General features: G+C 43.3%; 4 protein-coding genes across 4 annotated transcripts; 1 reads left to right on the top strand and 3 right to left on the bottom strand.

Annotated features, from left to right (window-relative positions):
- Nucleotides 1–16,249: 16,249 nt before the first annotated feature.
- On the bottom strand, nucleotides 16,250–19,943 carry LOC311248395 (uncharacterized protein). The gene is made up of 2 exons (XM_084339279.1): nucleotides 19,045–19,943; nucleotides 16,250–17,445 (listed from the first exon to the last, which is right to left on the bottom strand). The coding sequence occupies exons 1-2, from the start codon at nucleotides 19,921–19,923 to the stop codon at nucleotides 16,891–16,893; spliced, it is 1,434 nt and encodes a 477-aa protein (XP_084195405.1). The 5' UTR covers nucleotides 19,924–19,943; the 3' UTR covers nucleotides 16,250–16,890.
- Nucleotides 19,928–30,390, bottom strand: LOC311248400 (uncharacterized protein; the record flags this gene model as incomplete). Its single annotated transcript, XM_084339284.1, has 4 exons — nucleotides 30,191–30,390; nucleotides 20,470–20,794; nucleotides 20,022–20,271; nucleotides 19,928–19,932 (listed from the first exon to the last, which is right to left on the bottom strand). The coding sequence occupies exons 2-4, from the start codon at nucleotides 20,761–20,763 to the stop codon at nucleotides 19,928–19,930; spliced, it is 549 nt and encodes a 182-aa protein (XP_084195410.1). The 5' UTR covers nucleotides 20,764–20,794; nucleotides 30,191–30,390.
- A 7,624-nt stretch (nucleotides 30,391–38,014) lies between these two features.
- On the bottom strand, nucleotides 38,015–61,457 carry LOC311248399 (uncharacterized protein; the record flags this gene model as incomplete). The annotated part of the gene is made up of 7 exons (XM_084339283.1): nucleotides 61,221–61,457; nucleotides 58,258–58,356; nucleotides 58,051–58,104; nucleotides 53,330–53,666; nucleotides 51,092–52,204; nucleotides 38,785–39,111; nucleotides 38,015–38,044 (listed from the first exon to the last, which is right to left on the bottom strand). Exons 1-7 carry the CDS (start codon nucleotides 61,412–61,414, stop codon nucleotides 38,015–38,017), a joined length of 2,154 nt encoding a protein of 717 aa, XP_084195409.1. The 5' UTR covers nucleotides 61,415–61,457.
- A 3,743-nt stretch (nucleotides 61,458–65,200) lies between these two features.
- Nucleotides 65,201–67,753, top strand: smim12 (small integral membrane protein 12). Its single transcript, XM_084339281.1, has 2 exons — nucleotides 65,201–65,261; nucleotides 66,407–67,753. Exon 2 carries the CDS (start codon nucleotides 66,444–66,446, stop codon nucleotides 66,714–66,716), a length of 273 nt encoding a protein of 90 aa, XP_084195407.1. The 5' UTR covers nucleotides 65,201–65,261; nucleotides 66,407–66,443; the 3' UTR covers nucleotides 66,717–67,753.
- The last annotated feature ends 4,336 nt before the right edge of the window (nucleotides 67,754–72,089 follow it).

Here is a 72,089-nt window from a genome sequence, read left to right as displayed (position 1 = left end):
ATTAACAGATTGCAGAATGGGTACAGTACAGCTCAATACACACAATTGTTACAGGGATGCAGACCAGAGAGAGACTTTCGTCTAGTTTACATCAGGGTCCCCCATTTTCAATTCATCATAATCTATGGAAAGAAAAATAGGCCTAAATTAATCCAGTGTTCTTTCACAATTACCAATCACAGGAGCATCCTCCTTTGGGCCATATCTTGGAAGATTCTGATAACCTCACTGTGATTAGTCTCTTTCAATGGCTATCAAACGAAGATCAGAAAGCCTGTGGCTGTGAACATTGGTGTGGTGTTCCATAGATTTTGAGCATATCAGCCAGAATCAGGAATATGAGCTGCCCCGTTTTCCTTCAGCCATCGGCGTATTTAGACCACTATCACTAGGGCACGTGCCCTACTGATGATCATCTGTGCCCCAGTGATAATTTTTTTTTTTTAAACAAATGTTTTTTATTTTCCCTTTTTTAACATGATCAAATGATCATTTAACATGATCAAATAATTATTATAATATTTTTTACTTCGCTTTGAAATATTATAGTGAAATATTTTGCACTGCATTTATCTTGTTGAAATCATCCAACAGGCTCTTTTTTGTAAGTTGACTGGTTTGCACACCAATTGTTGTGAAGGATCAGATTAAACCGAATATATATATTTATTTATGGATATATATTTAATAGTATTTGTATATCGTTTGATATCCCTTGTATATTCCTTGTACATATACACTGAATATCCCTTTAGTCTACTAACAGCCCATAATAGTTTCATTCTACCATTGGACAAGAACCTGGCGCCAGCAGCCAAGCCCCTTGGTTCAAGTTCAATCGTGCCGACGAACATGTCGTTACAAGCCCGGTTCCGCGTAGGAATACGTCTGGCGAAATACGAATGGTACTATTTGTTCACAGCGCATATATATATGGCGCAAGTAAAGTAGAACTTTCTTTTAGTCCATTAGTCCTTTACCCTCCAACCTAGTAACAGACGTGAAGCCTCACCCACGACCCACGTGTGGTGCAGTATGGCCTACTTGGCCTCAGAATAGGCATTGAGACATCGTGTGGATTAATAGTTGAATTGTCATAGTTTGGCACTATACCGTCGAGTGGGACGTATTTCTATTAAGTTAATAATAGTCTATTATGTATGGTGCATCGTTCGGTTAGAGTTATAAAGTGAGTAGTACCCCCATCGTTCCTGGCGTTATCTAGAGTCTTAACCAGGCTGGGCAGACCACGTGTGGTGCTTTCATCCGAGGAGTTCTGGGCCAGGACGAGTGGACCTGTACATTGGATTACTTTACCCGGACGACGGCGAGCCCTACACGGCTTGGATTATCTACTTGCTTTGGGTGCTTTGATTATGCCATGGATAACAGCCAACACTGCTGAGTGTTGGAACTACCCCCCCGAGAGGAGTCCAGGTGAGACGGCGCTCTACCCCGAGTGAGGTCGCCTCACGTCTCTTCGTTGTGGACCGGCAGCTACCGTCTACAAGAGGGCCCAGCTGTATTCATCTGTGGACCGAGGTTCTGTGGGCACCGTGTTCAGCACTCTGAATTCTCCCAAGAAATCGTTGGCCAGATGGGATATCGCCAGCGGCTCTCCTAACCCCCCCCCCTACTGACTTACAACCAGCGGGACCCCCCTTTTAGTATATCCAGCTATAATCATTTAAGTACCATCGCTATAGTTCCCTAAAGAACCAGGTTGTATACTTGCTCCCTGCGTAACCAGAGATTGGACATTCAATGTTGATTTGCCTACGAATACTCATTTGCCTTACAAGTGCATTCAAATCATAAATGTCATTAAGTGAACGTTGTATATACCCTTTGCTATATAAAATATTCGATTTATACATTTGTGTGGACTTCGTTTCATGGTGGGAAAGTGTTCATCATATCTATATCATGTACTGTGTGGCCAGTAGTTAAAGTACATAATCGGTAGTGGTTTAATGATACCATACTTATCAATACAGTCAGGGAATTGTACCCCTCAGTTACAATTGGTCCTTCGAGCCGGAGGGTAACTAGTGTAATATTAATATAGTGTTATTAATATTGAAATGGCCTATGATGAACACTCCACGAAACGGTCCTCCTAACGTAGAACGCCCGCAGCGCAGACGACAGCCACCTCAGTACTTAGAGGATTACGCTGTCAGTCAACTACCTAGCCTTCGACAAACGGTAAACGCGGTAAAAGTAGAAAGTAAAATTATGTCTGACCTTAACGACCAGGTTACCCCGACCACAGAGGCCCTAGTGGGTTCTAATGTAACTGACCAAGCTCACGGTGGGGACCAGGAGGGAGCTGACATGCCTTTACCCCCCGCCAATACCGAAGAAGTAGTCCCCGACCAGCCCCGGGAGGAAGACAACCCTACAGAGAGAGAACTCTGCACGGAAGAAGAGGAGGAGAGCGCCGAGGAAATAGAGCTCCAGGACTCCCCAACGAGTACAGCCAGGAGCGGCTCACCTCTACAACCGTCTTCCCCCAGCGAAGCAGAGAGGATGCTATCACAGGCGTTCCTCGTCAGCCTGACAGCCTCTACCGAACGCGATCGACTTCAGGGTGAACGCGATCGACTCCAAGCACAGACGCTTAGCGAGCGCGAACATTCTACCATTGAAAGAGAACGCCTCCAAGCGCAGCAACGGAGCGAAGAAGAGCGCATACGTCTGGAGCTGAGACGCCTTCAGACGGAAGAGAATATGGCAAGAGACCGGGCCGACACCCAGCGCGCCGCTGACGGTGCCCAAAGAGAGGCAGAGCGCGACCTCGCTCTCATCCAGCGCGAAACCGAGCGCGACAGACTACAGGGCGAGCGCGACAGACTACAAGCCGAGCGCGACAAGTTACAAGCGCAGCTAATGGAGCAGCTGATCCTCAAGGCAACACCCTCTCCCTCCGCCAGGGGTTCAAGGAACTCGTCGAGACAACAGTCAAGGGCAGCGTCTCCTAACCGAGCAAGCGACCCTGAACTTGACCAACAGACCAAGCCTATACCCCCCGCAGACCCCCTTCCCAGACCGGTCCAAGCGAGACCCAGCTACAAGGAAGGAGCGGCATACACTGCGGAGAAGCTAAATAAACGACTACAGGATCTAGAGGACCTGATAGAAGAAGAAGAGGGAGAGGAGGAGAACCAAGCCCGACGACAGCACAGTACTCCACCGGACCAGGAGGTCCAGTACAGCCCAGGCTATACCCCCGCGGCGTTGCGCTACAGACCCCCGACTCTATTCACGGGTGAGCATGACGCACGACCAGCCCAGAGGAATAGCACCTGGACCAGCGGGCCATGGTACCCTGCCGGTACCAGCCCACAGAGAGGCGCAAGAGGAGACTCGCCTAGGAGGTCTCTCCCCCAACGCTCGCCGATGTATCAGCCATCCACGGCGTCATATATTGCCACACCGACGTTTCCAGACTTCACCTATGAGAATCGAGCACAGTACACGGAGCTCCGGATGTGCTTAGAGACAATGATGGTGGATGTCGCTGATGAACGCCACAAGTATGCAATATTACTGAAGCACCTGAAAGTACCGCGAGCGCACAATATAGCGCTAGCCTATGCCACCTCTACGACCCCATACACCGCGGCTCTAGCAGCGCTGGACCAGAGATATGGACGTATATGGGATTACGTAATCCAAGAGATAAGGCATATTGATCGCCTACCCCCAGCAACAGACAATCGCTCATTAGACGACCTGTCTATAAAAGTGCAGTCCCTGGTAGGGATGCTGGGAACGCAACGGGAAAAGGGCATGCACGAGCTATACGCCAACTCTAACGTCGAGAGGATTTTAGAGAAGCTGCCACCCGCCAGACAAGAGCGCTTCAGGCGGCAGAGAGACCACCGTGATCCTAACGGTCCCGAACCATCCCTCCTCGATCTAGCCGACTTCCTGGCGAGAGAAGTCAGCAGCTTACGACTGGATACGTTCGTGCGGAGCACACCAAGCTCCAGAGAGGGACCCAGGAGAATAAACGATGGAAGAAGATCGGTGACTGTCATGCACCAATCAGAATCAGTACCGAGCAGTAAGAACCACAGTACCCCCTCGAGGAAAGAGAAGTGGAAGATGGTGTGCCCGTACTGCGAGAAGGAACACTGGCTGTCACAATGTGACCTGTTCACAAAGATGAATGCAGAAGAAGTGAGTCAATGGATAAAGTCCAACAGGCGCTGTTACCGATGTGCGCGCAGTCACATGGCAGCCGAATGCCGCCTAAAGAAGAGGTGCAGTCGGTGTGACGGAGCCCATCTAGATGTACTACACGACAGTAACAGAAGAAAGCCTGCACCTGCACCATCGAGCAGCACCAAGGCAAGTGTCATGTACATTGACCCCGCCAGCAGCAGCGGCGCCCAAGTGCTCTTAAAGGTAGTCCGTGTAACATTGAGCTACCAAGATAAAGTCATGGACACTTACGCCGTCCTTGATGACGGGTCAGAGAAGACCCTTCTGCTCGCGTCCGCTGCGGCCCAGCTGGGACTGCGGGGGAGCGAGAACCAAATGACGATTCGGACAATAAGAAGAGATTTAAAGACGATAAAGGGCGAGAATGTCTCCTTCACTATCGCAGCAAGCGGGCAGCCAGAGCGACGGTATAGGATTACAAATGCTTTCACCAGCCAAGAAATAGGACTATCACAGTACACCTACCCCATCGCCAAGCTGATGGATAAATATGTGCACCTGCGTCAACTACCTATCCCGCTCATAGACGGCGCCACCCCGACCCTGCTGATAGGCTCCGACCATGCAGACCTCATCGTCCCGATAGACCGGGTCCATACAGGACCCCGAGGCTGTCCTGCAGCAGTCGAGACCCGCCTAGGGTGGACACTACAAGGCCCCCTCGCTAAATCTCTCAACCGAACAGCAGCCACTAGCTGCCTCCACTCCAGAGCGACAGAAGAAGACACCACTCTCCTGCAGCATGTCGAGAGGCTATGGACACTAGAGACAATGCCCTTTAAGAACGAAAAGAAAGACATTCGTTCTAAAGAAGACGTTTACGCCATAAACCTCCTCGAGCAAGGGACCAAGAGAGTCACAGTCGGCGGAGTGATGAGATACGCAACTCCACTCCTGAGGCGAGAGGGAATGCCCACCTTTCACGCAAAGAAAGACGCTACGAAGCGGTATCTATTGAACACAGAGCGGCGCCTAGCCAAAGACCCCGCTCAAGAGAGTGTGTACCGCGCTGAGATTGAGAAGCTAATCACAGCGGGACACGTAAAGAAGATTGACTGGCGACGTCGTGCGCTGCTCCGCGCCTCTCTGATCAAAGACGGCTTTGATCTCCGGCAGCAGGCCAGCGGCGACCCCCCAGTATTGCGCAGCCTCTCCCCCGCGGACAAGGCAGCCAGCAGCGAGACCTGGATGGCGACAATCCCAGGAGAAGCCCAAGAAATGACACTAGGACTAGTCTGGCGCTTCAAAACAGACTCGCTCCACTATAGACACAAACCCCTGACCACGGAGCAGGGAAGGTCGACGGCGATACCGACCACCAGACGGAGTGTGTACAGAACACTCGCCAGACAATATGACCCGTTGGGATGTATTCTACCTTACACCACCAGGGCAAAGATGATTGTACGAGCACTATGGGACAAGGACCAGGGCTGGGACGACCCAATACCCGCACACCTTGCCTCCACATGGAGAGAGTGGGAGACGGAGCTCCGCTCACTCCCAGGCGTCAATATACGCCGCAGCTACTTCCCACCCACAGTGAGGCCAGAGACATGCAAGATGGATCTACACGTCTTCAGTGACGCCTCCGAAGTAGCCTATGGATCGGTGGCCTACTTGCGTGCCCAAGAGAAGGGAGGAGAGATACACACTGCTTTCATCCTGGCTCGCTCAAGAATAGCCCCACGAAAGCAACAATCTATCCCGCGTCTAGAGCTCTGCGCAGCCCTAGCAGGAGCGCATCTAGCCACGTTAATCCAACGTGAACTCACCATTCCGGTGCACAGAACAATCTTGTGGTCAGATTCCACGACAGTACTCACATGGATCAAGTCTGATTCATGCAGATACAAGGTCTTCGTGGGAGTCAGAGTCACCGAGATTCAAGAGTTAACAGAAGCAGCGAGCTGGCGGTATGTGGACACCAAACACAACCCAGCTGACGTCATCACCCGGGGAATGTCCCTAGATGACCTCACCGGTCGCAACATCTACAGTGACGGACCAGAATTCCTCAAGCTCCCGGAAGAAGAGTGGCCTACGCCCACCCCACGGGAAGCGAGTAAAGAGGAGGCTGAGAACAAGAAACCTATGTTCTGTGGACTGAGCACAGTCGCCTCCACAGACCCCAACATAGATGATTGCATTACCCTACAGAGTGCGCAGCTAAAGACATTCCTGTGGCACCACCCAGAGATTCAGTCCACCACTGACATTTCAGCAGCTGACTACGAAGAAGCAGAACTTCTTCTACTACAACGAGCCCAGAGAGACTCGTTCCCCGATGAGCTAGACTGTCTACAGGGAGGAAAGCCCGTCCCATCAGACAGCAGACTGCTCCACCTGGCACCCGAGAGTGACGCCCATAATCTCATCAGAGTGGGTGGTCGTCTGCGGAGAGCCCCCGATCTACCGGATGACGTTAAGTACCCGATAGTCTTGAACAGCCGACACAAGGTCACAGAGCTGATCATAAAGAAATACGACGAGGATGTACACCACGCAGGAGCAGAGAGAGTCTTCGCGGAGATCAGACGTCGCTATTGGATACTTCAAGGAAGAGAAGCAGTGCGACGCTTCCAGCGAACCTGTCTAGACTGCCGAAAGTGGCGCGCGCAGCCCAGCATACCCCGGATGGCTGACCTACCTCCCTGTCGCCTCCGACTCGGCGACAAGCCATTCCACTCCACAGGCATGGACTGTTTTGGCCCGTTGTACATAAAGAAAGGAAGAGGAACCGAGAAGCGGTGGGGTATTGTATTCAAATGCATGACCACCAGAGCGATACATATCGAACTCCTTTCAACCATGAGCACAGACTCATTCCTTATGGCCTTCCGAAGATTCACATCACGGAAAGGAAAACAGTCTACATTGTTGTCTGATCACGGGACAAACTTCAAAGGCGGAGAAAGAGAGCTGAGAGAGAGCTTCCAAGCTATGGGCCCAGAACTTAAGACCCACCTCGCTCCATCCCAGATTGACTTCCAGTTTAATCCCCCGAACGCACCCCACTTCGGTGGAACCTGGGAACGAGAAGTACGTTCTATAAAGACAGCCCTGTACGCCGTGCTTGGGGCCCAGACTGTGGCGGAAGAAGTCCTAATGACAGTCCTCACAGAGATCGAGGGAGTATTGAACTCCAAGCCCCTCGGCTACGTCTCCAGTGATGTAGCAGATGTCGACCCAGTCACCCCCAACACACTCTTGATGGGGCGGCTGGACCCCGCGCTACCCCAGACAATGTACAGGCCTGAAGAAGCGAACGGCCGAAGAATGTGGAGGTACAGTCAAGTACTGGCTGACAAGTTTTGGAACAGCTTCCTACTCCACTACCTACCGTCTCTACAGACCCGCCAGAAATGGGTGAAAGAGAGAGACAATTTGACAGAAGGAACAGTCGTCATGATTATCGACCAGTCACTACCCAGAGCTATGTGGCCGGCTGGCCGCGTAAGCAAAGTGATCACCGGTGCCGATGGCAAGGTCCGAGCAGCTGAGGTGCTCGTCCAAGGGCGAACTTACACACGACCCGTGGCGAGGCTAATAGAACTGCCCAGACTCCCAGACACTATCGATGACGACCATGACCCCATGACTTTGTGAGTTGACTGACCCTTACAGCGGACCTTGAGTGGTAGACAGTACGGTTAATCTGTCTCTGCTTAGCTAATTAGGTGGGACTAATTAGGGGGCGGCTGTTGTGAAGGATCAGATTAAACCGAATATATATATTTATTTATGGATATATATTTAATAGTATTTGTATATCGTTTGATATCCCTTGTATATTCCTTGTACATATACACTGAATATCCCTTTAGTCTACTAACAGCCCATAATAGTTTCATTCTACCATTGGACAAGAACCTGGCGCCAGCAGCCAAGCCCCTTGGTTCAAGTTCAATCGTGCCGACGAACATGTCGTTACAAGCCCGGTTCCGCGTAGGAATACGTCTGGCGAAATACGAATGGTACTATTTGTTCACAGCGCATATATATATGGCGCAAGTAAAGTAGAACTTTCTTTTAGTCCATTAGTCCTTTACCCTCCAACCTAGTAACAGACGTGAAGCCTCACCCACGACCCACGTGTGGTGCAGTATGGCCTACTTGGCCTCAGAATAGGCATTGAGACATCGTGTGGATTAATAGTTGAATTGTCATAGTTTGGCACTATACCGTCGAGTGGGACGTATTTCTATTAAGTTAATAATAGTCTATTATGTATGGTGCATCGTTCGGTTAGAGTTATAAAGTGAGTAGTACCCCCATCGTTCCTGGCGTTATCTAGAGTCTTAACCAGGCTGGGCAGACCACGTGTGGTGCTTTCATCCGAGGAGTTCTGGGCCAGGACGAGTGGACCTGTACATTGGATTACTTTACCCGGACGACGGCGAGCCCTACACGGCTTGGATTATCTACTTGCTTTGGGTGCTTTGATTATGCCATGGATAACAGCCAACACTGCTGAGTGTTGGAACTACCCCCCCGAGAGGAGTCCAGGTGAGACGGCGCTCTACCCCGAGTGAGGTCGCCTCACGTCTCTTCGTTGTGGACCGGCAGCTACCGTCTACAAGAGGGCCCAGCTGTATTCATCTGTGGACCGAGGTTCTGTGGGCACCGTGTTCAGCACTCTGAATTCTCCCAAGAAATCGTTGGCCAGATGGGATATCGCCAGCGGCTCTCCTAACCCCCCCCCCCTACTGACTTACAACCAGCGGGACCCCCCTTTTAGTATATCCAGCTATAATCATTTAAGTACCATCGCTATAGTTCCCTAAAGAACCAGGTTGTATACTTGCTCCCTGCGTACCAGAGATTGGACATTCAATGTTGATTTGCCTACGAATACTCATTTGCCTTACAAGTGCATTCAAATCATAAATGTCATTAAGTGAACGTTGTATATACCCTTTGCTATATAAAATATTCGATTTATACATTTGTGTGGACTTCGTTTCATGGTGGGAAAGTGTTCATCATATCTATATCATGTACTGTGTGGCCAGTAGTTAAAGTACATAATCGGTAGTGGTTTAATGATACCATACTTATCAATACAGTCAGGGAATTGTACCCCTCAGTTACACCAATAATACAGTGCAATAATAGAATAGTAGAATAGATAGTAAAATTATGCAATAGAATGGCCAGAGTAAAATAGTGCTACAGTACAATCAACAGCGGGGTGTATTAGAAGGCTATGGTGAAGAGGTACGTTTTTAGCTTATTTCTGAAAATATTAAGAGATCTAGCTTCCCTAATGTCCATAGGTAGTGTGTTCCATAACTTTGGTGCATAGTTAGCAAAGGCTGCATCCCTGATTTTCTTTAGACTGTGGCTTGGAACCTTCAATAGACCAGTAGTAGATGATCACAATGTTTATACTTTGTATATAAGGAGGAGGACCTTGAAATCAATTCTAAATGTTACCAGAAGCCAGTGTAGGTTACTTACTTGTAACTTCGGGTTTGATCCAAGGAGTAAGTTGCCCCATATTGCTCTGTAACATTTCTCTTTTTGTTATAGGACCGACTAGTAGGATTTCAGTTTTGCCCTCATTTTATTTTAGGAAGTTGTTCGTCATCCATTTGTTTATTGCTAAGAGACAGGCGGAAATGGAGTTTATAGCTGTGTGATCATTTGGTTCAGCGGAGATGTACAATTGTGTGTCATCTGCGTAACTATGGAAACATACATTGTGCTTTCTAATGATGTCTCCTCAATGTTCAATGCAATGTTCAATGCAAGTAAAGCACTTTAAACTTTAAGTATGACTAAATGCTTTATTGACTATATATATAGTAACTGTTCCAAAATGCATAGATTTCTATGTATTTTAGGGGTTTGGGTGGCTAGCTCTTTTTAATATAAATGTCAGATTGTTTTATTTATTTCATAGATTTCTATGCATTTCAGGAGTTTGGGGGGCTGGCTCCCCAAAATAATTAAATAACATAACCCTAACCTAACCCTAAAACCGAAATAAAGTTAAAATTTTTTTTTACAAAATCCACCCATTTTCACCCACAAACCGGCCAAAACCGGCCAAATTTTTTCATAGTTTTTGGTGCCCTTCTGTGCCCTACTGAAGTGCTGGGTCTAGATACGCCCCTGCCTTCAGCGTGGCAAGTATCACCTTCATTTTGTCGTTGGATGGGAAGCTGGTATACGGACGACCTTTTAGCTCTGATTTCAGCTTCTCCTCGTCCTCAACATCGTAGAAGTCAGTGTGTGGATAGCTTGGTCAGCCTCAGGATTTGTGCTGCTTACCCAGTTAGCAGGAACGGTAAGGGAATGGAAAGACTGGATGATTCTGTCAGTAGCCATTCGATCATCATCCTCTTTGTAACACCTGCAGAGTTCCTGTGTCATTGTGTCGCAAGAATGTGTAGTACACCTTGACCCCGGTAGTATTCCTCCAGTTGAACTGGTGGCTCACTTTAGCAGCTGTTGTGCTGTGTTGCTAACACGCTGGAACCTTGCGCTTCCTTCCCTGACCATGCGCAACTGTGGGTACAGGAATGTCGACTCTGCCTCCTCAGATGCGCCCTCAAACATGGTCTTGAACTCCTCCTTAGACCTATTTGTTTTGAGGGTGTCAGCACTCCGTTTATGACCTTGTAGGCTGTGGAGTGGTCCAGATCTTTCTGTTGCAGAGCATCTGAGGCCAGACCAGTTATTTGGAAGACTGGGGTGATGATTTCCAAGCAGAGAAGGAACTCAAAGTTGATGGCATTCAGGTACATTCTGTGCATCGCCAGTAGCCAGGTCTGGTGGATCACTCTCACTGATGTCTGTAAGGAGCTTAAGTACAGCTTTTGGAACCTTCTGAAGGGCCTTCAGTGCTTTCTCTGCAGGTCCAGTAAGTGTTGGAGAGCTTCTGCAGCTCCGCAACACGCTGCGCTGGATACACTGACTCCTGGCATTTAAAAAATGCAGTGTGCTTCTTTGGAGAGCTTGTACAGAACACATACAACTTCTCAACCTCAAGTAATTCTCTTGAAGAGAGAGAGCCATATTCTCCAACTCCTGGCATGTGGTTGTGTCTACATTGCAGACTTGAATTAATCTATATCATCTCCATTTAATGTCATACTAATTAAACTAGCTCTTTATGAGACATCAGTGGTCTCATCTAACAAGATGGTATATATTGCTGCATCCTTTACTTCCTGCTGAATTTCCCTTCTGAAGTAGGTGCCCAGTGCTGTGATTGAGTTCTGCTTGACATCATTAACACTTGAGGCCTTTTCTTTGAGATATTTTAAACATAATCTATGCAGATGTATGACACTGTCATTTCATACTGGGCAAACAGTTTCACCAACTCCATGAAGTTCCCTGGGTTTTCACTGGAAGTTGTCTCATCATGTCCTCTGAAAGCTTGTCCGAGATGCACAGTGATGTCTATTAGATGGGTCAGGAGTTCCATATTCCTGGAGTCTTTCACGCTCTTCTCTATTCCTTTCCTTTGGTATCAGAGACCTCAAAAGTGGCCATGCTGGCCATGTGGGTCTCTGTGCCATGTTTGTTCCTGCAGTGGCCTCTGCAATGTATTCTGCATAATCTGTGGGCTCTTTATCAGATGACTATATCTGGGCCTTCTTCCGCAATACTAGTAGCTGGCCTGATCCATGACCGGAGGGAGCTGCTACTCCGGGCTGCCTGCTGTAGCTCCCACTCTCTTGTTTCTTGAGCCTTTCCTTTCTGGGCATTGCACTGTCTGCAACCACCTGAGAGGATTAAAAGCCTAGACCAAAATGTCAGCATATACATGGGGCCTGTTTTACCTTTCATTAAGTAATTCTAAGATTCTAGATCAGCTGTCCTACTGACATGCTTGGTACAATAAGCCCCCTGAGTTTCTGTTTTTCGATGTTCTGTATTATTGTTACACTGCATATATATTATATTTTAGATCTACGGTACAACTACTGAACCGCAGTTTTATTTTAGTCCTATGTTTTGCACATCACACAGAGTAAAATAAACCACTTATTATAATATTCGAACACGAGCACACTTAAATAAAACACTGCCATGTAACTGACATGCCCAACAAATACATTTAAACATCACATTTAACTACCACATGCTGGATAGCGTGTATCATGGGGCTCTGAGATTTATTACAAACTGTGGATCTCGTACTCACCATTGTGTATTATATTCAAAAGTGAACTGGACTTCCTTATATGCACGTTGGCTCAGTCATTGTTATGTTTTGATTTACAAGGCCATTCTTGGTTTGGTTCCGATTTATTTATCATCTCTTTTAAAGTTGAATGGTGGAAATTACAATCTCCGTTATTTGAAAAAGAAAAAAAAATTAAAACGAAGGATTTTATGCACTTTGCTGTTCCCAATGTCCGAACAGAAATGGGAAAGCTTTTAGGTTTTCCGCACCTACTACATGGAACAATCTCCAGTCCGATCTGAAGATCCAAAGCTTGGTAACACTAAATGTATTTAAGGCTATGGTGAAGCCTATTGTAACCACGTTTTCTGTGTGCAGATGTTTTGTTTGACCATTTTGTAACGTTGCTTTTGTCTGTAGTGTCTATGTGTGTATGTTGAAACTTTGTGTTGCTGCTGTTTCTTGGCCAGGTCTCCCTTGTAAAAGAGATCCTGGATCTCAATTGGGACAAACCTGGTTAAATAAAGGCTAAAAAAAAAAAAAAAAAATTTGTTCCCAGATTCTGTGGTTTCATTTCATTCTTTGTACACTTTAATCAAAAGTGATAGTCATCTAACTCTAATATTTAAGTTCATAAGAACAACAAAACTCATGGGGCATCTGACACCCAGACAAAAAGTCAAGCATGTTACAATGTTTTGCCTTTTTTCTAGTAGTGTGACAATTCCTGCAATGTCCTTTTTGACTTTGGACAAAAATGAGAAGTCCAAACCAAACCCCTCCTCCCCCGATCCCTGGCGGACTTCATTCCAAGATGGCATGTAATGATTTGTCAGGGACAAACTGTCTCCTGGCCAAGACACAGCAAGATTTTATGATGCTATGATAACCTAATCTGACACGGTGACCATTGTGAAAGACAAACATGTCATGTAGTCTGATCCAAGGTGCATGTGGCAACCTGTGTTTGTGGACCCAGACACGTGACACACCTGGAGGGTGGTGTCAACCCCAAGTTGTTGAAACCAAGGTTAAGCTGACAACCCCTCTCCAATTTTAAAAGAGTAAGTTACACCTTTTAGATTTTAGGGAGAATGGGATTGTCGTGGAATGCGAGATGACAGAAGTGATGCAGACGGTTGTCAAAACAACCAGTTGGGACAGCCGAAACCCGACCAATCTTCCGCTGTCAACTAAAAACACACTTCTTCAATCGATATCTGAAATGAAGGAGAATGTCTTCCATCATGCACTTTTCCACTAAATAATCTCCCTTGCCTATACTACTACCTACTATACTAATATGTCTCTACTATTATGCACTCAACACTGCAACTCCCAAGTTTCAATACTGTTTGATGAACATTGTTACTCAGCTGATAGAGTTGTGCCCTTCCTGCTGACTTGTCGTACAGAACTTGTAATTCACTTTGGATAAAAGCGTCAGCTAAACGACTAAATATTTGTAAATCATTTAGCCAACTACTTTAAAGGGGCTATGTGGATATAATAGTTCGTAATATATAGTAATCTTGGCTTACCTGTCCAATAGGAAGAAATCCAACGTGGGGTCGGTTTTGATCCCCAAAACCAAACAGATCCCTCCATGAATCGAATTCCCTGCCGATATTGACCCTAGTTTCCCCCCCAATGTCGGTCACATTGTCCTTAGGTCAAGTGAGCTTCACTAAATTTAAATTATCTTTTACATTTTTTTTTTATTATATTCTTAGGTGGACTTTGTGTTGGACTCCGTGTTGTGGTGGGTGCCTGTTGTTTGTTAACATTGACTGACTCCATTTCCCTTTTTTTTTTTTTTTATATCTTTTTCCCCCTCCATTTTCCTCCGATTTTCTCCCATCCCAATGTTAGTCGTTATGCCAATTCCCAATCCCCTTCCTGGTCGCTGCGCACTTACCCCCCACAGTCGGTCTGGGAGAGTGGAGGCTACCACGTGCTTCCTCCGACACACGTCCAGCCAATCAACCGCTTCTTTTCACCTGGCAGCGCGGATTCTCACTGAGAGGGTGTAGCGTGTGGAAGGATCACACTATCCCACTCAGGTCCTATCCGCGCTTAGCAGGCGCCCCGACCGAACTGTAGGAGTCGCTGTTTACAACGACCCGGACCCACGTCTGACTCCATTTCCAAGCTAACACTAGGCTAGTGTTGCATGTTATAGACTAGCATTGCACTGTTCTTAATGACAAGAGTCCAGGCCTTAACTGCAAATTTATATAAAATGTTTGAATAAATAATTGGTTATGTTTTATTCGTAAAACGCTACTCAAGGTGTCATCACTTTGATTCAGAAACCAAACAGACGGGACTGAAAGAAAATCACACTTGTAAAAATTACTACATTTTGGCACTCATATTTGCTAGTAGACTTAAGCACGTTTTGGACACATATGGTGAACCGCAATCTTTAATTTTGTTTCTTGATTTTTATAAAGCTTTTGATTCACTTGAACATGGTTTCATTTTATTCTTTTAACGATATCTTTTAGGGCATTGTAGTGCTTTATTGATAGGACAGTCAGAGAGAGTAATCGGGAGAGAGATGGCGGAGGACATGCAACACATGTCCTGGGCTGGATTCAAACCCAGGACATTGCGATTACACAGCATGCATATTAACGTGGTGCACCACCGGGCCACCCCGAACATGGTTTGGAAAAAGGTCTGGTACATCCTCTAGATTCAGTGGGTATCGTGGCATTAAACAAGGTTGTCCAATTTCACCTTATTTGTTTTTAAATTGCATTCTCTTTTTTTTTTATCAAATTTAAATTGCATTCTCAACTCTTAGCTCTTTCATAGCTCTAATAGTGCTTAACAAGGGATATCGGAAGCATATTACCATTAGTCAACTGGCTGACGACACCACGCTTTTCCTGAAAAACGCCTCCCAAATTCCTCCTTCCTTAGAATTGATTTAAGGGGTTTTCATTGAGCTTCTAGCGTCAATTTAAACCTATGAAAATGTGAACTAATGGCCATAAAATAATGTGACGTTCCCTCTATATGCATAATCCGGTGAAGGATCGGGTAACGAGCAATTGTCACCAAAGATTTCCATTTAGAATTTCACCAGATTGTTGGCCAGCCACAGGTGGTTGAAAACGGATGCCCACCAAACATTTTGACATTGGTTACTGGTTAGCCTCGTAAACTACATTGGTTTTGGAGGTCGACGACATGACATTGACTAGTGTTTTTTGACCTCAGTAATTCAACAGTCATTATACGTCTGTATAATTCGACCGACATTTTAAAGTATGCATGTATTATCCCACAGCGGCATATTCACCAGCATCATGATGTATTACATATTCTAGATATAAATGTATATTTATAATGTATACATTTTCTAACATGATCTTCTGAAATGACACAGGCCTTACTCCATTCAACGCTGAAAAACCCAACAGCATGTGCGGTGAAGACTTTGACAACAAAGTAGCTTCAAAGGTGACGAGGGAACCACTCCTTGCAACTATGATCGTAAACTCCTTATACATCATTATTTGAATGGAATTTTGGAATTTGTTCTAGTGACTGGCTGGTCCTTAAGGTCCCTCGAGTTTGCTGGGAACAGGGTAAATCTGCATTTCGTTATGTTTAAAACCTTGATCTCCAACCTTTTGTCAATCAAGTTGTACGTTTTTTATTTATTTATTTGTTATCCTTGCTTTTTGCCTCATCTTGTTGTCTTATTGTTATGATTTTATATGCTGTGATTTTAAATGCTTGTTGCTTTTTAAGCTAATTTCTGTATGTATTGTATACTCGACAAGACTGTAAATGAGGGAAACCTCAGGTACCGTCTGGTTTCACAGGTAGATCAATTGTCATGAAACAATATAATGAGGCTATACATCTGTAATATGTTGTGTAGAATTAAACACTGATCAACCCAAGTGGCATTTGTGAGTTATTAAATAAAATACAATACAGTTAAAAACGTATCACTCATCCTTAACCAAATCGGGACACGACGATGCCTTTCCGCCACAGTATCAAGGAAATTACTATCCTTCCACACTATTCACATTACAAAATGAACTCCTCGCTCCCAAATCATTCATCATCATTTAAAATGTCTCAATCTAATTGTAATTTTCAAAATGACAACCATTGGCAGCCAAAGTTGTTGCCAGGACAAATAAGTAGGGCTGTTCTGGAGATCACGTTAAACAAATCGATTGTTTTTCAACAAGTGGTGATCCCATCAGCGATATCTTGGGAGCTACGTGTATGGTGGACCAGCCACATTTGACAGCTTCAACACGTTTTCATCATTGAAATCGTTTTTATCTGTATAGTATTGTATTATCTGTATATTAAAAGTGGTCGCCTTATGACGTCCATCAGCCTTGTAGCCATGACACAGGTTGACAAATTGTTTGTGGGGGTAGTAGCTACTGACTTTCTCAAAAGAGACATCATCATTCCTCACATCGTTTCATTGTCCTCACCGTCCACAACTTCTGCGGGATCATTCTGTGTCAAGAGTCTTTCTCGCCCTCCCACTCAAAATCAGAGTTGCACCATCGATTCCTCGGGCGCTTCCTTTTTGGTCGACTATCGCATGCGTTTCCTCCTCCTTCCCCCTCTGCGATGTCCAACTGAGTCTGGAGAGTTAGTCCTCCCTGGTCTTCAAGTACACTCTCTGCCACTTCTCCCTTCCACCTCTCTTGCACAGTCATACTGTGTACCTCTCCTCCCTCTCCTGGCTCTGTTGTCCACCTACTTGGCTGTGGTTCTTGGCTAGAGTCCAGGCTCTCATCAGAGGATGGGATGTAGGTGCTCCCCCTCTGCTCTCTAGGATCGGAGGCTGAGGATGGGCCCCTGGGTGTCACTCGCTGCTCTCCAGGGTCAGGGTGTGACTGAGGTCCAATCGGGTAGCTCTCGTTCTGATGGTAGCGTCTGATGTGGGTCTTCAGGCTGATGTTGTGATTGAATGCAAGGGAACAGAGCTGACATTTGTAGGGCCGCTCCCCAGTGTGGACACGCATATGACACTTCAGCTGACTGCCCTGAGCAAACGCACGCTCACACACCTGCAAGACAGAGGACACAGAGTGGGAAGTGGATCGTAAAACTGGATACCTTCTATCAACACATCACATGTAGGCCAGGGCTGCCCCATTATTTCAAACAAATCCAAAAGTAAAAACGGAATTACCTCAAACTAATTCTAACAATTATGTAGGCCCAATCGGAATCCCTGATTAAATGTGATCTTTTAGGCCAATAATATGTTGATACGGCTCTAATACATGGGAACACTTGATGGTTTAGGTCCTAATCCGATTCAATTCCCACATCTCGTTCATTTAGAAACCTAACCCTTACCTTAAACTACTGGAAACGTCATCTACACAAGATCAATTGCTGAAATAGGGTAAGAGCATCTTTACAGCGGAACTCTAATGATGCCTCCCACAAGTGCATGGCTAAAGTACACCAATGGAAAAATGGAGTCCAATGACACTGTTTAGAAGTAACGGACTAACGTTAGTGGCTAAATAATACCCTAATTAAATTAAACTAAATTAGCTAGTGTTTTACCTAGCTTTTTATATGGTGGGCAGGTTGGCCACAGGTGGGAACCAGACAAATAAGATTTTTCAGGTGTTGATTTTAATCACGGCAGAGATTCCTTGCTTTATTCATAATTACGATGCATTATTTTCTGATCAAGTTCGTTGTTAAGTTTCTCTAAAAGTTTCTGATAGCCATGAAATGTATGCCTTTGTTGTTTTTATAGCTAAGGGTTAGTTCTAATGACATGGATTGATTTAATAATTAAAGGTTATAAATGTTTCATTTGAATGTGTGATATTTACATAACATTAGCTATTATTAATCCCGTCAATCATCGTTAAGCAGCCTCCTAAAACTGGTGGAGTTACAACAGAATTAACAATTATGGGGAAGGGATGATTAGGTGGCCTTGATGTCAGAGACCTGATTGGGAATTTGACCAGGAACGTTGGGGAACCCCCTACTCTTTTAATTTGTATTGAGATAATCAATCAAGCAAGCTAGCTGGCTGCTGTCATTGCTAACAACTAGATATTTTCGAGTCGCAGCAAGCTAATGTTATTTCCAGGAACAAAAGCATTCAATCCGAAAGTTACATCGTTGATGCTTGAAATGTCTTGAGCTTCCACATTAACTTATGGTTTTGTTTTTACTTATTAGCGAACGTGAGATAATCCAACAAGCGAGCTAGCTGGCTGCTGCCACTGTTAACCGCTAACGCCAGCAGACCAAGCAAACGTAAACCATTCCTTCCAGAAATTACATCACTGATGCTTGAAATGTGTGAACTTAGTGAAACATGGCAAACATACAAAATGTTGCTACCATGTAGCATCGCCGGTCTCTTTCTTCATCTTTATTTTTTGTTCTCCCAGCTGTTAGACTGCTACCTGGCTATCTACCTGTGCCCCGCATGCTGTTCAGTGGTTTAACAGTTAATAGGGTCCCATCTCAATACACTAAAAACGAATAAATAATAACTAAAAATATATATTTTATATTTGCCTAAACAATTAGATTTTCTATCATTTAACGACTATTTGAATATTCAAAAACCGATGCCCATCCCTATTGTATACCCAATTTGTCTTTTAAACTCAATGATGACTCACATGGCACTTGAAGGGCTTGTCATCGAGGTGGGAGCGCTCGTGCCTTCGCAGTGCATGAACCACCGAGAACGGCTTCTGACACGTCCGACAGGTCAGTTCCTCGTGCTCTTTGAGGTGGCGATTTCGTATGAAAAAGTCATCAAACGTCTCTGGGCATTTTGTGCATAAATAGGGCTTCAGTGTGTCTTGATGTCTATTTTCATGCTTCACCTTGTCCAGCTTCGATTGGAAAGGCTCGAGGCAGAATCTGCAAGGAAACACCAAACCTTTGCAATGTATTATGTGCGCCTGGACGTTAAGTTCAGACAACCGCCGTTTTCCACATTTGGGACAGGGAAACTTCTTCTTATCGTTACACACGTGCGTTTGGCTGGCGTACATGACCCCACAATTGGGACAGAGCCGCTGGGTGGATCTAGTTAGATAGACTCGTTTTAGATAGACTGGTTTCATTCTATCTCTATTTCTTATGAGCTTCATTTCCTTAGAATGCGCCTTCTGCTCTTCCGACGACCATTCCTCCTCCTCCTCTTCATCATCATCATCATCATCCATTTGCCATTCCTCCTCCTGGGCGCCTGTTTCTATGCCCTCGTTCTCGAATATGTTCCTCATTCTAGGTCGCCTTCTTTTCGTGGGCTTAGTTATCTCAAAATCGGAGTCGCTCGTCTGTGAATTCTCCGCCTGCTGCTCCTCCTCTGACCAATCCTCCTCCTTCCCTTGCCATTCATCATCCTCAGTCACCTCGCTATCTATGGCTACTTCCTCCTCCTCCTCCTTCACCTCTACAGTTCTCCTCACACTGTCAGCAATTTGCTTTTCTGTCTCCTTAGCATCCGTATGGTGTTTCTCAGTTTGGCTGACGTTATCTTTGTGCATCTCATCAGACTGTTGTCCAACAAGCTCCTCTTCCTCTCCCCCCTCCTCCTCCTCCTCCTCTTCCTCTCCCCTCTCCTCCTCCTCTTCTTCTTCCTCACCCGTCTCCTCCTCTTCCTCTCCCCTCTCCTCCTCTTCCTCTCCACTCTGCTCCTCTTCCTCTCCAATCTCCTCCTCTTCCTCCTCCAACTTGCACAATGGGAGCTCGTCGGAAAAATCTGAGTCTATGTTCACTTCCAACTCCATAAAATGCTCCTCGTTCCACGCCTCCGTCTCAGACGCGGTCTCTGTCTCGGAGCCTGTCGTCACCTTCGTCCCTTGCCCGTCGTCGCAGGGCGAGCTCACCGGCACCTCGATGAAGTAAGCAAAAAGAAAAGAAACTCATCTTAGCGATTCATTAATTTGTCTCATCAAGCTAAAACAAAATCATTTAAACTCTAGATTAGGAGAGCGCATGAAAAGTGTTCAAATATCATTAACGGAATACATAACATTTAAGGTAAACGTGTTAACATGTAATTATCTGTACACTAACTTCACATGGAGTACCTGGACATCTTCTTTTTTCTCTCCATCTTCCGTTGATGTGCTTTTTAGCGGCTGGCTGTTCCATATGACCCAGTGATTGCAGGCCTTGCAGTATTGGATGACAGAGAAGTGGCTCGTGTCCTCTTGTGTATTGACCTTACATACAGCCCTGCACCTGCCGCACTCCTGGAACAACTGTAGCAAGCAGCGCAGATTGACCCACACGTCATCATTAAGAAGGGCAGGAGTTCTCTCCTCGTCTTGTGGACGGACAGATGATGACCTTTTCCTTTTGCGAGGGTTAGCTTTTTCCATACTGCCATCAGTCTGGTAGGACGGGGAAAAACTGAGAGAAGAGGGGGGGGGCATAGTAAATACAGTACCCCGTCAAAAGCATTAGCATGGGGTATCCAATTTGGGGGCCACTGAATCTAAAAGGTTCTTCACATTCATTCAACCTTAATTCAGGACTGGGAAAATGCATTGAGGAGGGTAGGTCCTCATTTCCAATGATGCAGATAGTATATTAAAACTGCAACAAGTATTTTTTCACATTTTCTACTTCGTATGACCACCTGCTATCAGAAGGTCTCATTGAGTCCTGGTGTCCTACTCGATCAACCCTGCTATCAGAAGGTCTCATTGAGTCATGGTGTCCTACTTGATCAACCCTGCACCGCCAGCAGCCAGTCTGTTGTTATTTAATCCCCAGGCCATCAGGATGCTCAATGACAATGACACTATGTAACAACCCATCATCTACACTCACTGCACACACATCCACATGTACACACTCACTTTAAACAAACACTCACCTTACCACTCACTTTAGACACTTTATATTTATCTATTAAAGATATTTGCACTACACATACCTCATTTGCACCCTACCCTAAGTTTTGTACCTCATCTCATTTCTGCATTGTACCTCACTGTTACTCATTTTACTCTGTGTTGTATATTGTATGTATATTGACTGAACATTCCCTTACTTACTTCTTAATAACTTTTTTTACTGTATGTAGCACAGGGGCTCATACAGAAACAAGCATTTCATCATAAAGTATTCTGTATTTTGTTGTGACAAATAATAAACAAACTTGAACTAATCTTTTTTTTTTATATATATATTTTTTTATTATTATTATTTTTTTTTTTTTTGAACTAATCATTTATCTTCTTTGTTGACCAAACCTGGTCCGTGCTTTAGCTTCACCTATATCCACCTAATATTTAAAGCATTACATAGAAATATCTCCCATCTTGTATGGGCCACTCCAATATTGACTCTCGTCCTTGTCCTACTGTTATCCAATATATGTTTTCTCTTTTTCAAGTAAGGATATGGAGTTTTCATCCCAGGATCCACCACATCATGATGACCAGGGTCCATTTCAGTGAGTCTCTGCTTCACAGTTGGTAGCACCTGGACACCACATGCGGTCTACAGCCAATACAGCCTTTCTCACCAAAATGTAACAAAAGCCTGACTGGACTGGATAATGGGAAATACTCATGGTCTAACATGTTGTGCTCAGAGACCAGCCACGCAAACACCAGCTTCTTCCCTTAGATAATCGACATGTTTTAAATCTCTTTTTTTTTGTATCCACTTTTTCTCCCATTTTCTATTTTTCTCCCATCCCAATTTTCATATCGTCCAATTCAACCCTCCCCTGTCTTCGAACGTTGTTTCTTGCCTCCCACAAGCTGGCTGCAATGTGGACTAAGTCATACATAGCACGAGTCCCCTCCGATACTCGAGGTAACAGCCGTCGCATCTTTTCACCTGCGCGGCTCGATCTTTCAGCGTCAGGGGTCTGGGCTTTGGAGGGGCCCCGCCCCCGTCGCTTCTTGATTCTACTGCGCAGGCGCACCAACCGACCTGTAGGAGTCGCTGTCCACAACGCCCGATCCCCACCCTTCAGTTTCCCTCCCCGTAATACGGCCAATGTGTATTACTGTGGACGACCAGCTAAACTGAAAGCAATGTGGAGAGCGGGGCTCGAACAGGAGGCATCCTGTTTGAGCCTAGTCTCCAGCATTCGTTGCGAGAGTCTTGCCCACTGCGCCACGTAGCCGCAACATGTTTTACATCTCTATGGTTTCTCCCTCTGTATATCCCAGCCGGACATTGGAACGGACTGCGTTTGTAATTCCAGAATCCCAACTGGGAGCTTTCGACCTATCAGCTATCATTTCAGCATTGACAACCCCCTCCAATGTACAGTAAATGACCAAGTATGGTTGTCAATATTCCAATGTACAGTTTTGCTTGTACAGTTGTACAGTGTGTAGGGACGGGTGGCAACCATTACATATAATATTTAAAATGTAACTTTGAGAATGCTGTGTTAATTTGGTAAAGCTGACTGTGTTGTTTGTACAGTTGTACAGTGTCCCCCACCCACCCCTCCTACCCAACCCCCCCCCCCCCCCCCCACCCACCCAACCACCTCCAATGTACAGTCCCCCCCCACCCCCACCTACCCAATCCAATGTACAGTTTCTACGTCAAATGTATATACTATTTTTTTTCTGGACTCTTTTTGTATCACAAACAGTACTGTAATTGCAAATCTGGTATGTCATAAATGTATAGATGTAGCAGTACTGTCTATCTGTATGTCATGTATGTCATATGTTACGATGAATTGAAAATGGGGGACCCTGATGTAAACAAGACGAAAGTCTTTCTCTGGTCTGCATCCCCTTAACAATTGTATGTATTGAGCTGTACTGTACTGTACCCATTCTGCAATCTGTTAATAAAGTTTTCAATCAATCAATCAATCAAGTGTAGCTAATTTACCTGTCCAACAAAAACTCTGCCAAATGCGCATCGTTCTTAATGTCCTTATGTTCCTTTAGCTGTCGCCAGCGATTGAAAACCCAACCCAGATTTACTCTCGTTTTTCCACGAGCCTTATCTGATGATTGTTTGGCTTCACTAACATTAGCCTTCAGTTTGTCCGCCATTACAAGTATTTTCTTTTCTTTTTTAGAGGGGGTTGGCACCCAAACGGTTGCATTGCCGCCTACTACTGGATTCAAATAGAACTCCATGCATCTATTTTGAAAGATGTTTAATAAAACAATTCAAAAGGAAATTAACCTAGACATGGAACCTACTTCCGGTCACCAGCTCTGGGAAAATAAGCAGACCAAGGACTCTACTAAATTAATGGAGTGAGACGTAAAATGGCTTATACCAGTAAATGTAGAGGAGGCGTATCTGATTGAGCAACATATTTGCCATGTTTAGGGTCTCCAAAGTATAATGAAAACAAGACAAGGATCTAATAACGGTGTGGCTTCCCTGTGCAATATTTAGCTAGGACACAGTGTCATAGATGCAAAACATTTTCAGTTCAGTAGGGAGGAAAAAATGCCATTGCTAATTCAAATAGTATTTGGTAAAAAAAAAAAAATGCCTTCAAAGTATTAGGTGAAAGCATAAGGAACACACACTATTATCAATGAGGTGTGAAAATGAAATACAAAATACATTTTAGGTGTCTCTCATAAGGGGGCATGTCTGTCTCACTGTAATTAAATGTTGTGGGCAGTCTGGTAACTTGCTCTGGAATTGATCCCTGTGTAGACCTAGTAGTGTAGCCTATAGTGGACGTGTTGACAACAGAATTCTTGACAATTCTGTTTTGTGTCTGTTCATGTTCAGAAATTACCTTGTTGCTGAAGTGACTTATGAGAGAAAATATTAATTAACTCAATGTTGTGCACTGAAATTACGAATACACATGACTGCATAATTCACTTTCGCTATAAATAACAACATTAAGGCTTTGATTATGATTTTGCCCTGTCAATATCCATCCTAAATGCAGAGGTTGTTTTATTTTGGGGAGCTTTTGCCTTCCTGGAGCTGCTAGTAACGGACCGCTATCCAGATTGAATGTTAAATGTATTGACGTTTGCATATGCCTTGCAGCACGAAATTCTCAAACTTGTTTAATCCATTTCTATCATAAACTAAAGTAAATCTGTAATGCGCCCAAACAGCATACTTAAACGATGCTGGGGAATATTGTATCAGTAGCCTAATAGCCAGTTCAGAGTCAAACTGACACAGCTGCACTCACCACCTCACCTGGACAAACTAAAAGGTGGTCCCACTCGGTTTTGGATTTAAAATGCAGCAGCCATGAATCACTAATGTTAACTGAACTTAGTATGATGGTAAATGGAAGTAGTCAAAGGCCAGTTACAAAAGCACTCCATACACACCCCAGGAGTGATGTGCTAGCTAGTGCTACAGCAAAGGGTTCCAGTGCCCAAAGTAAACCCGAATAGTGGTGTTTGAACCGAATGGTTCAGATTATTCTCCATAGTAAACTCTGAAGTGAGTAGTCTTTGATGGTGTTAAAAAACACTTCACATTACCAGTTAGCTTGAAAAGGGCCACTGGGTTTCATCTCTAACCCAATCACTTCTTTCCATATCTGAATCAAAGAGGTGACAATTTATACAGCTAGATGCATTTTGGTTGCTCTATTTGCAAAACAAGGTCAAAGGCATAGTAAGCAGTAGGTATTTATGTTAGGGTTACCTTAACAAGTAACCCATTCATTTACTAGAAGCAGGGTGAACTAATGTGTGCTACCCCGACAGCAGTACAGTGCAGCCTACCACACAAGATAGCAGCACAGTGCGGCCTACCACACTGCTTGGGTCAAAACATGCAATCAGCCAAGACGAGCTCCTAGTGGACTACCAACCAGTTTCAAAGATTGTCGACCGTTTGTTCTATTATAATAATGTCTTAACAGATCTGGGGATTCACATAGTTTTAAGACCCGCCTGGTTCCAGACTAATTTCTGCAGTTTTTTTTTTTTTTTTTTAACTTTATTTTTCTTTTTAGCGTTTATCGCTTTTCTGGTCAAGCATGACCGACAGATACAGGGTGAAACGGGATATAGATCAGGGGAAGACATTCTGGTAAATGATGGCGGGTCCGGGAATCGAACTCGAGTCCACCAGATCCGTGACGCAGCACGGTTTTCCCCGACGCAGAAATAGCGCCGAGATATGCGGTGAGCTACTGGAGCTCCCAATTTCTGCAGTTTTAAGGTTCCACTTATTCAATTGCTCTGATATTTGACAGAAGCGGTTGAACATAATGGAATGATATCTAAAAATTATTCTGAGGATGCTAGTGATGCATCAGAGGAGGCAGCGGACCCATTGACCCAGAGCAGTGCCTGGCAGTCTGTATGAGGTAAGTTAGGGACCCATTGCCCCAGAGCAGCGCCCGGCAGTCTGTCTGAGGTAAGTTAGGGTCCCAGAGCAGTGTCTGGCAGTCTGTCTGAGGTAAGTTAGGGTCCCAGAGCAGTGTCTGGCAGTCTGTCTGAGGTAAGTTGTTGTATAGCTACCATAGTGTATGTTTTGAATACATGCCTAATAAAATATTTATATTACGGTATAGCCCATCATAAGCACAAAGTCTTTCACAACACAGCCTTATCTACCTACCTATCAATCAATCATACTAACCTGCCATAATGTAGCAAAGTCTGGCAGTAGTAGACTATTATACTTCTATCCTCTTTGTTTTACTGTGCCCTACCTGTTTTTATTACTTTCATTGCTTTACTATGTTTTTAATCTTATATCCTGCATCATATTATTTTGTTTTTATTACTTTCATTGCTTTACTATGTTTTTAATCTTATATCTTGCATCACATTACTTTGTTTTTATCAACCTGCCTGTGAAGCACTTTGGTGCCAGCTGCCGCTGCCTGGAAATGTGCTATATAAATAAAATTGACTTGACTATAGCAGTTAACCAAGAAGGGGGAATGATTGATAAGCAAGTCTTACTGCCACTAGACTATTATTTTAGCATTCTTGCAGTAGACTAGAGTGTAAACAGTATACCAGTATCATGTTAAATTATATACCACAAGCATTTAAACAATGTATCAACATAATGTAAAAAAGCGCACACCATTGCTCTTGTCTGTAATGAGTTATTGCACCGGGACATGACTGGAATTTCACAAGAATGTTGCCATGCAGGCTTCTGATACTGCAATCATTACCTCTGTGGCTAACTCTACATATAGAGAACTTTTCTTTTTTTATTGATTGATATTAACATATCAATTCATTCAAATAATCATAACCTACTGGAACAAATGTGGATCAAATCATTTTTTTAATTTTGTTTATTAGGCAAAGACCAGTGCTGGAGAGTGCATCAAAGCTGGCTGCAAGTCTCGTGAGATTATTAATGTGAGAGGAAAGAAGAAGGAATTCAGTTCTGATACACATCTGTTTTCAGTTTTTGGACTTTTTCTGTAATCTTTGTTGGTAAAATATTGGATCATTTGAAAATTTATTGAAATTAAACTATAGGAGATGTTTAGATGGAAAAACCCTATTTGGCGGAGCTGGTAACAACTCAAGACATCCGAAATGTGACCGCGACAACACACTGCTTTTTTGTAAGGCATCAAAATGTATATGTATATAATGTATATAATTTGTAATAAATTCCATGTTTAATTATTCAAGATTCAATTGAATTATTAGTGCTTAAAATAAATACAACAAATATGCACATGAATGTCTTTATAATCTTGATCAAATATCTATGGCTCAAAGACATGGAAAGCTCAGCAGGCAGAAACGTGAAACTGGACAGATAACCTTAATTAAGGCACCTGTGCCTTAAATTGTATTTGAAGATGCAAATTGTTAAACATCAAAGTTAACCGTTTCTCCTTTGTTTGTCAAACATTAATGTAAAAGCATAGTTTCTAGGCTGCCCTTCAACTGCAAAAAATGACATGACGCTTAAGTAAATGTAATGATTTTTTATTTCGTTTCCAACAAATATAGAACAGGAACATGTACAATAAAAACTAACAAAGCTATCAACTCACCACAAAGTAACATCAAAATAAATATACCGTACATGTATTATACATACAGGTGCAGCTCAATAAATTAGAATATAGTGGAAAAGTCTATATATTTCTCTGTATATTGATACAGTAATTTGTGCAAAAGGAGCCCCAACTGTACTGAGTGAACATGCTGACATTTCTTTTTTTTTATACAATTTTTCTCCCATCCCAATTTCGCCTCGCCAATTCTCCCTTCAATTCTCCCCTCCCCTGTCTCGAACGTTGCTAGACCATGCCTCCCACTGGTCGGCTGCAGTGAGGACGAAGCCTTGCATCACGTGTCCCCTCTGGTACACGAGGAGGCAGCCGTCGCATCTTTTCACCTGTACAGCGCGATCTCTGTGGCGAGGAGTAACGCGTGGGAGGCTCACGCTGCCCCCGATACTTCCTGATTCTGCTGTACAGGCGCACCAACCGACATGTAGGAGTCGCTGTCCACAATGTCCAATCCCCACCCACCGGCTTTCCCACCCCCTAATACTGCCAATTGTATTAGTATGAACGACCAGCCAAGCCGGAAGCAACGCCGAGAGCTGGGCTCGAACCCAGCATCTCCTGTGTTAGTGGCGAGTGCCTTGCCCACTGCACCACCACTGCACCCACTGCACATGCTGACATTTCTATATAAAAAAGATTTATGTCTCTGAGATACTGAATTTTGGGCTTTCATGAGCTGTAAGCCATAAACATCCAAATTAAAACAAATAAAGGCTTGAAATATGTCACTTTGTGTGTAATGAATCTATGAGTTTCGCTTTTTGAATTGAATTACTGAAATAAAAACGTTTCCACGATATTCTAATTTATTGAGCTGCACCTGTATACACAAACGCATCACGGCTGCTAATAATGTGAGTGGACACGTGGCGGCTGTGAATATGAAGCTCCAAACTCATGGAGCATCTCCTGTCTCCTAACTTTAAGCACCGACTGCCTGTCTGAAGACAAGTTGTCTCAAGGCTGGAGCCAGGTTCATGAGAAACGAACGTCACGTCATCTCTCTCCTTGCGCTCCCTGGCACGCCACTGCTGCCTTGCCTCTTTCCTCTCCAAATACACTAGCAAATACTCTAGGAAATTCGTTTGTGTGCCTTACCAGTAGACTGTGAAGCTGCAGTCATCTCTCCCTCATCTCTCCTCAAACAGCTCCCGCCCAGCCTCCCCCTGATCCGGGCAGTATAGATCACTGTACAGTGTGTACTGTACACCCTGTCCAAAAATATCTGATAGGTCCTCCCATGTCAAATTAATGGAGCCCCTCTACACCAATGTCGCCCTTATGAGATGTTATGCCCTATAGTCATATTAAAATAACTTTGTTAACTGATTATCCACACAATTCACCTCCTTGTCTATCAACTGCTTTATAAGCTTGGAAAAACGAAGACCATAGCTACCACCTGAAAGCTGTTGGCGTCAAGGAAAGACGCTGATATTGACAGAACATCACATTGACACATTTAAACGCCTACTTACCCACTGGTGCCGAGAGGTCTGCACGTGGACATGACACCATGACAACACCTTCTTCTCCATGATGAATCTGATGGACATAGCTGGTAGACCCAAACTCTACTATGTTCAACCGCAAGTGAGTAAAACGAGGTGGCGGTGAAAATACAATAGGCCAGAAAACAAATGCTCGCCAAATGGGCGCAACGAAATGTAAAGATAAAGACGTGTTATTACGTTGTTGTCTTTGTTATTACACATTACCTTGGTCGTGCTGATGGTGGGTTGGGTTATAAACATGGCACTTTACAAACAATTTACTGATTATTGTAACAAGACCAAGGTAGTGTAATAGCAAAGCCAACGTAGTAATTTCACATCTTTACATTGTTGCGCCTATGGCATTTTATGCATACTGCACCTTATGCAACACTGTTCTTATGCATACTGCACCTTATGTGACACTGTGAATACTGTATATTTCAGTTAGTTAGAATTATATTGTTTACACTGCTTGTGTTGTTTTTACTACCCCCCCCCCCCCCCCCCCCATGCTGCTATGATGCCTGAATTCCCCCAAGGGGATCAATAAAGGAATATCGTATCTTATTTTCACCTAACCGGTTGTTGTGCAGTCAGTGTACAGTTCGGGTATACCAGCTAATGTCAACAACTCGACTCACTCTCCAGGACCTGGAGAGACAATGGCCATGACTGTCCATCCTCCCATCAGCTGTAGATAAAAGTTTGAACGGTTTTTAATGAATGGTGTGCCAATGTATAAAGACAAATGTGACCGTATTGATTGATTGAACATTTTATTAACAGATTGCAGAATGGGTACAATACAGTACAGCTCAATACACACAATTGTTAAGGGGATGCAGACCAGAGAAAGACGTTCGTCTTGTTTACATCAGGGTCCCTCATTTTCAATTCATCATAAATCATAAATCGTAAACATCAACAACAAACACTCACCTACAACCACCGCGTCCCTGTCTTTGAGGGGGCTGATGGCTTCACTCCTCGTCTCCGTCCAGCACTCTTTAACGCAGGTGTCCTGGATGGTGTGTAGAACGATTCTCATAACGACGAATGGACATCTTTCGCCATACAAGAAACAATATGGCGCAATGGCACACTAGTTATACAGGCCTGCATCATTTTGGACTAAACGAAGTTGTTATTTATTTATTGTGCCAAGCATCCCGATTGAAACCGGTGATCAAAAAATAAGATATAATTCGAACCAGCAGTGATGTTGTGTGCATTCACGTTGTGCAAGTTGATATGATCTGTGTGTAGATTCCCAGTTAGCTAGCTGGCTACTAACGTTAGCTAAATTGAGCTTACCAGTCGAGAAGAAAGGTGGCGACGTCGGGGTGGCTTTTTAGCCCCCGAGACTCCTTCAGCTGACTCCAACGAGCAAAAGATGGACCTATGTTCACCCGGGTCTTGCTCCTCTTTTTGTCGCTGAGCAATTGGCTTCGGTACCTGTGTTTGAGCGTGTTATTGGTTGAGGGAGAAGCAGTGCGCTTACCATCACACTCGGCCATTTTTCAACCGTTCAACTGCTTTGATGGGCGGCACTGACATGTAGGCAGGTTCTGTCTGATGGATATGCTGTGATGCCCCCCACACACATCCTTCTATGCTCTATGGTCATCATGGCAAATGTAATGTTGTTTTTCCTTTATTGACATTGGCATGTATACTAAATATATCCATATCATAAATATATCCATTGCATTTCAGGCTATAAAAATGGCAAGCAAGTTGATAGAGTGCTTCAAAGAGACAACCATTGTGCCACTATACCCAAGAGAACCAGGGTAACTTACAGGCCTCAATAACTATCGTCCGGTGGCCTTAACACCCATTTCCATGAAGTGCATGGAGAAGCTGGTCATGACTCACATAAACAGCATCATCCCACCCAGACTCCCTAGACCTAGACCAAACCGGTATGTAGACAACGCCATGGAACACCTGGACAAGGGAGAATCTACGTCAGACCGCTGTTTATCGACTACAGAATAGAATAGAAATACTTTTATTATCCCGAGGGAAATTTGACACTGCAGTTCAGTGTTTAACCATCGTGCCTGCCAAACTGGTCCTGAAGCTGAAGGACCTAGGCCTGGACACACCCACCTGCAACTGGATTATGGACTTTTTAACGGCCAGGCCACAGGTGGTGAGGATTAACATCTCATCCATTCTGATCCTCGACACCGGTGCGCCCGAAGGCTGCTCCCTTAGCCCTCGGCTGTATTCTCTGTTCACATATGACTGTACAGCCACACACAACAGGATTATCAAGTTCGCAGACGACACTAGTCATCGGACTGATGAACAACAATGATGAGACGGATTACAGAGATGAGCTAGTAGTCCAGCTGACGCGTTGGTGCAAGGACAACAGCCTTGCACTGAATGCAAGACTAAGGAGCTCATCGTGGACATCAGGGCAACCACTCCGCCATCAGCCTGGATGGGATATCAGTGGAGGTAGTCAACCGCTTCGGGTTCCAGATCTCCGATGACTTAAGGTGGACCTACAACACGGAGGTCATGCTCAAGAAGGCCCACCAGCGCCTCTACCCCCTGCAGCGCCTCAGGAAGTGTGGCATAAGCATGCAAGGGCTTGTGAACTTCTACCGAGGCACCGTAGAGAGCGTACTGACAAGCTGTATCACCATGTGGTATTCAGCTCGCAGCTTTCAACCATGGGGCTTGGTTGAAAACTCTTTCCAGCTAAACGGTCCATTCAAATATGTACATTTTAAGGCTGTTAATCGATTAAAATATTTAATCTGATTAATCGCATGATTGTCCAGTTAACTCGCGATTAATCGCAAATTAATCGCATATTTTGTATCTGTTCTAAGTCTACCTTAAACTGATATTTTTCAAGTTTTAATACTCTTATCAACATGAGAGTTGACAAATGCTTGCTTTATGCAAACAATGCATGGTTATTTATTGCCACAATGAGAAATATTGTCCAGAATCTTCAAGTAACTAAAATGTGCAAACTGCATTGTAAAAAAATTTTATAAAAAAAAAAAAAAATATATATGAAATAGCAGATGGGCATACCAATTTACTAACTAACATTACATAGTAATGATTACTAACACAGTAGTGTGTTGAACTTTACACTTGAACTATGCATCCCCATTTTTTGTTCAAGCAGCCATTTAATACAAAAGGATGACCCTCATGCATTGCAAATTTGCATACAATTCTAAACAAACAAAATAACTTAAAAGAAAACCATAAATAAAGTGTGCATGAAATAATAGGGGGGGGGGGTTAGGAACTTGTTACATTCACCCACACAAGGGCTGAGGACTCGCCCCCCTCTCTCTCACACACTCCCAGCTCTCTCTCACACACTTTGAGTCAGAAACAAACATAGTATAAATCAGAGTATCAATAATAATACACCTGTGACCTGAGTGAAGTCTAGTAATTTACTTTGACAGCCTTATTTAGGCAATACATGTTTTTTTTGGGATGTATACAAATGTCCATATCATAAACATATCCATTGCATTTTAGGCTATAAAACAGCAAGCAAGTCAATACAGCTACCATGTTTTGGGAGAGTGACACACATTTACATTTAGTCATTTAGCTGACACTTTTATCCAAAGCGACTTACAAGTTCTGTACGACAAGTCAGCAGGAAGGGTAACAATGTTCATCAAACAGTGCTGAAACTTGGGTGCTGCAGTGTTGAGCGCATATAGTAAAGACATATATAGGAAGAGTGCATGATGGTATTGACAGTACGTTTTTTCCTTCTTTCAGATGATTGAAGAAGTGTATTTTTAGTCGACAGTGAAAGATCGGTCGGGTTTTAGGCAATAAATAGGCAGTTGCTTGATCTTAATTCATATTTGATCTCCAACTCCTAGGTTGGCACCTAAAACAGAATTGTGTGAGGCAGCTGTGCTGCTTTGGACTGATTAATTAGCATAAAGTAAAAAAAAATCAAGCTAATTCGGTCCGGCGCACCTGCTGCACCAACAACTTTGGGCCCGACTCGCAACGCCCTTTCCCATCATGCACCTCATGTCCACTTCTCTACATTGAGAATGAATTGAATGCAGCTGTGCCGTTGGATCTGGCTGGATTCAGTGGAAATGTACTTTGAGACTCTTGATCACTGACAGCGTAGATACCACGTGGTACAAACCTCGTTATACTATTGGCTCACAATTCTTCAGCCATCTTAAAAAGGAACATGCTAACATTATGGGAAATTGGCTTATCGTCTTCTCCAGAGTCAGACAAGAAGATGGATACCAATTCCCTCTCTGTGTTCAGTAGAAAGATATACAGCTGCAAGCTAGCCTAGCTTAGCACAAATGAATGGAAGTGGATATGGACCAGCTAGCCTACTTACTTACTTAGGCCTTTAAATTCCCAAAGGAACATAGGCCATCGACGAAGCTCCTCCATCCTCTTCGGTCTTGTGCCCTCCGCTCCAGCTAGCCTAGCTCTTGGCCAAAAACACCTCTCCTGGGGTTTTAAGCTATAGGCTAGTGGTCCGTATCAGAAAACACTGTTAATTTAGGTGACAAAAAGGGATCAGGGGCTTGTCAAAATGACGACAACATGTGAGAGGTCTGGTGCAAGGATTAAAACATTTATTTTTTATTAAAACAAACATAAGGTATGTTTTCAGTACAAATCATTTGAAAGAATTTGAAATGCCACTATGTCATAACAACGCTACTTGGGTGGATTTTTCATTAGTGCTTGACAGCCATAAAGCATTAACTCAAATACTGAGTACATTTCATTTAATTTTAAACCTTTATTTAAACTCGAATAACCATTGAGGTTGCCCTCATTTACCATGATGTCGAGTTACAGACAAGTTAAAATAAATAGGACAAGTTGAAACAGTTACACATTGAAGCAGGTTTGTGATTATGGTTTTAAATTGTCCAAGTTAGTAGAGTATTGATTTTTAGCATATGTTGAAGATCGTTCCAAGAGTTTGGGGCACTAAAATAAAAGGCTGACTTTCCAAATTCAGACCGTGCTCTGGGGACCTTAAGCGTAAGCCAGTCATGTGAACGAATTAGATAGGGCCTGAAGCTCCAATCCAGCATCATTGCAATGTATGGTGGTAGTGCAGTGTCGGATTTGGTACCATTTGGACAGGTGGTAGTGCTATAACAAACTTTACGTTTTTCCTAAAAGGAGTGCGGTCGGAGGCCAGGAAGACCTTCTCCCCCTTCCTCCACACCCTCCCTCTCCTTTTGTCCTTCTACCCCTCCCACATAACCCTTTGTTATACCCCAGTGCAGTGTTGAATATGGTTCCATTTGACCAGATGGTGTGCGTGACGGTCCTTCGCACATTTCGAGAACCATTCATCCGATCGACTTCACACTCTGTGAGTGTGTTGCCGAGGACCCTGGGGAGTGCAGTGTCAAATATGGTGCCATTTGGCCAGATGGTGGCGCTATAACAACGAACATGCATGTCTGTCTCTGGCTCGCATAGCTCGAGGAGCGTTAATCCGATCGATTTCACACTTGGTGGGTGTATTGCTGAAGGATTAAAGGCCAATGAACAGGCACACGCTCTGAATGGCCATGCACTCCACGCCCCAAACGGCCACACACGGTAGATAAACAAATACCAATGTTTATTACGCATCTCTGCCAGAGAAGACCAACCCACCTCATCATACAGGATACAATGACTGTAATGGTGTGTACTATATCTATCAACACTAATAAATCTGAGGGCAGAATGATAGATCGTGTCTAGGAGTAGAAGGAGCAGCATTTATATAAATTACATCCCTATAATACAAAATCGAAAACTGCTTCAACAATCCTATTTCTACTTACCATCGGCAAGCCGGTTCTGTAAAATAAGCAATTTGCAGACAAGAATGTCTATATTGTATTTAAATGTAAATGTATCATCAAGCACGATGCAAAGATATTTATATTCAGCAACTCTCTGAATGTTAGATCTATTTGCACTGCATACTATTATAATCAACATCTCTGGCCCTGAAGGGGTATCTAAAGATAGTTAGGCCAAGTGTGAAATATGAGTTTAATTATCACAAACGCATTCATACTTCCAACTGTTCTGTTACTCCAACCTCACAAGTTATTAATATGTGGTTGGAGTACAACATTAGTCATCACACCATACCTATTTTCCATAAGTATCACTTGTTGAATATTTGCATTTCTAATATCTGATGAGGATCATTGAAGTAACTAACTTTACATTACCTCTACATCGCATTCCTTTGGAACACAGTTCTATATGCCAAGTTACGCCCATGAAAGTAGCGCAACCACCTCCCCCGTCACATTTGACAGCACTGCCCTCATTTTCAATGGAGATAAACACACATGCTCTTAACTCAATCAGCGCCAGACCCGAGGATAGTCGGGTTAACTCGCCAACCGTTCAGCGCCAGACCCGACTATAGTCGGGTTTTCATCGTTATTTCTTTTATTCTATATTTGTATTCATTTCTCTCACACAGACCTCGGGGTTACCATTGGGAACCACTCTGAGATCGCTAGAGTGCAATACCGGCCGCATCCAGGTAGTGGCAGTATCGCTCCCCCTTCAAAACCTTTTTTTTCACACACGGTGTTACATTCAAATGTCTCCGGGCGCAGTTTTCTTGGTCAGGCGAGTCTAGCGGTTCACTTGATGGCATTGGAACGCGTCCATTATGTTGGCGAAACGATGGACACCAATACTGGAAATCGCGATCAGACAATTGGAATATTCGTTTTGGGGTACCTCCTAGTGAAGGTAAGGACTATATGACATCAATCCTGCTTTGATCCAACCATGATTTCACATTGATCGTTGCGACCATGTGTAACATACTCCAGAACGTATGCCGTTGGTGACGATCAAAGCATCCAAAAACGACCCCCCCCCCCCCCCCTTTCATGCATTCATGATGAAACATAATACCTATTATATACATTTGATTTGGAAATAGTAGCGTGTCCAGGCGAGCAACGCCAACGTTTTTAGTGAAATTCACGTATTCCTCCATAGCACCGTTTTCTGGGATTAGCCAGGATCAATCTGAAACTATACTTATATTCACCACGGTATAACGCAAGCGTATGCATAAAAAAATCTATTCTTTTTCACATATTGAACAATAGATAGTTGATGTCAAATGGGCCATAGTATTGTATCCATAGCTATAATATAGAATATAGATATAGCCCTGCAAACACTGCCACTTATCCCCATCTCTTAAGAGCGTTGGCGCAGTAGGAACTAAGATGCTCTAGGCCTCCGGCGCTGATTGAGTTAATGGCCTTGATCTCTTGTTTCTGTTTAATGAGGCTGTGATTATCACTGAGTTCACAATAGGTAATTTTGTAGTGAGGTCAAGAAAGAAAACTAATTGTTGTGTTGTTTCCTAGGGCTGTCAAGTTTAATTGATTGATAGCCCTAGTTGTTACCTGTTGTGTATATGTGTAACTGTTGTGATATCATCACCTTTAAACTTCGATGCCCCGAGGGAGTTTCGAACCTGTGGTCTGCTGCACCACGGGTCGACAGCACAGACCACTATACCAAGAGGTGAATTCACTACTTTGCAACGTGTCTATGTGTCTTTTAAGGGTGAGAGTGAGTTTAACCCAGGGGTCGGCAACCTGCGGCTCTTTAGCCAATCAGCTGCGGCTCCCTGGCCAAAAAAAATCTTTTTATTTTATATTTTACTTTTTTCTTTCTTTTTTGTTCTCTTATCGATGTCATACTGTGACACTGAAATGAACAAATATTTCATCGACTAAATTTTCATCAACTAAAATATTTAGTCAACAAAAATATTTCATCAACTAAAATATACAGTACGTCACACCCCGCGCCTCTCCCTGCCGCCTGCAAGTGGCTAATCTTGAGTTTCCGACCCCCAGTAAGCTAACCACGGATAAATCCAAAAAAAGGAAAGTCTGAGAAAAATAAGAGGGTTTAATTCAGTGAGGACAGATTAATTTGCTTTCACGACTAACGATGCAGGCTTACCTGTATGCCTGATATGTGGTGCGAAATTTGCGAACAACGAAAAATTTACTTTTTATTTTATAGATTTTCCACAAATAAGGGAAGGACTCAAATAGAGCTGCATAGTTCAGGGTTTTATTTCAAAGCAGGTCTACAGATGCCAGTGTTTTTTTATCCTTTTCTGTGTTTTATTTCAAAGTAGGTCTACACATGGTAGTCTTTTTTCAAAGTGGACTACTTTTTATTTTATAAATGTTCCACAAATAAGGGAAGGACTCAAATAGGCCTATACCTGAATAGTTCAGGGTTTTATTTCAAAGTCGGTCTACAGACACCAGTGTTTTGTCTCCTCTTCTGTGTTATATTTAAAAATATGTCTACGTACACAGCCAGTATTCTTTCTCCCCTTCATAAGAGTTTGAGTTTTCCTTTGTTATAACGGGTAAAAACAGCAATAAAAAGTCAAACATTTTCTTTTTGTTGCTTTATAATTCCATTAATGCAACAAACTGTGTGCTATAAGTATAAAGTATAATAAATAGCTAATTACTTTGGGTATGCAATTGTCAGGCGTTTTATGCTAAATGTGGGGTATGCTTTGGGATATATAAAACGTTATACACTGTGTTATCTTCATTGTAAGGGTAAATAGGTTGTGCGGCTCGCTGAGCATTTTATTTTGTGGGAGGGGGGAAAAGTGGCTCTTTTGATAGTAAAGGTTGCTGGTTTAACCCATAGTACCGCTACTCGCCCCAGTCACTTCACAACATCTGAAGTCCATCATGACTGCGCTTCGCGGTACCATCCGTTTACATATGATGTAATGAAATATAAAAATTTAAAAGAATTTGATGACAAAATAAAAATAAAATGAAAAAGGTGTCACCACATTGAAATTGTGACAACTTACATCATCACACGTGAATGGAAGTCTCTGCTTTACAAAATACCAAATGTATGCGTCTCAAACTGTTAATTGACCAACGTTTGCAAAAATAAGCAAAAGCGGGCCTAGAAAAATGCAAAAACTGCAGTAACAATAAAACATGAATGTTCTACCATAGCGTACTATTGCTTTTAGATACAGACGGCCTCAAAAGAGCTTCATCTTCCCACTTTCACATGGTTTGATTTTCGTCACTGTCGACAAACCTCCGCTGGATCAGTCTGTGTGTCAAGAGCAAAGACGTTAAAGCTAATGGGGGCAGTTCCTACCTATACACAGCGCAACCAACGCTTTCCCATAGCTACCTATTAAGTAGTGTTTGGAACACTGAAATGTATGCATATGTAACGGTTGTCATATCGTCACCTTAAACTTCGATGCCCCGAGGGAGTTTCAAACCCGTGGTCTGCCACACCGCGGGCAACAGCACAGACCGCTATACCATGAAGTGAACTCGCTGCTTTGCAAACGTGTCTGTCTTTTAAGGGTGAGAGTGAGTTTAACCCATAGCACCGCTACTCGCCACAGTCACTTCACACCATCTGAAGTCCATCGTGACTGCGCCTCACGGTACCATCCGTTACACATATCTGCCACTTAGTGGAAAAAGTGATGTGTTTCAGTGACCTCATTATAGAATAAATAAGAGCCTCTAGGTGGCGGTATAAGCATGAGAACAGTCAATACAATGTTACCCTAGCCTAGAAGATTACTCTTGGCAGCACGACGTGAGCAACAGGATACTTCATAAGCGCACAAGAGTCCTTCTGCCGCTCCCATCTCACTCAAAATCTGAGTCGAGCCATCGATTCCTCTGGCGCTTCCTTTTTGGTCGACTATTGCATTCATTTCCTCCTTCCATCTCTTCCAACTGAGTCTGGAGAGTTAGTCCTCCCTGGTCTTCAAATACACTCTCCGCCACCCCTCCCTCCCACCTCTCTTGCACAGTCATACTGTGTACCTCTGGTTCTGTTGACCCCCTACTTGGCTGTGGTTCTTGGCAAGAATCCAGTGCCTCGTCAGAGTATGGGATGTGGGTGCTCTCACCCTGCTCTCTAGGGTCAGAGGATGGGCACCTGGGTGTTACTCGCTGCTGTTTAGAGTCGGGGTGCGACTGTGGGCCGACCGGGTAGCTCTCGTTCTGATGGTAGCGTCTGATGTGGGTCTTCAGGCTGACGTTGTGATTGAATCTCAGGGAACAGAGCTGGCATTTGTAGGGCCGCTCCCCAGTGTGGACACGCATATGGCTCTTCAGCTGACCGGCCTGAGCAAATGCGCGCTCACACACCTGCAAGATAGAGGACACAGAGGGCAGCAGATTGTAAGACTCAATTCCTTCGTCCAACACGGCAAAGTAAAATGGAAATATGCCTTTCAGAGAATATTTCACTGAATATACTGTAAGGAGGATGATGTATTTCAAGCAGCACCAATGGGATTAGAACGGGAAAGTTCCTTACTCCTAAATGGTGGGACTTCTACACAGGTGCTATTGTTAACATTGAGATCGCTGGACAAGTCTGAAAAAAGATACTTTGCACTGTATATAAAAGGTCAGAAAAGCAGAGGTTTGTATCAAAATGTGCGTAACACCTACAAGTTGTAAGGTCCGATATTTACCTCGATTTCTATGGTAAAGAAAGTAAATGGTCACATTCTGTCAAAATCTCTACATCTCATTGGGGTGAATGGAACCTATGCCCATTCGTCTCCTAGGTGGGGTTCCGTAAGCCTGCAGATGCCACACCTTGTGTAAGACACGCGAGACATTCCAGGAAGTGGCGACATGGTTAGTCTCCCTTTTTGAATGCCCTCCTTGAGTTCCCCTCAGCACTTGCAGCACAGAAGGGCAGGGTACGAGGGGACGGCAGGGGATTTAGATGAGACACACTTGCCCATATGCAGACAATGGGGAAAGGTTCTACGGAGGTACAGTGAAGTAATTACAGAGCAATGATCTTTCAAATTACAACTATCTTGACATTGGGTCTCATCCTAAATGTCTTATTTTTGCAGAAGTACTGAGAATTCAACACCAGATTCATAAAGTGTTCTTTCAAAGTGAACTGATGGAAATCTATTCTAAATTCAAGCACCCAATTGTATCCCAAGGGTAATGGACCTCTCACGTGTCAATCATTCTGTCCAGAGAAGGGAGGGCAGTTCCCTCGGCATGGGAAGATTAATGGCTAGCATTGTTTGTGGGTCATACATGCTCTTTACCTTGAATGGATATTTAGATTTCTTAAGCAGCAGGAAGGAAAACTCACACCCTGGTTTCCACCTGTTTGACCCGTTGCCATCCGAGAGGCGTTACGGGTGCATCAGAGCCAGAAGAAACCAACTTAACGACAGCCCCCCCCCCCCCCCCCAGAGCCATAACCACCCTGAACATACCATGCACTGATCCATATCACCCCCTTACTCTTCCTCCACTACTGTGCAAAAAGTACTTAAGTGCAATATATTTATATTCCTCTATTCACAAAGTGCATTAGATCCAACCTATACTAGAAACTTTCTTTTAGCTGCGTTACTGTGAACCTTTTGCTATTTGATAATTGTATAGTGTGATTTATTGTGTAGCTGTCTGTTTAATCTTGTACAAAGTATAAAGACTATATTCTGGGCGGCCGGGTAGCGCAGCGGACTAAGCGTCTGTCTACAACCGCAGAGACACTGGTATCAAATCCGGCTGTCAGTGGTGCCTCCGGCTTGGCCGGTCGTCATACTGACACAATTGGCACCGTCAGCGGGTGGGAAGCCGGTGGGTGGTATCCTGGTCGTTGTAAACAGCAACTCCTACAGGTCGGTCAGGGCGCCTACACAGCAAGGGAAGGAACTGGTGAAGGTAGTGTGATCCTCCTACACGTTACACTTCACCAATGAGAGTCCGCGCTGTCAGGTGAAAAGAGGCTGCTGGCTGTCTCCTATGTATCGGAGGAAGCATGTGATAGACTCCAGGGCTCCCTAGACCGGCAAGTAGGGGGTAAATGCGTGCAACAACCAGGAAGGATAGGGGGGAATTGGCATAACGACTAAATTGGGATGGGAGAAAAATTGAGAAAAATTGAGAAAAAGTGGATAAAAAAATACTCTAGATTCTATTCTAAACTGAAAGTAAACCTTTGACATGCAGATTTGAATGACTTGTAGAGAATACAGTAACGTTGGCGAAAATAAACGACTCAGTGGTTTTCACAAGGGGAAACTACCTATGCAACTACTAGCAATTTTAAAACGTTCATGTCTATAGTATTTTTTCAGCCCTTTACAAAATCAGTGGGAATGGTTAGTAAGTACAACACACACCATATACACAAAATGGACAATCAACAGTAATGGCAAGAAGTAGAAATTAGACCGGTATGGATTCAAAGGTTTATTCCACCCAAATGCTACTTTGTCCAAATACTTAGTGGATGTTTTTATTTATTATTATTTCTATTTTTAAATGTATATAATTGATTTATTTCCATGCAAAGGCATTTGGCAGACGCTGTTATCGAGAGACATACAATAAAATATATAATATAAAAATAAATTAAAATGAAAAAGAGACACAACAAAGTGTATAACAATATAACATGTTTATAACAATAGAACGATGTAAAAAAAAATTATTACACTTTTAGATAGATAGGCGGATCTATTTACAGGCACATTTTCTCTGTATCCAAGTGAGAGGTCGGTGTCAGCCGGTGCGGTCGACCAGGAAGGGTGGGTGCTGTTGGATTCTGTGGGGGGGGGTTGCGTGTTATACATTCAAATTACAAAGTACTTCTCTTCACATTAACCACTAATTAAATCAACAGGCAATAAAACCGTGTTAGAACAAAACAACTATGCACAACATCTTATAGACCATTTTGGTGTCACCTGGTGCTGTAAGTTGCTAAATTGGAGTGTTGCATGTTGCATGCATGGTTTAAGACATAGTTCAGCACTTTCAGGTGAGACACAGACAGACAGAGACAGAGGGAGATGCAAGAAAACCTAATATAGATAACATGTAATTGGCATTTGACTTTTCCTGACCCTTCAATATTCAAACCCCGGGTTGTGAAGTAGGTAACAGCACCACCTACCAATGGAATGGTCTTCCCTTCTCTCCTCAGTTGCTTGTCTGGATGGTGGGGCAGGCAGGGTGCTTCTTCTTACACAAAGACAGGTGTCTGAGGAAGTCCCGTTTACGCAGCTGCGTTGCCTTGCAGTGGATGCAGTGGTAATGCCATCGTGGTCGGCACCCTAAGCCACATCTGTGAATGCTATACCCTGAAACACAAGTACATAGAATTGTATTATTATTTATTATGATAATTTTATTTATAAAAGTGTAAATTAGGAATACCCAAAAGCTGAATCAATCTGGTCTTGAAAAAAATCAGAGAGGGACTTGTTTTCATGATTCATTGCTCAAATGGAACATTCACGCTGCTTTTACTGCATAGACACATCGTAACACCCATTTACATTTCCCAGAGATAATGGTCCTCATTCTCGAACGTGTTTGTAAGTGCCTTGGTAAATATCTTGGTCATAATTTCGTACCAACTGATTTACGGAAATCCTCCTCCGGATTCCTGAACGCGAGACGGTCGACGTAAGTGGGGGGGAAACGTTCGCAGTTGTGCACCGCTGAATGAAATAAGTCATTCATTCTTAAATTAATCGTTAATATCATTTGCATACAGACACGCCAGCTCCTTATAAGGCGAATGAGGCATGTGCAAAACAACATAGGTTTGGCATTGCCATCCACAAATGCTGATCCATTCTACAGGTAGCACGGAAGCGATTGCGACTGATCTCAAAATGAGATTAGATTCAAATGTATTATACAGCACAAGTACAATACACCATCCAACCAGAGTGGATAAATAAATGCTCCATTGTGTAGCATCCAGTGAGGCAGCCTCAGCGCATGAGCACACACACACACACACACTGTATACGCGCGAAATGAATTGCCCCAGCAAAGCAGGTCTCTACCACTCCAATGACCCGTTTCATTAGGTATTATAGCAGCAAGTCCCACCGCAGAACACACCATATGAGCATGATATCTCACTTAGTAATATCAATAATGAACCTTCCACTGCGCGATTGGCTCTTGACAAGCGTATGTACAGTATATTCACTAAGCCGCCTGCCTCACAGGTCTGCTGCATCTTAATAACCCAATCGCGCGATATACTGGAATAGACTAAGAATAGATTAACGAATTGCACATAAATCTATAGTTCATTAACGATGCAGCAGCCGATACTGTACACATGCTCATGATGACTCATTGAGTCAGGACTATAAATACAAAACGTAATTATTAAAATGGTACACATATTGTCTTATTAATTATCATTATAATTCTTTAATTCCACGGATGTCTGTAGTATCGGCAATCCCCAATGACTTGTCCCAGAGAAAGCTGTTGAAACCACGATTTACAACTGCCTTTTCGAGTACGTAAATCCTACAAAGAATTTACAATACGAAGCCGTTCGAGAATGCAGAATAAATACATAAATCGAGTTACGAAGGAAATCCTTGGTAAATTGTATGTCCGTTCGAGAATGAGGACCAATGTTTGCAAACTTTACCTTCATGGAGAACTGCACGTTGAAATGGCTCTCCAAATGGATTTTGACCTTGCTCAACTTTCTTGGGTGGAAGACGGCTGAGCGACAGAACGGGCAGTGAAAGTCCTTGCAGCATCCGGTGCATCTTATCAAGGCGGGCAAGGATCTCCCTTCTTGGATTGTTATATGCATCTTGAAAGAGAGAGACTAATTGGTCAAATTGAACATTTAGAAAAAATTTCACAAACATAAAATTAGGCTTAAGTCTAGTACTGGACCAAAAGACATTTTTAATCTTCTGTCCTAGATTGAGCTTAATCTGTGTCCATGAAATCACTTCATTTGAGTTAGATTCTAGAATCTGACGCGTGACGTAGGCCTGCAGAATAGGCCTACATAATAACTGACCAGTAGAAATGGCAAATGTGTCATTCAAAATTACAAAACAATCTCAAAATGAAGACACTGACTGATAACACGTATCGTGGGGTAAACGGTGCCTCCAAGACTATCATACTAGTTTAGCTAGTACATTTCCCTCAGTCCAGCCTCTCTTTTGTTCACCACAAACTACCTTTTCAGACTAGTCGCTTAGTTCGTTTGCGGCGAACACAGATGCTAACGGTTTGCCTCGTTTGCCGAATTTGGACGCACCTCAGAATTGCTTTTAACGTTAAACAAATAAAACTTGATTCACATTCAGTACTCACACGCTGATTGTTGTCCATGTTAATGCGGTCCTTGGTTTTCCCAATTCGGTAGGTGGCGCTGTCGCGAAAAACTAGGGTCCTAGAAATGTGCTGTCCCAGGACTGTGGTCCTGAAACTGCAGCCTCCGGTGCTGCAGAAACATGCTACTGGATTGAATGGGGGACTGTATTAAGTATGGCCCCAATCAAAATTGTCCATCAATGCCAAAATGCTAAACATCTGGCATCCACTTTAGCCGTTAGCAAGCATCAGCACTAACATTTACTACCAATCAGAGCTGCTAGTACCAAACATGAGCTGCTATGTAAGCTACCAAATCTTACAGCTTAATGCTAGTTAGTGCTATCTTTGATTAACTAGCTTTTATTAAGTAGCTAATGCAACATTTGGTAGCCGACATTAGCTTAGCTTTATTGAGCTTTGTATGAATGGATGTATGTACTATACAAAGCTCTATAACAAACCACAGCAGATTCTAAGGGTTAAATCAATAACTCGTCCCGACTAATTAATGCAAGTTCTCATTGTGTTTTCGAAGGGATCAGCAGAAAGCTAAAAGAGTCTCGACAAAGGCAGGTGGGGTGAAAACACAAGCCGCTGCTGAAATACAGTATAAAATGACCATTTTCACTCCAAATTCTCCTTTTAAATCATTCAGCCGAGCATTTCAAGCAATGGTGCCACCTTCTGTGGTTTTCTGGGAAAGTCATTAGGGCCAGTACAGAGACTCAGAAGGAGCTTCTATCCCCAGGCCATCAGTATGCTCAATGACAATGACACTATGTAACAACCCATTGCACACAACAACACACACTGCACACACATCCACATGTACACACTCATTTTAAACAAACACTCACCTTACCACTAACTTTATTCACTTTATATTTATCTATTATTAGAGATTTGCACAACATTCATACCTCATTTGCACCCTACCCCAAGTTTCGGCTAAAGAATTTACCTACTTTTTACTTCTTAATTTTTTTGTACTTACTTTCTTTTACTGTATGTAGCACTCTCAGGGGCTCATACAGAAACAAGCATTTCATTATAAATTATTCTGTATTTTGTTCTGACAAATAATAAACAAACTTGAACTTAGGGCTCCATTACCAGAGACTGAGTTTTCTCTTGATACCTTCAAAAACACAATGCGATCTTGCAATAATTAGTTAGATGAGTTTTGACTCAACCCTCAGAATCTGTGGTGGTTCATTATAGAGCTTTGTATATATATATATATATATATATATATATATATATACACACACATACATACATAGCTCAATAGAGCCAACATCAGCTCTAAATAATGTTTGGTAGCTAATGTTAGCATTAAAGCTAGCTAACGGCAAAAGAGGATTTGCATTGTCGGGTAGATTAGGAGAACTAGGTGACATCATTAATTGGGGCAGTCATACCAGAGACCTTTCAAAGGGAGTCCTTCTCACTTCCTATAATGTGTCACGTGAACTAAGTTTAGGAGACTAAAGCCAGTACAGGCTCCATTCACCCCAATCAAAGATGTAGAGGTTTTGGCCGTACGTGGCCATTTCTTTCTTTATCATTACCATAGAAATTATGGTAAATATTGGACCATATCTTACAAACCCAAGGTTTTGCAAGGTTCTGATACTAAATTTATGTTTTTTTCTTACCTGTAGAACCAGAGCAAAACATGTTGACATGTTGATTGACACTTAATTCAGCAATCTCACAGTGTTACTGATAACGCCTGTGTAAAGGTTTTGATTGATTGATTGAAAACTTTATTAACAGATTGCAGAATGGGTACAATACAGTACAGCTCAATACACACAATTGTTAAGGGGATGCAGACCAGAGAAAGACTTTCGTCTTGTTTACATCAGGGTCCCCCATTTTCAATTAATCAGGAGGCGCCCTCAGTGACTGAAGGAACAGTTCCATGTTCCCCTGCGGAAGTGACTATTGTTCCCCCAGTTGATGACTGGAAGGCAGCCACCATCTTCAAGGCAGCCAACTGCGGCTCCACCCCATTCTGTGATCAGCCAACCACGTGCAATGTTCTCCAGCCAATGATGGAGGCAACTAGCAGTCTGCTAGGCAGCAAAATTATGTCGAGACTTCCAGGCAGCAAAGTACAAGTAGATAACTTCCAGACAGCCAACATAATGCTGTGTAACATAGGGCTGGGCGATTAATAGATTTTATCGATAAATTCGAATGAATGATTTAAGGCGATTTTGAAAAATTCAAATAGATTAAAAAAAACTTTTATTTTACAAAAAGTTATGTTTGGTGAAAGTTAGATTTGCACTTTATTAATCCCAATAGGGAAATTCATTCTTGTTTGATGATCAAGAAGAGGCACCTTTTATTTGTTTTAAGTGAAGTTTGGTGAAAAAGCAAGTTATTGCACTATTAATCCCAATAGGGACATTCATCTTTGTTTGATCAAGCATAACCTTTTATATATATATGTATATATTATTATTATTATTATTATTATTATTATTATTATTATATTATTATTATTAAGTGAAGATTGGTGAAAGTTAGGTTTGCACTTCAATCCCAATAGGGAAATTCATCTTGGTTTGAGATTTTTTTTGTGTAAAAAAAATAAAAAAGGTTATTTGAATGATTTCCTTGGCGTTTCTAGTTTTCAAGAGAAAAAAAATCTATTAAAATCGTAAATCGGATTAAAAAAAAATCTGAGATTTTATTTTTAGGCCATATCGCCCAGCCAGTGTAATGGGTGCTAGATCCCAGGCAGTAAAGCACTACATAATCTGCTAGTCTGCTAGGCAGCAAAACAACACCCAGGCCTCCGAGGGAGACAACGTTATAGATACCTTTAAGGCAGCCTAAACAATAATAGATAATGCCATATGCCTGCGAGGCAAAAAAATGCAATACAAGAGTAGTCTGCCAGGCAGCCAAATGTCATGTTGAGCCTTTCACCCAGCCGCTTCTTAGTAGACAACTTCACAGCAGCCTGAGCAGTGATAGATCAGGTCCGATGCCTGCCAGGCAGCAAATACATTAAGGGTATTGAGCGGGTAGATCTAGGACGGCAAAATGTAATGTTACCGTTAAAAAGCTGTCTAGAAGATACCCACTAATACTTGGCTCCCTGGAAGGCCCAACATAATATCACTGCCCATTCATCTCCTCCCTGGCAGGCAGATATGACATTGTTTAAGCTGGCCGCCTCAAAGGTACTTGACTACCTACAAAGCTCAGTGTGCCATTTGGCTGCCTAGCAGAATACCATTGCATTGCATTTCCGACGGCAGGCATCTGGCATTCTCTATCATTTTTTGGCTGCCTTGAAGGTATTTGTTAGGCTTTTAAGCTATCTACTGATACTTGACTGCCTGGAAGACACAACATAATTGCATTGCCTAGCTGACGTCTCCTTTATTGCTTTGCTATATCCATTATTGTTTAGGCTGCCTTTAACACTTTCAGAGCCCTTGCTTAACCTTGATTTACCCGTTGAATGCCACCATCCACTTCAATGTTAGCGTTAAAAAAACGCCTAATCTATGTTTTAAATTATGGCTATGTGTCTAATCTGCCCGTCGCTTTATCAATGACTCGTTTGCAGTCAACATTGTCGAAGCGGATTGTTTTTTTATCGGGTCATTTTCGTTTTATAGCATTTTGAAAAGCCCTCGTTTTAAAGGAAAATATAAAGATTCCATGATAAAAGACATTTACTGGAATATTCTAGAATACACAAAAACGTTGTAATTTTTCGGCCTATTTATGAATAGTTTTCAAATAAACGCTAGATTATCGATAGTATGTGTACGTATGCACGCTAGAAACGCGAGCTGAAAAATCGATTCTCTTATTTCCTCATCAGCGATCGCGCACACACAGACACATCACACATAGGGCAAACGCTGAGATCTCAGCGAATACAACTCTGATTATCCCAAGACTGGTAAAATAGATTCCTTACCTAGGATCAGATGTTCTCCAAAAAGATTATTCCAATTCCTGATCGCCATTCCAAATATCAATCACGCTTATTGATTGATTATTGGCTGCTGTGAATATATATTCCAGGCTGATTCCCGTCCCGCGATGACTTCCATGTTGATCAGACTTCTTGCCAGCACAAGGAGCCAGCTGGCTCCGCCTCTACATATCTACAGATCCCAGGTCAGTCTAAGCGACTGACCTGCAGTTACACAGGGATAGACAATAGGGGGCGCTTTTTTTCCATTCAGAGCTCCTGTAAGGGTTGGTGTACCAACGGGAGACTCGGTTGATGAAATATGATTTCAGATCGCTAATAAAACAATAAAACGATATTTGTCGTCATGAGCACTCAGTGGGGGGGCTAATAAAACGAGATATGTCGTCCGTGGCACTGAAAGGGTTAAGCAGTCTCCTAAGACTTCCTGAAAGGCTCACTGTGCCATTTGGCTGCCTGACATAATTCTTTAGACTGGCTAGAAGCAGTCTGCATTATGTGGCTGTCTAGGTTGCTTACGGCATCATTTTGCCGACGAGCAGACTGCTCTGTACGGGTTTTCCTGGAAGGAAGCATTATATCTACTCATACTTAGTTGCCTGGGCCTAACAAAATTAATAGTTGGTTTCCGGTTGCCGACCGACCCTGCCGATTTAGGTGCGACCCAATATATTTTATGAGTTTAATAAAAAAAAAAAAAAAAAATTATAGAATAAAGTTTCATAGAAATCTTAGTCAAACATTTAGTATTATGGATATTAAACATGCTGGCAGAGTACATGCATCCATGTTGTTGTGAACATTTTAATTAAATAAAGAAATTCCCTATCCATAGTCGCCGTGGGAAAGAATAAAATAAAAAAATTAAATAAAATAAATTCCCTACCTACCCATGGCCAAACTGACAACCAACAGGAAACCAACAATATATTTTACTTTGCCCTGGGAGGTTCAATACGACACTGGCTGGAGAACAGAGGAGCCGCTCTTGGCTGCCTAGAAGACAACGGCTACCTGCCAGTCATCAGTTGGGCGACAAAAGTCCCTGTATGCATTCCATTGGCTCAGCTTTTAATGAGTCATCTTCCTTAATATCTTTGACCATACTTAATACAGCCAGTTTTAGGACCAATCTGCCTTTCGCCAGCCGCACACTGGCTCTCTCGCTTCAGCCAGAGCTCCGAGTACAGAAGTACTGCCATCTGGGGAACGCATAGGGCAACTCGAGGCATATTACTGCATGATGACGTTAATCTGGGGTACCAGACACCGGGCTGCTTAATGGTTAATAGGCCTAACTGCATTAACATGAATTTCATCACGGCATTACAGTTCAAAGATTTCGCCAGGTTCGAAAAGGACAAAAGCTTACAGCCCTAACGTACAGAAACAGTAAGGACTAAGGATTACTGTATTTGGAAAAGCTACATTTAAAAGGGTGCTTTACGTGGTATTTTTTGTTCAAATATGTTTTAAATAGCTCTACATTCCATCAGCCATCACTGATTTATAGTGTTTGATCAGTAACATGGGTCTCCCAGTGCCTCAGTTTTGCAGTAAACAGAAAATAAATGTGTGGTATTCCGTTCCCACTTCATCCAATCAGGAGAGAACCCTAGATATTTTTTACATTTACATTACATTACTTATTTCAAGAAATCTTCCCAAACCACATTCGTTTACTGCACTGGCAGATTATTTTACTTGTTTCAAGGACATTGCTTAAAAACTAGTTATTTTATTTCTTATTTTAGTCAGATAATTTTTGCAGTGTGGAGGTCCCTCTCCTCATTGGATGAAGTTGGAATGGAATACCACAAATGTATGGTGTTTACTGCAGAACGGAGGGACTGGGAGACCCATGTTACTGACCAAACACTATCAGTGATAGCTGTCAGCATGTAGAGCTATTATTTTAACATGTAGACCAGGGATGGGCAACCCGTGGCTCGCAAGCCGCATGTGGCTCTTTGCCCGTCAATGTGTGGCTCTTCCATCCATAAAAGAAATTATAAAAAAAAAATTATGTCACTCATTCCATAAGGACGTACACATTTACAGATTTTTTTTTTTACTGGTCCATTTACATGTTCTTGGTATCTGAATCTAGGGATCTCATGGAATGTATTCCCAGTGTCAGAAATATTGTGTCTGTTACTAGGCTTGAGTAAATTGTAATGAACCAAAGGAGAATATCAATTCTATTTACTGTGAATAACACCATGCTAACACCATGCTAAAATTGACCAGACCTGAAAAATCTAAGCAAATGAATAAAGGGAAGATGATTAAACAGAAGGTTTTGTAGATACAGTACTGAATTCTGCCATCTTTTTTATAATGTAAATTTCTCAGACTTTTTTTCTTTTTTTTTTAATGGCTAAAAGTGATTTTGTAATTTTGCAACGGTGGGTCTCACAGGGTACTTTTAACCCTGTGAGGCCCAAATAAAAAAGACATTAGCAACTTCAGAGGCCAGAGGGTGAGACCTATAAACACAGGAAGGGTGCCGTGACTGAAAAAAAGGTTGAGAAACACTGGATATGGTGTGGCTCTTTGTGGTACCACAGTAATTTTTGTGGCTCATCTAGTCTCTGACTGGTTGGCCACCCCAGATGTAGACCATGTTAACAAAGAAAATACCACTTACAGCTCCTTTAATATGCCCTCTTCTCCCCCATAATCTTTCAACTCAAAACATTTGACAAAGAACCCTTGCCTTATGCGCTTCAGTTTAAAGTATTACATTATTTTCCCATTAAAATCAAAACCTTTTCCATAAATTCATAAAGAAAATGTCACGACTGTATTCTGCAATGTAACGGTTGAACCTTTACTTTAAGTGCTATGATACTGTAACCTGTTAAGAGATTGTGGAGAAAATAGCAACAGCCACTGACCTATTATCGCTTTACAAAAGTTGATAAATGGTAAACTTATCATTCCAATAAAAAAAATTCCAATGACCTTTCCAAAACCCTTGTTTGTACCAAAATTACTCACTTGGCACTTGAAGGGCTTGTCATCCAGGTGGGACAGCTCGTGCCGTCGCAGTTCATGAACCACAGAGAACGACTTTTGACACGTTTGACAGGTCAACAGCCGGTGCTCCTTGACGTGGCGATTCCGTGTGAAAAAGTCAGCGAATGTCTCTGGGCATTTTGAGCAGGAAAATGGCTTGTCCGATGCTTTATGGCTCCGCTCGTGGTTTACCTTCTCTACCTGCGTTACGAAAGGCGTGAGGCAAAATCTGCATAGAAACGACGACCCCTTGCAATGTATGATGTGCGCATTGACGTTCAGTTCAGACACCCACAGTTTACCACATTTGGGACACGGGAATTTCTTCTTATCGTTGCACACGTGCGTTTGGCTGGCGTACATGACGCCACAATTGGCACAAAGCCTCTGGGGATATCTTCTGAGAAAGACCTGTCTCATTCTATGTTTATTTTGTATTAGCTTAATTTTCTTAAAATTAGGGTCCCACGAATGCTCCATTTCATCGTCCTCCTCGTCGTCGTCGTCATCTTCGTCATCGTCCTCGTCCTCTTCTTCCTCCCCATCATCATCCATTTGCCACCGCTCATCCTCAGTCACCTTGTTTACCTCGTCCTCAGTTTGAAATATGTTCCTCGTTGTAGGTTCTATTTTTATGGGCTTACTCATCTCAAAATCAGAGTCACACGTCTGTGACTCCCCCTCCTCCTGCTCGCCTTTCTCCTCCTCCTCGGACCAATCGTCCTCATCATCATCATCATCATCCTCCTCCTCCTCAGTCACTTCATCCATACCTTCCTTGTAATTTTCTCTATTCACTTCCACAGTTCTCCCCACACTCTCGGCTATTTGCTTCTCTTCCTTAACATCCGTATGGTGTTTCTCAGTTTGGCTGACGTTATCCTCGCGCATCTCATCCGACTGTTGTCCGACGAGCTCCTCTTCCTCTCCCTTCACCTCCTCTCCCTTCTCCTCCAATCTGCACAACGGAAGCTCGTCGGAGACGTCCGACTCTATGTTCACTTCCAGTTCCACGATATGCTCCTCGTTCCACGCCTCCGACTCGGAGTCCGTCGCCGCCTTCTGTCTCCCGCATCCGTCGTCGCTCACCGGCACCTCAAGCAAAAGACAAGGACTTCATCTTAGTGATTAATTCATTTGTCTCATCGAGCTAAAGCATATCAGGTCAAATCAACATATCGGGGAGGGCAAATGAAAAAAGAGCCATGGCTCCATTTCAGATTCCATGAACAGCATGCAAAACATTTAAAGTCCAACTTGCAGGTCAACAGCTACTCTTTATAAATATTTGGTCAATTGTGTTGGCATTTCATCATTTCATAAACGCTCACAAGTCCATTTAGGCTTCAAAAATTCAGGGCACACATAGAATACATAATTAAGCCTATAAGTGAACAGCACTCCTCAGAAACAGTGGAGTGTAGTAGAGGCTAAATGATGAATCCATTGAACTGGACAACGAAATGATCCAACTTGCACAACAACTGTGTCCGTGGCCTGTGCCTATATGCTCCATTCGGGTGCATTTTGGGCTGGATCAGAAAGGCTAGCCTACTGGTCAAGTTAGGCTACGTAGAATTCCAGTGCTTGTGTGCCTTGCTTAGCTCCCAATTTTCATTTGTAAAAAAAAATTAAATACATTTTGATGTGCAAATATAGTAACCGGATATATCTAGCGCCTGTTGCCTACAAATGGCAGCAATGAATTTAACTACCGGTAGTTAGCCATTTCATTGTCACCTAAATAACGTGAGGATTTCCCCGGACAAACATATCTAACCGCACCGTCTGTCCGCTGTAGTCGCAAGCAGCATCATTGCAAGCTGGGAAGATGATGTGACTGTGTGCTGTCCTTGGTAGGCTAGACTAGCAAAGGCTGCTGCTGTCATTCACTCGTTAGTACAGACTCATAGGTGGTCAGCTGGAGAGGCGTAAATCTGTCCAAACTGAGGCCACTGTCTTTTTCTTTGCATTGTGACCAACATCACTGCCTTTCAGACGTCCTAGCAGCCTCAACTAGAACAAAGATAGAGGTCTTTGAACTCGTAGGTACCAGCAGTTCTATGCTAGCTAATGGGCAAAAGGATGAAATTGGCGCAATTTAATGGCGGCGTGTACCCTGGACCCTCTTTTACTATGGTGAAGTTACTTTGATGTTGGATTCTTACGCATAGCCCCTTTACTGTGTAATTATCTATACACTAACTTCACATGGAGTACCTGGGCATCTTCTTTTTTCTCCGCATCTTCCGTCAATGTGCTTTTTAGCGGTTGGCTGTTCCATATGACCCAGTGATTGCAGGCCTTGCAGTATTGGACAACAGAGAAGTGGCTTGTGTCCTCTTGTGTATTGACCGCACATACAGCCCTGCACCTGCCGCACTCCTGGAACAACGGTAGCAAGCAGCTCAGGTTGACCCACACGTCATCATTAAGAAGGGCAGGAGTTCTCTCCTCACTTTGTGGACGGACAGATGATGACCCTTTCCATTTGCGAGTAGCGGCGCAGGTACACTCTTTGTCCACGCTGCCATCGGTCTGGTGGGATGTGGAAAACCTGGGGGGGGGGGGGGGGGGGGGACAAAGTAATATTCTGGGTCAAAACCATGAGTGTGGGAAGGTCCCCGTCAAAATTCAGGGGGCTTTTGTACCTACTGACACAGCAACCTAGATGACCTTGACATGACATGTGGGCCAATAACTAGGCAAGTTTATGGAGGTTGACTGCTCCGTCAGTCTCATTAGTAAACCAAAGGTCTGAAATACAGGGAGAAGGTGTGTGGATACTTGCTCCATGTGCACAATCGGGGGGGGGAACGGTGTCCTGACTTAATGGCAGAAGAAGCGAGCTCGTTACTGGATGGCTGCCGGTTTTTGAAATTGATTGAAAAGTTTATTAACAGATTGCAGAATGGGTACAGTACAGTACAGCGCAATACATACAATTGTTAAGGGGATGCAGACCAGAGAAAGACTTTCGTTTTGTTTATATCAGGGTCCCCGATTTTCAATTCATCATAACATATATGACATACATGACATACAGATAGACAGTACTGCTACATCTATACATTTATGACATATCAGATTTGCAAATACAGTACTGTTTGTGATACAAAAGTGTCCAGAAAAAGAGTGTATATACATTTGACGTAGAAACTGTACATTGGAGGAGGTTGGGTGGGTGGGGTGGGGTTGGGTGGGTGGGTGGGGGCTGTACATTGGAGGTGGGGGGGGGGGGGGGGGTTGGGTTCCCCATTAGTTAATCAACTTCTGGAGTGGGTACAAAGCAAATTGAGACCACCAGCGCTTCAACACGGCACTCGCCTTCACTGCTCTAGTTCAAATGGTTTGGTGAGACACACTCCATCAGCTAAAAATATCTGCGATGTGAGCTCCCCTGCATACAGGACATTTATAATAGCAAGGCCTGGAAGATCATTAAAGACCCCAGCCATCCCAACAACAGCCTGTTCCTACTGTTGCCTTCCGGGAGGCATTACTGCAGCCTCAGAGCCATGTCCAGCAGGCTCAAGGACTCATACTATCATCAAGCCATCAGACTAATGAACACTATTTAGTCATTCTGATTGGATTGTGTGTATTTATATGTATTCAATATTTTACATTGATTTTATTCTACCATTATTCCACTTTTTATATCAACCACACTCAGCAATGTCACTTTCTCATACATCACTATTATGCTAGTTTTTATTGTGTATCGTATTGTTCTAGTGTGCATTTTATTGCCATGCTGTAGGTCGAGGGGGCAAGACCCAATAATATTGCTTTTTTGTATGTGAAATACGACAAAGATGCAACAATAAAGCTGAATATATTTATGTATTGTATCAACCCAGCAGATGCCAGAACCACACATTGTTGCTTTAAGTCAGGGGTTTTCTCAAACTTTTTCATACCGTGACCCCATTTTATTCAGGATTTTTTTTTGGGGACCCCACACTTAATATTGTGGAATTTCAACGTGGAATTAAGGAATATCAAAATAAAAGCAAACGTTGTTGAACTTGATCATGCATATTTATTAGAAAATGTAATTACAGAACTATGTTATCAATACACATTTATAAAACGAGGCATATTTAGCCTAAATATGTTGCCAGAACATAACTCCAATGCACTGTCAGTCACCTACCGGCGACCCCAATTTGGGTCGCGACACGTAGTTTGAGAACCACTGCTTTAAGTCATCAAAACATCAACAATTCTTTTATCAAGTAATCTGTGCATCTAAACGATTCATTTACATTTAAAAAAGACAATTGAAAATGTTTGTTTACTCAGTTTTATTTCCCCCATGAATGCACACCGACAGAGCTAAAGCATGCACTTTATCAGAACCTTTTTAGAGCATTTCTGAACAGTATTGCTGCTTCTGAATTAAATTAGTCTTTGGAAGCTTTGGTATTATTTCCTTGCCACCAATGAAATGCTTCAAATGATTGATGATTTTTTTTATCCACTTTTTCTCCTTGTTTTTCTATTTTTCTCCCATCCCAATTTCGTATTGCCAATTCTCCCCTCCCCCGTCTTGAACGTTGCTAGACTATGCCCCCCACTGGTCGGTTGTAGTGAGGATAGAAGCCTTGCATCACGTGTCCCCTCCGGTACACGAGGAGGCAGCCTGTCGCATATTTTCACCAGACAGTGCGGACTCTCAATGGCGAGGTGTAACGCGTGGGAGGCTCATGCTGCCCCCGCTACTTCCTGTCTCTGCTGTGCAGGCGTCACCCAACCGACCTGTAGGAGTCGCTGTCCACAACGTCCAATCCCCACCCATCGACTTCCACCCGCTGACTCTGCCAATTGTGTTAGTATGACGGCCGGCCAAGCCGGTAGCAACGCCAAGAGCGGGGCCCGATACCAGCATATCCTGCGTTAGTGGCGAGCGCTTGCCCACTGCGCCACTCAGCCGCCCATATATATACACACACACTGCATCTTGTGTATACAGTTTACTTTCTACTTTTAGTATATATATATATATATATTCAGATTCAAATTATTTATTGCTTATATTTATTATGACATATTTTAAATAAATTATAATACATTTATATAAATATTATATTTATATAAAAAATAAACGGTGTGTGGTGCAGTTGAGGGTCTCTAGATTATATATTATAGAGACCCTCATCTGCACCTTTGTTTAGACCATTTTTCTCATATTTCTATATTCAAAGTTAATTATATTGTTTACACCGTTTTTCTTCAGATCTAAATTGTATTGCCTATATGTATGTCTTTCTACCATTAGTACCTGCCCATACCTGTACCTCCGCTCCCCCATGCTGCTATGACATCCACATTTACCCAAAGGGGACCGTCACAGAAACTACATGGGTGCTAAATGTTTTTTGATTAGTTCAATAAAAACACCACTGTGAAAATATTATTCTATTCTATTAAATGCACTCAAAATGACATAATTAATTACCAGCCAAAACACAGCCATTCAGCATAGCCGTTGTTTATTACAAGTGATTTAGTACACTGAAAATCATGTTTTTCAATCTCATTGCATTCTTTTACACAAAGTGTGTTGATGTGCTTCACAGCAAATAGCATAAAATGAACATAGGCATACAATTAGTATACAGTTGACAGAATAAAAGCAATACATAAAGTGCAGACATAAGAATAGGTATAAAAGACGATACAAGTAGTGCAATGTAGAAAGTGCAGACATAAGATTAGGCATAAAATAAGTACAATAAGTCCAGTGTTGCTCGAAAGCATGTGAAGTGTGACCCCCCCCCCCGGAACAGCCAGTCGCCCAAACATCAATCCCCACCACATCCCCATCCAAGACACACCCCCTGATAAAACACGTCATGACCGAAGAAAAACGAAAACAGCCCGCACGACATGCACTGGCCACCACGAGGAAACCAGCGAACTCCACACTCCCACTCCCAAACTCCACGGAGGAATGACACGTGACGTCCCGCACCGCAGGACCTGCAGCCATGCCATAGGAGCCATGCAGCAAGGCAACGACTCCAAACACTCAAGCAGACAGACACAACAGTGGTCAAATGAGAAGACATGCAGCAGCATCACGGACGGTCCGAGATGACAGCGGGACCCCCAGAAACACTGCAGAAACCATAGCGAGACCCCGACGCAAGGAATCCCCAAAACGCCAGTGAACAGAGGGAGCCCAACTATTAAAACTAACCAAAATCCATCAAAGCACACACACAAGAGACCAGCGCCCCCCCCCCCCCCCCCCCCCCCCCAATTGGGCGCACATGTCACATGACCAGAAACGTCAGTGGCCAATCAGATCGCACCAGAAACGTCAGTGGCCAATCAGATGGCAGAACGCGGAATTGGAAATCCGTTGGTAAAAGAATAGACGCGTCCCAGTGCCAGACCACCCACAATGACACACGCCCCCCCATCCAACCACCACCACCACTAACTATGTCCATCCACCCGAACATCCAGAATCACCGTCATCGTCGCCCCCCCTCCCGGCACGGCCACAGGCCATGGAGCACACGACCCGCCACCCCTCTGCAGAATCCGAAAGCAAAAACATAGAACTCACTGGTGATCCCCCCCCCCCCCCCCCCGCAATGGCAAGGCCACCAGGACCAGAGGCAACAAAGCAGAAACGACACCCCCACCACTACGCACAATGACAGGCACAGTGCCACAATGGTTCAATCACCATACCCAGCAAACTACCCACGTCCCCCCTCAACCACCACACGTATAGCAGATGTATTTAAAATCTGCTAGCACAGGTTAGCCATGTGAATCACAAGCGATTGCACTGGCCCCATGCATCCGTTTACATTTGAAGAAAGATTCATGTATAATGATAGTAACTTGACATAATCTGAACAGAGGTGTGACATAAGATACTAGCATGCATAATACATTAAAATTCAAGTTAACATTACCCCACACATTGATCTTCCGAGTCCTCCTCCATTACGTCCTCTAATGGTACATCCCTACAAGAAAATAAAAACAGGTATTTGGCAAACCCTCATACTAGTAAATGCACATGATTTATTATTAGCCAGGCATGAGACCAAGCACGTTATACGTGAATATGGACTATAGCAATTCTGAAAAAAAAGCAAAGGGGTGAGGAGTATCCTTACCTGTCTGACTCCAGTTTAATCGAGGGCAGTATAGGTGAAGGCAGATCGGTTTTTCGCACCTTTGCTGATGTTGAATCGGGAGGATATTTCCCCAATACACTGGTGGAATAAAGTCAAATTATGAGAGCATAATATTACGACCAACACACAGCACGTGTGGCTATTATTTGGACTGTGGGGCGTCAATGAATGAATGAAAACTTTATTTAACAGATTGCAGAATTGGTACAATACAGTACGGCTCAATACACACAATTGTTAAGGGGATGCAGACCAGAGAAAGACTTGTCTTGTTTACATCAGGGTCCCACATTTTCAATTCATATTGAAAAATGTAATTGAAAAAAAAATTACCAGGGCAACCTTACTTGTTCAGCAAAAAATGCGCCATGTCCTGGTCGGTCATGATTTTTTGCCACTTCTTTACCTTCCCCCACAAAGTAAATGCAGCCCCTATTACTACCCTTGTTTTGCTGCGACATTTATCGCTTTCTTTTTTTGCTTTCATACTTTCGTCACTGCGATTTCTTGGTTTATTGATGCTCGATGTGGCTCCATGTTTGCTTTCCATTGTTGCAGGAAATACGCCCTTCTTCTTCTCCTCCTTTCTTAATGGCAACTTGCATCCATGTGGAGCATTATCGCCACCTGCAGTTCTATTTTATTTCACAGGGAATGTATGATCTAAAAAATATCTAACTACACAACAAACTACATAACGACCACCGTAACACTTCCGGGATTCTGAAATCAGGGAGGAGATTGCGGGGGGGTCAAATGAATGAATGTGGACGAGAGCCGTGATGTAAGTGGTTGCCGATACGGCTGTGGGGGTGCTGGAGACTTGTGCTGTGTTTTTATGTCTTCCATCGAGGACCACCTTGGAAATAAGTGTTAATGCTTGTTAATGAATGCTTTTAGGTGATATCCTCAGGAATACAAATTGGTCAAGATCATTTGTTTTTATGATGTGTTTTTAATTTCCAAATAAATCTAATCAAATAAAAAAGCAGTTTTTGCAGTTGAGCTACTGGTGTTGTATATTATACAGCCTTTTCATGCATCTTTATCAAGGGAACCCTTATCCTAATGTACAAATTGTTTGTTTGTACAGAGTCTCCCCCCCCCCCTCAATGTACAGTTTTGCTTGTTTATACAGTGTGCCCCCCCCCCCCCCACCTCCAATGTAAATTACCCAGTATGGTTGTCAATATCCCAGTGTACCCAACCCCCCCCACCCAACCTCCTCCAATGTACAGTTTCTACGTCAAATGTATATACTCCCTTTTCTTGACTCCTTCTGTATCACAAACAGTACTGTATTTGCAAATCTGGTATGTCATAAATGTATAGATGTAGCAGTACTGACTATCTGTATGTCATGTATGTCATATATGTCCTGATGAATTGAAAATGGGGGACCCTGATGTAAACAAGACGAAAGTCTTTCTCTGGTCTGCATCCCCTTAACAATTGTGTGTATTGAGCTGTACTGTATTGTACCCATTCTGCAATCTGTTAATAAAGTTTTCAATCAATCAATCAATCAATCGAATAGACGTTTATGCGCCTCGCTCTCCTGAACGCCTATTGCTTAATGACAGCCCTACAGTGCTGCTTTTGCTTCCGCGTTTTCCCTGATTGGCTGCGCCATGCCCCGCGGCAGGCGCGGCAACCGCAGAGCGGAGCGGCAGAGCGAGCGGAGCGGCAGAGCGCGAGCGGAATTATGCAACCGCCCTAGTAATCCGCCATGATTTTCATTCGGCGCTTCAGCTCACCTGGCAGAGCAGCGGTCCTGCGGTCCTGCGGTCCGTTGTTGACGAGTTCGAATCCCATCAAAATTTTTTTTTTAACGTGATTTTTTTTTTAACGTGTATTCTTTCGCCGGTTAAGGTTAGGCATGGTTAAGGTTAAGGTTAAGGTTAGGCATTGTTTCGGAGTTGGTTAAGGTTAGAACGGTTAAGTTTAGGCGCTGTTAAGGAGCTGGTTAAGGTTAGAGTTTGTCTTAGAGAATGGCAATATTCTTTCTATGGTTAAGGTTAGGCATGGTTAAGGTTAAGGTTAAGGTTAGGCATTGTTTCGGAGTTGGTTAAGGTTAGAACGGTTAAGTTTAGGCGCTGTTAAGGAGCTGGTTAAGGTTAGAGTTTGTCTTAGAGACAGCCTATTTCCGCGTTGCCGCGGTCACATGGTCAAATTGTCACATTCTTGCACTGTAGGGCTGTCATTAAGCAACACGCCTCCTGAACACGGCGTGACCCATAACTAATCGATCAGAACTAAATCGGCAGAGAAAAAGCCCATTTTAAAGCACCTATTCCGCATGGACATGCGCAGAGTGCCCATGGAGTCTGGACGACGCGAGATGACGCTCGAATGAATGTGGACTGTTCCATCAGAGGGGGGAGCTTCGATGGTCATGTAAGTGGCTACAGACCGCTGCACTTAAATATAAACATTAGTCTACCTGTAGACTCAATGAGGTAATTGTAGATGTCGCCATAAGACGCGTCTGGCCATTTAGTGGGATCATTTTTTCATTATCCTGTTCGGCTGGCCACCGAAGCTCCCCCCTCTGATAGAACAGTCCACATTCATTCGAGCGTCATCTCGCGTCGTCCAGACTCCATGGGCACTCTGCGCATGTCCATGTTCATAATGCCCTTATTAGTAACATGTGTCACTTCCTGTGCGCCAAGAAACTACAAGGTCTCGTTCCTCTGGTATCGCGAGAAGCTGACAAAGCCGTGACCTATAAAACCCGATCCCAACAGACCTTTGAGGCGACTGGCGAGGCTTTGCCAGCGGATGCAAGAGGACAGTGGAATCGCTAGCTAGTGGTCTCAATTTGTTTTATGCTCCAGAACTTGATTAACTACTTGAAAATATAGCACACTGTCGCTTTAAACGATCTGGTTCCAGACTCTGGCTAATCTATTTGGATGTAGTTAATAATGTCAAGTTACCTGTCCATTAGGAGCGTTGCCATCTCAGGATCTGTCCTGATGCCCAGCCGCAGTTTTAGATTTTGCCATTTGGTAAAAGCGGCAGCAACGTTTATCCTGGTTTTATTACGTCTTTTGTCGCTCTCCTTCTTTGCCATTTGGCCTTCCAAAGACCGGACCCGTTTCTTCAGCAAATATTGGCTGTGTTCGGTCATATCTGCCACGAAGCTGACGCTATTTTTAGCGACGCTAACCACACCAACGTTCGTACCCCTCTTGCCAAAAAAAAGCTACGGCTACAGGCGGAACTCGCGGTTATCGCTTGTTGGCCAAGACGCAAAGTAAAACATAGTAATTACGTCAGTGTGATTGACGTAAGTTAGGTTAATAAATTACAATTTTACTTTTTTGACAACTAGGCTACACGCCTGGACCAGTGTTCCGCCTGTTGGCCAGTGGGGCTTCCGGTAGGAGTTTTCCAAAATAAAAGCAAGGTTCTGCACAAGTCTACACCCCACCCAGAAGTTGTTATTAAGACATTATTTTGCACCAAATGTGGTTCCAATAGCACAAAGCGCTCAGGTGATATGCCATTTAAGCCCTGCCTGTAACATTTTAGCAAAACGTGAGTGCTAGTTATAGTAACGCTCTGTACCAGCCACACCTCACTTCACCCCTGCCCATTTTGACAACCTAGGATGATTGATTGGTTGAAAACTTTATTAACAGATTGCAGAATGGTACAGACAGTACAGTACAGCTCAATACATACAATTGTTAAGGGGATGTAGAACAGAGAAAGACTTTCGTCTTGTTTACATCAGGGTCCCCCATTTTCAATTCATCATAATCCAATGTACAGTTTCTACGTCAAATGTATATACTCCCTTTTCTTGACTCCTTCTGTATCACAAACAGTACTGTATTTGCAAATCTGGTATGTCATAAATGTATAGATGTAGCAGTACTGACTATCTGTATGTCATGTATGTCATATATGTCCTGATGAATTGAAAATGGGGGACCCTGGTGTAAACAAGACGAAAGTCTTTCTCTGGTCTGCATCCCCTTAACAATTGTGTGTATTGAGCTGTACTGTATTGTACCCATTCTGCAATCTGTTAATAAAGTTTTCAATCAATCAATCAATCAATCAATCAATCAATCAATTCAATCAATCAATAACATATATGACATACAGATAGACAGTACTGCTACATCTATACATTTATGACATCCCAGATTTGCAAATACAGTACTGTTTGTGATACAAAAAGAGTCCAGAAAAGAGAGTATATACATTTGACGTAGAAACTGTACATTGGAGGAGGTGGGGTGGGGGGGGACTGTACATTGGAGTTGGGTGGGGGACACTGTACAACTGTACAAGCAAAACTGTACATTGGAATATTGACAACCATACTTGGTAATTTACTGTACATTGGAGGGGGTTGGGTTAGGACATTTACAGGGGCCAGTTTCGAATTGCAGTCTCCCGTAGGTGTTCTTTGAGAGTGTTTTTGAAAGTGGGTAGTGATTCACATTCTTCTACAGCTTTGGGTAGGGCGTTCCACATTGATGTGGCATAATTGTGAAACGTGTTTAGTCCCTTGTTTGAGCCGAATCTGGGTGATTTGTGGAGCTCCCTCTGGTGTTGTGATCGTGGTATTCACTGACCTTTGGGAAGTATTTTGACAACATGGGTACCTTGGTCGTGTAGTGTATCTTGTAGACCAGGCCCATTGCAAGTTGCTGTACTCTGTCGTCTACTCTAAGCCATCCTAGGTTGTCAAAATGGGCAGGGGTGAGGTGGGTTCTAGGAGTAAGGTCAAGCAGTAGTCTGACCAGTTTGTTTTGAGATGTTTGTAATTTTGTTTTTAGCGCCTTTGAGGTGCTTTGGTACCATGAGGTGCAAGCATAGTCGTAGTACCCTTGAATGAGTGCTTAGAGTAGACAGAGTACAGCAACTTGCAATGGGCCTGGTCTACAAGATACACTACACCACTAAGGTACCCATGTACATGTCGAGGTATTTCCCAAAGGTCAGTGAATACCACGACCACAACACCAGAGGGAATTTTGTAGTTTTTCTGGCAGTGTATTATTTCTTGCCCTAAACATAATTAACATTGTTTGAAACTTAACCATGTCTTCAAGTTTAATTATTCTAGATTTAATAAATAATGTGTTTGTGTGTTCTCGATAATTCACTTTATGTATGATTCTTACAGCCCTCTTCTGTAGTATATATAATGGTTTTATATTGGTCCCATAAGTATTCCCCCATACTTCAACACAATGATAGAGTTGTGAATGCATAATCTCTGTCTTAAATTATGGCTATGTGTCTAATCTGCCCGTTGCTTATCAATGACTTGTTTGCAGTCAACATTGTCGAAACGGATTGTTTTTTAATCGCTTCATTTCTGTTTAATAGCATTTTGAAAAGCCCTTGTTTTCAAGGAAAATATAAAGATTCCGTGATAAGGGTGGCTACGTGGCGTAGTGGGCAAGGCGCTCGCCACGAATGCGGAGACGCTGGGCTCGCCTGTTCGAGCCCAGCGCTCCACATTGCTTTCAGTTTAGCTGGTCGTTCATACTAATACACATTGGCCGTATTAGGGGGTGGGAAACTGATGGGTGGGGATCGGGCGTTGTGGACAGCGACTCCTACAGGTCGGTTGGTGCGCCTGCGCAGTAGAATCAGGAAGTGTCGGGGGCAGCGTGAGCCTCCCACGCGTTACTCCTCGCCACTGAGAGATCGAGCTGCGCAGGTGAAAAGATGCGACTGCTGTTACCTCAAGTACCGGAGGGGACTTGTGCTATGTATGACTTAGTCCACATTGCAGCCGGCTTGTGGGAGGCAAGAAACAGCGTTCGTGACAGGGGAGGGTTGAATTGGATGATACGAAATTGGGATGGGAGAAAATATAGAAAATGGGAGAAAAAGTGGATACAAAAAAAAAAGCATTCCGTGATAAACGGCATTTACTGGAATATTCTGGATACACAAAAACGTTGTCATTTTTCGCCCTATTTATGAATCGTTTTTAAATAAACGCTAGATTATCGATAGTATATGTGTACTTATGCACGCTATAGAAGCGGGCTGAAATATCGATTATCTCATTTCCTGATCGCTCGCACAGCCACACACACACATGGGGCACATGCTGATATATAGGTAAAATAAATTCCTTACCTTAGATCAGATGTTATCCAAAAAGATTATTCCAATTCCTGATCGCCATTCCAAATATCGATCACGCTTATTGATTACAGTGTTGGGTACTGTAAATACATAATCCATGCTGTTCTGATGGCCGGCGATCACTTGGTCTCTTCAGTTGGCCTTGACGGAAAAGTTAAATGAGGAAACTGCCCCCCCCCCCCTCCGTCAGTCTAAGTAATGGGGTGCAGTTACACAGGGAGAGACGATAGGGGGCGGTATTTTCCCAATTGAGCTCAGAGAGAGTCTGCAACACTAGCATGAGGCTCGATTGATGAAATATTCATTCAAATCTCCAATAAAAAAAATACGACAAACAAACGCTATATAGCGTTGGTGGGCACTCAAAGGTCGGCATGAACTAACGACAAAAAGCGTGGCTGGCATTCAAAGTGTTGTTTAATTTCACTACTAACCGAGTCCGAGATACATCTCCTTAATTATTTCGTATCTGAATGCATTATTGAACATGACATACAGTACTATATACCTGTATGTCATGTAGGCCTATGTCCCTATGCCATAAATGTCATGATGGCATGTATGTTGTGTATGTCATAAATGTCACTATGAATTGAAAATGGGGGACCCTGATGTGTACAAGACAAACGTCTTTCTCTGGTCTGCATTCCCTTAACAATTGTGTGTATTGAGCCGTTCTGTATTGTACCCATTCTGCATTCTGTTAAATAAAGTTTTCATTCATTCATTATTTCTCAAAATCTATGTACACACTCCAACACAAGGTGGCGACATGCATCGTACACGTTGGTTTGTGGTCCGCCATTAATCCAGACTCCAGAGAAGAAGAACAACCCTTCAGCGTGTTAAAGGTGAGTGAATGACGGTGAATTGTGATACAAAACGCAATTAATTGTGTCCACGAGCCCGCATTTTGCGTGTCAGTGAGAAAAACATTAACATAATCTTTAGGTTTTACCATCCCGGAACGATGTATGTGCTCCTCCAGTGCCATACGATTTTAATTTGCAAGCTGTTAATAACTAGCTAACGTTAGCTAACGATATCGTGTGTTATTTATTCACCTTGGTGCTTGCTCACACTAAGAAGACAACAGATAGCGTTGGCATAGTGAGTAGAATGGAGTGTTGAATCTGTTGATGTATTGTGCAAATGCGTGGGGCAAAGATCTAACGTTACAGAGACCAGTTATCTTTTGTCACTATGAATTGAAAATGGGGGACCCTGATGTAAACAAGACGAAAGTCTTTCTCTGGACTGGTCTGCAATGCATCACCTTAACAATTGTGTGTATTGAGCTGTACTGTATTGTACCCATTCTGCAATCTGTTAAATAAAGTTGTCATTCAGAGATGTTATCACAATGTGTTCTATTATATCCCCACACTTGGAGCTCGAGTAATGTTATTCTGCTCAAAATTAAACCAAAACCAGGTTGTATCATGATATATTTAATGTCATAACCTATTTTATTCATGAGCTTACACAATTCATCAGAAAAACAAGACTACATAAAAATTAAATAGAATCAACGTTTTGAGTTCAAAAAGCCCAAATAAAGCCTGCATGCATCTCAAAGTGAGAATGCTAGTGGTCTGAGACCAGTCATAGTTAGGTGTATGGTCATGTGAAACGGACCAAACAGTCAGAGTGAAGGAAGGCAATGTCTATCCCATGCTTTATTAGCCTGCCCTAAATCAAACAAACATTTTGCTCAGGGAGGGCTTCATCAGGTGGCATATGGTCATGTGACCCAATCAGTCTGATTTTGGGTCAGTACTCCTATTCTTAGAAGTTTGATAAATATGGGCCCAGGGAATAAGACTAATGTGCTCAAGATGACAAGAGTTTACAAAAGCCTAAATGTTTCCTAGTAGGAATCGATATATAAATAAATAATCATCCTGACTTATTTCAGATATTGAACTACCTACCCATATTTACCCCCCCCCCCCCCCCCCTAATTCTCTTACATTCTATTTTGTTTTCCGACCAGCTTCTGTTGGCTATCCCAGCCAGCACAGTGACCAGCCATGTGGCCTATTGTATGGATGTCCATGCGGACCTACGCCCCCTACGTCACATTCCCTGTGGCCCTGGTGGTGGGCGCGGTGGGCTACCACCTGGAGTGGTTCATCAGAGGGACCCCCAAACCCCGGGAGGAGAAGAGCATCTTTGAACTCCGGGAGGACAGGAAGCTGGAGGAACAAGCGGGGACGGACAGCACCCAGGTCCTTAGTCTGAAAGAGAGACTGGAGTTTGCGCCCAGCGCGGCTCTGAACAGGAATCGATCGGAGAAGAGCTAACCGCTCCCTGGGACACTGGGACAGAGACTAGTGCTTATCCTCCCTGTACTGGAGCACCAGAGAATAGAGGGGGCGGGGCAGGGAGCTGAATCACCCAACTGTCTCATAGAGGGGGCCGGCCAAGGAGCTGAATCACCCAACCGTCTCATACGTATATTAACGTGAACACGGCACGCTGGCATGTCAATCATTGGGCATGTGTGAACATATTGCGAGCTAGAGAATCATGGGAGGTGGACGTTTTTCTTTTAATGAGTTGAATGTACCCCCAAGTTAAATCATATTGGGGGGCCGCTGGTCTACCACAATATCGTGAACAGTGAACACCAGTATGCTGTACTGAGGAAGGAGCCATAGGTCTAGTTATTGTAACCAGGTTTACCACACAACTTGTTTGTCCATGGTGTCTGTTTGTCCTTGGGCATTACAAACCTGTGTCTTTTAAGGCCAGTTTTAATGAGATTCTGTGGTCTGTGTGCTTTCACATTATGCTCACAAGACTAAACCGTATAGGAAACTAAGGAAAGGAGTTTTTGTGTCTTGTGAAAACACTCGAATGCCATCCTTTGCGTTAAGAAGAGGAGTGGTGGTATTGAGGACTATGTGAGAGCTAAGACTGTTGAAAAAAGATACATAAATAATAGGAAGGAATCCTGATTCCTCAACTGTTTCCTCGATTCTCTATCAATTAGAAATTGTTCTGGTCAGCAAATGTGATTGAAGTGGGAAAGGGAAGGATTTGCTTTGCATGTGGCATCTTTTTTTGTTTTTTTAATGGGATGGTTTAACAACAGTTTAGGGAACTGCGGAAATTGTTAATTTCAAGCTTGCCTGTCTGGCCTTCTGTCAGTCACTTGTACTTCACCAGGTAATGCTTTCATTTTAGAAGGTCCAAGATGGTGGTTGGTGGTTTGAGTTATGTGATGATTTAAATATACAAAGACATTTGATCAATACTATGCTAAAAGCACATGCTGTAGCCTTTGTGACCTTTCTGGATGTCATTTCAAATCACATAATAAAATTGTGTTTCCAAAGCTGGATTTATTGTTCATATCACTGACGCCACTAGTGGCCACTTCTGTCTTAATGTTGTTTTCCCCACAGCGAAAAGGAGAGGACACGGCCGTCATATCCTGTTGAGAAATTGGGGTATAAAACCCATGCACGGTTACAATTAGTCGGTTTCCTTTCAATTTGGTACTCGGACACTCCACCAGTGCATTCTGAGCATGTGTCATACCCCCGTCTCTCTAGCCTCGGTTCTAAACAGGAAATTAATTTCTCTGGAAATGTTACGGATGCTTATTATCCTGATGGAAATTGCTTTCACTTATGACTCAGTGTTTTCCGCCTCACTGGTGAACTAAGGTGAGTTATGTGGCCCATGTTAGTGAAAGCTGTACACCGTTCCATTGACTGACTTTGTGGATTGTCATATCTTAATCCAGCTATATATACTTGACAAGTTATATCTCGGCAATGTATTTATCACGTGCGTTTCTGCCCTCTACCAGAATAATGTATCCTTATATACCAAATCAATCATCCTCAGTGGTGTCACACTTTACTTGATTTTTTTTTATTGTTTCTCAATAAAGCAGTTAAAAAACTACAATGTTGCTCTCTTCTCCTTGGGCTACAGGACACAAGGGACAGCATGAACTAATTAAACATAACAGAAAGCTGAATTTCAGAGTGGTCTTCCACCTCTGATTTCCCATAACGACTATGTGATGTCACCAGCATCACACTGGTACACAGCTCAAATACACTGGTTCTCCATCCTAGCCCAGTTTTGATAGATTTAATTTATGGTACATATGAGGTATAAATGAATGGGTACAATCATTTCTGTTCTGGGAAAGATGAGGTCATAGCAAGCAGACGTCAGTTGAAGGATGTGTGGGAGATGAGACCCCCTTCCCCCTGTCTTTGATGATCTCCCTCTACCCATCGTTCCTTCCTACCCCACCTTTCCATATGTCCCCAAAGATGTCACACCCCTATGTTTGTGTATTCCTGTGACCCCCACCCTTTCCAGTTTGTATGTATGAAGATGTTTCAAGATCCAGTGAGGGGTCTCTCTTCCCTGGTGTCCTAAATCTTATGACCTCGTTGAGAGTCATCCAGCCTGACTCTTACTATTTCTGTATTGATACTTTGATTGAGTTAATAAATCGTATTAACCAGGTCTCTTTTGACTGAGTAGGTTATTAGCTTCGGCTATTTTCCACAACAGATGTCATCGGTTCAAAATACAAAGGTTAGTTGTCGCTAGTGAAAACACTACAGAATAAGCTTTACGTAATAAACAGTAATACAAAACAATTAAGTTGACACTTTCCCTCCAGTCCTGCGGCCCTTCCCCTGATGAATAGGGAAGCGGGGAGCTCCGTCTCTGCGGTGCCTTGGAACCAATCTTAATGGATGATAACCTTTCCAATGTGCCAGGCTAAGCCACGCTACACTGCCCTGGCAGCCAGTACAGTGGGAGGGTTCACGAGGGCCCAGACTTTACATCGGCCCCTGTGCAGAAACGCTGCTCTATCTGCAGCCATCAGCCGTTTTCCCCCCTGAAGGTTCACTATCAGTGGAACAAGCCGCTCCACTCCGGTAACCTGGGCTGTGATTGTTCAGACTGGTAATGATTTCAAGCTGGGCTAAGTTTCCATCTGTTTCCATCCAGGAATGGAGAGGTAGACGTGTGGAGTTGCATTTAGAAAACATAATAAAGCTCTGTGTTTTTGTGTGTGTGTGTGAGTTTCAAGTTTTGTTTTATTTGTCACATATATAGGCCAGGGTACATGTACATTACAGTGAAATGCTTGGTTCTGTATGAGCCCTCTGAGATTGTGCTTCATACAGTACAAAAGAAAAGTTAAACAGGTGGCGCAGTGGGCAAGGCGCTCGCCACCAACGCAGGAGATGCCGTGATCGAGCCCAGCTCTCGGCGTTGCTACCAACTTGGCTGGTCGTACATACTAATACAATTGGCAGTGTTAGGGGGTGGGAAGCTGGTGGGTGGGGATCGGACGTTGTGGACAGCGACTCCTACAGGTCGGTTGGTGCGCCTGCGCAGTAGAATCAGGAAGCGACGAGGGCGGCGTGTCCCTCCCACGCAGACCCCCGCCGCTGAGAGGTCGCGCTGTGCAGGTGAAAAGATGCGACGGCTGCCTCCTCGAGTACCGGAGGGGACACGTGATGCAAGGCTTCGTCCACATTGCAGCCGGCTTGTGGGAGGCATGACCTAACAACGTTCGAGACAGGGGAGGGAAGAATTGGACAATACGAAATTGGGGATGGGAGAAAAATAGAAAAATGGGGAGAAAAAGTAGATAAAAAATTAAAAAAAAAAAAGTTAAACGAATAAAGACCAAACACTATACAAAATATACAATATAAAATACTGAAGTACAAAATGCAAAAATGAGGTAGAGGTGCAAATCTCTTAGTAATACATAGATACAATATGGTGTAATGTTAAAAAGTGTTTAAAGTGTCTAAAGTGAATGTTAAAGGTTTAAAGTGAGTGTGCCTGTGGACGTGTGTGCAGTGAATGTAGATGGATGGATTAGTGTTGCAGGAGGTGGAGGAGTTTTGATGTGGGGGGGAGGGGGGTGAAGGAGAGAGAGCGTATAGCACAATATGTACCATATAACTAACAATCTCCCTAACCCCGCATTGTCCACCAGGTTGCAGTGGGCGAGGGACGTGTACCTAGGTACGCGAGAGGTGTAACTGTGTCGGGGGCCAAAGACACCCCTGACTTGACCCCTGGGAACAATCAGAAGTGCAGATCGGCCCTCTTTAACAATGGACCCGCGCCTCAGCACTGGTCGGCACTGTGGGAACCGAACCCTGCGGTCCCTGGGAAAGGGGAGGATTTAGGGAGACAATCCCATTGTTCCTGGTGGATGGTGGGGATAAGGGTAGCGAGCGATGCCGACTGTTATTCTGCCTGGCGGTCCGATCCGACATCCTGAGGGGAGGCGGGGACGACGGCGTTCGCCCTGTCGCAGGGACAATGGAGACGTCTCCCTGCTGGGAAGGCTTCATGTCCTCTCTTTAAACACACACACACACACACATACACACACACACACACACACACACACACACACACACACACACACACACACACACACACACACACACACACACACACACACACACACACACACACACACAGGAGGGTAGTGAGCACAGGAACACGGTACTGTATATCCCACTCATGTAGCCTATTAAGTAGCCAAAACATAAGGGAGACACACACACACACACACACATATTCAGAAGGGAAGTCAGTTACAATTATGTTCCCACAGGGACACTTAGGACCTGGACGAAGGATATTTCAAATCGTTGAATCGCATTGGCTAAGAGGCATCAAAGGACGTAGTGTTTTGGTCTCAGCGCATTGTTGCCGTGATACTAAAGTGATGCGTCATATTGTGTTTTCATATCTTCATTTCTTTTCCCAGTACTGAAACATGTGGTAGTTATTTCTTGCCAATTCACCACTGCCAAAAGTGTTCAGTGTATTTATTTATCATAAAATGAGCCCTAATGATAAGGATAAGCAATGAAGAAACCCACTCCCATTGCCAAACGAAAGTCTAACATGCCTATAAATACTTACTATGGAATAACACACTACAAATGTATTACATGGCCTATTATGGCCCCCAAACAGCATTGCCAACTTTAACAGACCCACGCCCCTTTGATGTGAGCTTCAGGTACTGACAATGCCGATGCTACAAACTCTACCACACGGCCCCTAATGACCACCACAGCTCAACGTGTAAATAGATAGGCAGTGAGAGCCAGCATATCACCAGGGTTATCAAGTGGGTACTTGAAGTGGGAAATGCCTATTTCTAGTCTCTGCCATGCTGTTGTAAAATCTCTAGTACTAAAACACATTCTAATATCTTAGAAGTATGCTTTCACCAAATTTACAATCACCCCTGGCACTCTAAAGAAATCACACTCCAAATAAGACTATGTGGTACTGAATGAACCAAGGTCTAAAAAGACCACATGTAAATCTCTTTTCTCGATTGGCCGATTGAATCTGGTGTGATATCATACTAGTATGTTCTATTCATCCTGCAAACCATGGGATTCCTGCTTTCTGCGCTGTGGTATCTATTAGGGGTTCTCAAACTTTTTCATATTATTTTTATTTATGATTTTTTTTAGGGACCCCACACTTAAGGTCTCGCGTAATTTCAAACGTGGAATTAAGGAATATCAAAATAGAAGCACACGTTGTTGAACTTGATCATGCCATATTTATTCAAAAATTGTATTACAGCACTATGTTATCAATACACATTTATAAAATATTTAGCCAAAATATGTTGC

This window comes from Notolepis coatsorum, assembly GCF_963971535.1.
Source record: "Notolepis coatsorum genome assembly, contig: SCAFFOLD_296, whole genome shotgun sequence".
NCBI classification, from domain to species: Eukaryota; Metazoa; Chordata; class Actinopteri; order Aulopiformes; family Paralepididae; genus Notolepis; species Notolepis coatsorum.
Note: the sequence above shows the minus strand (reverse complement) of the source record. Positions and strands in the feature narration are given on the sequence as shown.

What these genes read in the sequence shown, in the direction of transcription:
- LOC311248395 (XM_084339279.1), bottom strand. Translation starts at nt 19,923, where the DNA reads ATGCACAAAGATAACGTCAGCCAAACTGAGAAACACCATACGGATGCT. An exon ending in ACAAGCCCTTCAAGTGCCAT is followed by an intron (nt 17,446 to 19,044) that starts GTGAGTCATCAT and finishes TCTGTCTTGCAG; the next exon opens with GTGTGTGAGCGTGCGTTTGC.
- smim12 (XM_084339281.1), top strand. Translation starts at nt 66,444, where the DNA reads ATGTGGCCTATTGTATGGATGTCCATGCGGACCTACGCCCCCTACGTC.